General features: G+C 42.3%; 3 protein-coding genes across 6 annotated transcripts in view; 1 reads left to right on the forward strand and 2 right to left on the reverse strand.

Annotated features, from left to right (window-relative positions):
* The first annotated feature begins 1704 nt into the window (after positions 1-1704).
* CTSL (cathepsin L) lies at positions 1705-5300 on the forward strand. 2 transcript variants are annotated; one of them, XM_028494313.2, is made up of 6 exons: positions 1705-1824; positions 1918-2064; positions 2522-2746; positions 3196-3358; positions 4003-4120; positions 4933-5300. In XM_028494313.2, the coding sequence occupies exons 1-6, from the start codon at positions 1741-1743 to the stop codon at positions 5030-5032; spliced, it is 837 nt and encodes a 278-aa protein (XP_028350114.1). In that variant the 5' UTR covers positions 1705-1740; the 3' UTR covers positions 5033-5300. The 2 variants fall into 2 exon arrangements, with proteins under 2 accessions (XP_028350114.1, XP_054942918.1); XM_055086943.1 differs by having other exon boundaries at positions 1726-1824; positions 4752-4978.
* Positions 5301-13816: 8516 nt separating this feature from the next.
* Positions 13817-54154, reverse strand: FBP2 (fructose-bisphosphatase 2). The gene is made up of 7 exons (XM_007121874.4): positions 53874-54154; positions 49434-49596; positions 46906-46998; positions 36379-36519; positions 27166-27303; positions 21476-21595; positions 13817-18422 (listed from the first exon to the last, which is right to left on the reverse strand). Exons 1-7 carry the CDS (start codon positions 54041-54043, stop codon positions 18228-18230), a joined length of 1020 nt encoding a protein of 339 aa, XP_007121936.1. The 5' UTR covers positions 54044-54154; the 3' UTR covers positions 13817-18227.
* A 14814-nt stretch (positions 54155-68968) lies between these two features.
* FBP1 (fructose-bisphosphatase 1) overlaps positions 68969-71757 on the reverse strand; it is a 26594-nt gene continuing 23805 nt past the window's right edge. For 2 of the 3 annotated variants that reach the window (XM_055087266.1, XM_007121875.3), the window contains exons 6-7: positions 70875-70994; positions 68969-69297 (exon numbers count right to left, since the gene is read on the reverse strand). In XM_055087266.1, the coding sequence (XP_054943241.1) occupies positions 69106-69297; positions 70875-70994 (312 nt within the window). In that variant the 3' untranslated portion in view covers positions 68969-69105. The remainder of the gene's footprint in view (positions 69298-70874; positions 70995-71757) is intronic. The other variant, XM_055087267.1, reaches the window with a different exon arrangement.

The raw sequence follows: 71757 nt of genomic DNA on the forward strand, positions 1-71757 counted from the left end.
TACTAAGGAAGACATAACAATCCCTAATGCAGAGTGTGGGAAGGTAAAAGCAGTTTCTACCTTCCACCTTTCCTTTTTTTAAACTAAATTTTTCTGTAAATAACTCGTTTCTGTTGGTTTTGAGGAAAGCTTGAGAGGTGAGAGGAGCCCCTGACCGGGGAAGACAGGAAAGGGGCATTACAAAATGCCATGCCTTCTCTGGAGACCCACCCAGCCCGTCCCCTTTCCCTCCTGGGATTTGGGGAGTGACCAGCGCGACCGGAGCTTTGAGGAACTGCCTTTCCGCTCCGATTCTTCTCAAACCCAGCTGGTACCACCCTCAGCCCGGGAGGTAAGGCGTCTGCCTGAGGGCTCCGCATTCCTCCAGCCCGCCCCACCTTTGCTGTGGAATAAGCGGGAACCCCTAAACTAGACAGTTCTCAGCCCTCCCGCAGACTTTCACCAAAAACTCTCTTGGCCTAAGCACTACTTCCTTAGGAACATTCCCTAAACTACTCTCACAAGTATAAGTCATATTCCTTTACAATAAGCACTTGAAGAAGTGAGTTTCTTTCCTTCAATGGCCTTCTCTTGAGTTTATAAACAAACATTCTTTTGGGTTTTTCTTTTTTAATCAATCAGTCTTTGATTGATATCAATCCCCCCCACTCAATGGGAAGCTCTGGGAAAGCAAGGACAATGTCGCTTTTTCGTTCACCATCCCAGCACCCAGCACAGTGCTTGGTACAAAGTAAGTCTCAACTGATACCTACTATACATATATGAAGCAATGAGTGGAATTGGAAAGGAATGCAGGAGTGTGCATTCTAGGCATAGAAGAAAGATGCTGAGAGATTTATTAAGACAACCCCTCCTGCAGTTTGAGGAAACCAGAACAGTGTGGTTTATAAATGTAAAAGGTTAAAGGAGGGGGAGTTCCCTGGTGGTCCAGTGGTTAGGACTCACGCTTTCACTTGGGGGGGTGGTGCCCAGGTTCAATCCCTCGTGGGGGAACTATAGTCCCGCAAGCTGCACACAGTACAGCCAAAAAAAAAAAAAAAAAAAGGTTCAGGGAACCTCCGACGCCCCCGGATCCATAGTTGCTGGCTGCACCTGCGCAGCTGCGCCCGCCGCAGGCTTTTGAAACATGAATCCTTCACTCCTCCTGACTGCCCTTTGCTTGGGAATAACCTTAGCAGCTCCAAAACTTGATCTCAGTTTAAATGCACAATGGAAATTGTGGAAGGCAACACACAGGAAACTATATGGCTTGGTTGGTAACATCTGAAACTGTCCATCTGAAACCCCGCAGAGAATGGTCCATGCTGTTGGGAGTTTATAGCAGATAGTAGCCTCTTGAGGCTGGCTCTTGCCAGGGCAGTAACTTCATGGCACCCATTACTGAGTACAGTACGGGCATACGACCCTGTTGTGTGGGTGCTGGGAAACAGTTCCCCAGAGTATAAAGCCATCTCTGGCCATGCTTTCTCTTCCTCTCTGTCTGCAAATCCACTTGGTGAAGGTGGGTTGGTTTTAAATAGAAATAAAGAGTATAGGTTACCTGTTTGCCTGTAGAATGAAGAAGGATGGAGGAGAACAGTGTGGGAGAAGAATATGAAAATGATTGACCTGCACATCTCTTCCTCTCTGTCTGCAAATCCACTTGGTGAAGGTGGGTTGGTTTTAAATAGAAATAAAGAGCATAGGTTACCTGTTTGCCTGTAGAATGAAGTAGGATGGAGAACAGTGTGGGAGAAGAATATGAAAATGATTGACCTGCACAATCAGGAATACAGCCAAGGGAAACATGGCTTCTCCATGGCAATGAATGCCTTTGGTGACATGGTGAGTGTGGCATGAACTTTTTGTGCCTCCCCTCCTTAGTACTTTAGGAAAATAACCTCTTGCTTTTTCAACATTGTTTCCTTTTCCTTGAAGACCAGTGAAGAGTTCAGGCAGGTGATGAATGGTCTTCAAAACCAGAAGCACAGGAAGGGGAAAGTGTTCCCAGTACCTGTCTTTGCTTTGATTCCCTCATCCATGGACTGGAGAGAGAAAGGCTATGTAACTCCTGTGAAGAATCAGGTATGACAGTATTCAGCAGATCTCCTTCCAAGAGTAAAGCCAAATAGGAGTTGCCATCCTTGCAATGGTAGGCTATGGAACAACATGCAATTCACTCGTTTTTTTTGTTTGTTTGTTTTTTTTCAAGAATTTAAAACATTTTATTTGGTTTCAAATTTCCTTAAGAGAAAAAGAATTGTGTTGATAAGTTTCTTGGAATGAGAGATGCATTTGCTGTGATGAAGAGTTGTTTGCCAGCTCTTGAAGACTTTTCCTTCTGAAGCATTGAAAGTGGACACAAGAGCCCTCAAATGCCTGGAGAAGAGGTTTCCTTTTGGAAACGCCCCATGGCCTGCTCTGAATGACTAGAGTTTGGATGCAATTCACAAGTTTTTAAAAGCATTTTCAGATATATGGGCTATTGTCAAAGTCTTGCTATTTGTTTTGTAGACCAAGAGCTTTTACATTTTGTTTTCAGGGTCACTGTGGTTCTTGTTGGGCTTTTAGTGCCACTGGCGCCCTTGAAGGACAAATGTTCCGGAAAACTGGCAGACTTGTCTCACTGAGTGAGCAGAACCTGATGGACTGCTCTTGGCCTCAAGGCAATGAGGGCTGCAGTGGTGGCTTAATGGATAATGCCTTCCAGTATGTTAAGGACAACGGAGGCCTGGACTCAGAGGAATCCTATCCATATCTTGGAAAGGTAAAAGGAGCTCCTTATCTTGTTATCAAAGTTGAACACTTTGGGGGAAAACAGATACCAATTTAGAATTCACATTTTAGATTGTAGACTCTATACCTGCAGACTGTCAGAACTAGCATTAAAATACATTAGCCTTGCACAGTTCTCTGTTTAGATAGTTACCATAAATCTGTTAATATTTCTGTGTCATGTGGAAATATACATACTATTCTATGTAAGTATAAATTTCTCCAGAGTAAAAGTTTCTTATGGACAGGTAGACTGAGCATGTCTCATTGAATAGACACCAGCTACTTTTTCCATTTCAAACCAACCAATATCATTTCATCTCCTGGGATACTTTATAACAAACTTGACTTGGAAATCATTAAGCTGCAGACTGTCTTGAACTCATGTACCCCAGGAGGGGGATGGTATTAGTCAAGTCTCTTCCCCATTACCTTTGAAAGGATGAATCCTGCCACTACAGACCCCAGAGTTCTGCTGCCAACGACACTGGTTTCGTGGACATTCCTAAGCAAGAGAAGGCCCTTATGAAGGCAGTGGCAACTGTGGGCCCCATCTCTGTTGCTATAGATGCAAGCCATCCAACCTTCCAGTTCTATAAAGCAGGTAAGCATTTGTCTGTATGGAAGTTTAGGCAGAAAAATTGGAAAACCACCACGACATACAGCAAGATTGACTCTTTGGTGTGTAGAATTCAGTGTATAATTTGGGGATGTGTAGATTTAACATAGTTGTTCATGTAGTAATTGTGCCTGATGTGTCCATTTGACATTACTTGAACCATATCCCCATGATTTTAAGCACTTCACAAATATATTTAAATGGCTACTTAATTTGATTCGTATAGCTTAATTTACTTTTCTCCAGTTGTTAGACCTTTGAAATTTTCCAAAGAATTTTACTACTGTAATTAAAACTGGAAAGAACCTCTTGCCTGAAGTAATTTTGTGTTGTGTGCTGTTTCCCTAGACTGACATTCTGAAAGTAAAATGATAAGGTTTTAGGGAGTGGTCTTTTATGCCTCTTGACACATTGTTTACAAGAGATTGTGCCAGTATTTCTGCTAGTGTTAGATGAGAACCTAGATCCCTAGCCTAGATTAAAAAAAAAGATCTTGTTTTTAAATCCTATCTAGATTTATGTCCTTTAGCTGAATTTTGAGGTGTCTCTCTTATCCTAGTTGATAGGCTGGGTTACTGTCATGTGTCACTTGGAGGTCCTCACCCCAACATTGAATTTTATTTTCCCAGGCATTTATTATGATCCATACTGCAGCAGTGAAGACCTGGATCATGGTGTTCTGGCGGTTGGCTATGGGTTTGAAGGAGCAGACTCAGATAACAATAAATACTGGCTTGTCAAGAACAGGTATAAAGTGCCCAAAATACTTATATTTGAGATTGAAATGGGAGTCCCTTTTGGAATCAGTATTTGGATACAGGTTCTCAGACCCTTAAGTACACTTCCGAAGTCTTTATGCCACTTAGGGTGAACACAGACATATTAATGTTTGATTATAACATTAAGGTACTGTCTCAAGCCTGCCTAGGGTATTGATGTAGTTTTGACACCACTGCATTTCTTTTTTTAAAAAATTTAATTAATTAATTAATTAATTTTTTTTTTGGCTGCTTGGGTCTTTGTTGCTGCGCGGGCTTTCTCTAGTTGCGTCGAGTGGGGACTACTCTTCGTTGCGTGTGCGGGCTTCTCCTTCCGGTGGCTTCTCTTGTTGCAGAGCACAGGCTCTAGGCACGCGGGCTCCGGTAGTTGCGGCATGCAGGCCCAGTAGTTGTGGTGCACGGGCTTAGTTGCTCCACGGCATGTGGGATCTTCCCAGACCAGGGATCAAACCCGTGTCCCCTGCATTGGCAGGCAGATTCTTAACCCCTGCGCCACCAGGGAAGTCCCAGCACCATTGCATTTCTAAATCTGAAAATTTTCTTAAATCTGAAACACATCTGGCCCCAAGAGTTTCCTTTTTCTGTCTCTAATTTTGCAGTTCCGTGAGAGGTTTGGAGATTGAAGTTATTTACACATTTAGAACTCAACCAGGAACAGGAACAACTGCCTTTCTTGCTTCTTTCTGAATCTGTCCTGGCCTCTGGGGCACTATTTAAGTATTAATAAAGATAAATGTGTTTGATTCTTTGTATAAAATGGAAAACCCTCTCTTCTTTTAGCTGGGGTGAAGATTGGGGCATGGATGGCTACATAAAAATGGCCAAAGACCGGGACAACAACTGTGGAATTGCCACCATGGCCAGTTATCCTACTGTCTAAATTTCAAAGGCAGGATTGAGAACAGAATATCCAGAGGAAGAATTTTCTTTAAAACTAACCAGACCTTATTGTGTGGGATGAAACACTTGAATCATTGAAGATCCAAGTTGTGATTTGAATTCTGTGACATTTTATGCTGGTGAAATGTTACCACTCCTTTAATACTATTGTAAATAGGTTTGTATAATCGACATGCCTCAAGAATTTTGAATTTTCATGTTTTAAAAGGATGTATAAAGTTTTACCTTTAAAATAAAACAATTTCAGAGTAGAGGTGGTACATCTTTCTGTTTTTAATACATTAAGTTTTTATAGAGTAAAAAAGGTAATTGGGCCCTGAAGACATAACTGAGTGTGCCAGTGGTCTGTTAGAATGGCTGCGTGGCCTTCTGGTTCTCATAATTCTGAATATGTCAGCTGCCTATTGACTGTGTCTGACCCAACCCTTGAATAGAACAAAATTTGGCAAACAATCTAAAGGACAAAGGTAAATTATTTTAATAAGGAAAAAATTCACATTTTAGAAAAGTGAACACACATACATATGATTTCCAATCAAGAAAAGGGCCTTAGAGATCATGATCATTTGACCCACGATGGTGACAACCCAGCAGAGTTACAGGATGAACGTCACAGAGCCAATTTCTGGTGCATCTTCCCCAACTGCTAGCAAAGACTATGTGGCTACTTTGCAACTGAGGAAGGACCAGACACAATGGATTGCCAAGAATGTTTGTCTTTGTGTCCATATGCGATGAAGGATAAGCTCCCACATTTGAGGCTGGGCTTCAGAAATAGTCTTGTGGCCTCAGAGGTGGGCAATAGGTGAAAGCATCGAAAGAGATAGTCTGAAGCCTAGTTTACACCTAGCTGCCTAATTCCTGAACTTGTTTTGAAAAAGAAAAACTCCCTGCATTCCGCAGGCTAAGGAAGCACATAGTTTCATTTGCTGTCTTTGGGTTTAAAATTCTCATGTTCCTTCCTACTCAAGGAAATAAAGAGTAGGTGGAAGCATTTAGTTATTAGACCCTGTAATTCCTTCTGAAGACATGAGGTGGAGGAGAACGGGGGTCTCAGCCCACAAGACCTCCAGCAGCCTCTGGTCAAGTCCATCTGCACTGGACTGTGTGCCATGCTGGACCCTCGATGTGGCCTTCCCTCGCAGGCACTTACATTTCCAACTTTCTGACCTAAAATGACAGATGTTGTGTCATTTGGAGTAAAATTCTGTGGGTTTTGGGATAGCATGATCAAGTGTAGCCACAGGAAGATTTGGGAGGCTCGCAATCTGAGTCCCTTCTACTGGTTAGGACCACACTGAGACAACTGGAATTGAGGTAGCACCCATGGCGTCCCAGTCATCACCCTGTGGAAGAGACATTCCCAACCCTGAGAAGGAGGTGGTGCTGTTAGAGGAGGTGGTGCTGTTAGAGGAGGTGGTTGAAACACCAGAAGGAAGAGAAACGGGACATGGACCCAGAGGAGCCGGGCAGTAACACAGGATAAAAGGGTGGGTATCTGAGCAGAGACTTCCCAGGTCAGAACCCCTTAGAAAAGAGAAACAACATTTAGAGAAAGTGGGAAGGTTGAGGTGTGGGAGATGAGGCTGGGCCCACACACAGGTTTTTAGGACACGGACACCAATGGGGCATGCAGTGAAAAGACTAATCTGGTATCTATTACTAGAAAACAAAATACCAGGAAACGTAACAGCTTGAAAAAAACCATCTTTCCAATTTCCTGACTGGGCTTAACTACATGTTTTCCTTTGGAAGTCTTTCACGTGTGCCGGAATCATTAGCAGTTTTGACTGGGCCGACATCCAAGCAGGCTCACTCACATGGCTGTCCTAGATGCTGGTGTGGGCTGGGCATTCAGCCCTGGCTGCCCACCAGAGTACCTACATTGGCCTCTCCATGGCTTGGGCTCCCATGGCACGAAGGCTGGCTCTCAGAAGAACATCCCAAGAGAACGTAAGCCAGAAAGCCCAGTGAGGAACTGCAAGGCTTCTTTTAACCTGGTCTTAGTCCCCAGTGAAACCTCTGCTGCCGCATTGTATTCAGAGCATGTCACCAGGGACGCCCAGGTTACAGGGGAGGGGGCTGACAGTCTACCTCCTGGTGGGGAGAGGCAAGGTCACTTAGCAGAAAAGCATGTGGGATGGAAGACGTTGTGGCCATCTTTGGAAAATGCAATCTGCCACCTTCAGTCTCTGAAAGTCCACTAGAAAGGACTCCTTAGTGACTGTCACCTTGCTTCACCGTGACAGGCTAGCTCATACTGCTGTCCACATAACCTTGGAAGTACAGCCCAAGACTCTAAGAAAATGCCTAGGTACTGATATGAATGAAAATGTGAAGACCTCTCAGATGTCATACGATTAAACAGATATTAGAGTCTTCTGCAACTTTCAAAGACATTTATATTTATTTAAACTTGTGAAAAGTTCCAAACTAAACAATACCTAAATGATTAAACAGATGTTAGAAGGTTCTGTAACTTTCAAAGACATTTAATTAATTTAAACTGTGAAAAGTTCCAAACAGCATCTATCATAAAAGCTTTTTAAAATAAGCCAGTCGTTGGGCTTCCCTGGTGGCACAGTGGTTGAGAATCCGCCTGCCGATGCAGGGGACACGGGTTCGTGCCCCGGTCCGGGAAGATCCCACATGCCGCGGAGCGGCTGGGCCCGTGAGCCATGGCCGCTGAGCCTGCGCGTCCGGAACCTGTGCTCCGCGGCGGGAGAGGCCACAACAGTGAGAGGCCCGTGTATCGCAAAAAAAAAAAAAAAAAAAAAAAGCCAGTCGACATGAATCAAATAAAGCTGAAAACAAATTTTGATTTTACAAATGTGGATGAATGTCGCCTGCCATGTCAGTAAGCCAAAGATGTTGCAGCCATCAAGCCCTCTGCCACTGCAACTGCCCCCAACTGTGCTCCCTGAGGGGATTCAGGATGGAGAAAAACAGGATACCGGCCCTAGATAGTTAAGATGCATATCAAAGGAGTAGTTTCAATAAGTCCAGACTCTGGCATCTTCCTACTCATGGAAAAGCACTAAATTCATCAACTTGAGATGTCTGGTTTTCTTTAATTAACAGTAATCTTTTGATGTTCTGACTACCTGGTTTTATTTGTTTGTTTGTTTGCAAAGACTCCTATATATATCCTGGCTCCTCCCTTACCTGTTCAGAACAGTCCCTCAGCTATCTGAGAGGCTGTCTCCCCAGCTTAAGTCCTCAGGATGTCTGACAAATAAAGCATAATTCTCAACTTTTAGGTTGTGCTTTTTTTTTTTTTCAGTCGACACAAAAAACTTGTCTGAAACATGAACTTACTATCAGAAGCTGGAAGAGGCAACAAAGGATTCCTCCCTAGAGCCCTCTGAGGGGATATAGCCCTGCAGACACTTTGGTTTGGAATTCTGGCCTCCAGGCATGAGAGAATAAATTCCTGTGAGTTTAAGCCAGTGATTTTGTGGTATATGTTGTGTCAGCCCCAGGAAACTACTGCGCTTGTCCTGCACAGCTAGCCTCCTGCTCTCCTTAGCAGCCCAGAGGACACAGGTGTGGCAAGCAGAGCCGCACTTTGGTGGTCTGGTCAAGAGCACCAAAGATGGGACTTCCCTGGTGGTGCAGTGGTTAAGAATCCACCTGCTAATGCAGGGGACACAGGTTCGAGCCCTGGTCCAGGAAGATCCCATATGCTGCGGAGCAACTAAGCCCATGCACCACAACTACTGAGCCTGCGCTCTAGAGCCCGTGAGCCACAACTACTGAGCCCATGCGCCTAGAGCCCATGCTCCACAAGAGAAGCCACCTCAGTGAGAAGCCTGCACACCGCAACGAAGAGTGGCCCCTGCTCGCAGCAACTAGAGAAAGCCCGCGCGCAGCAACGAAGACCCAATGCAGCCAAAAATAAATTAAAAAAAAAAAAACACCACCAAAGACAAGTCAGACTTGCTGAACATAAGGGAGAGATAAGTAAGAAATCTCTCAGCTCACAATGGTTCTTGGCCTTTCCGCACATGCTTCAAATGCTACAATCCACAAGGAAGTGGTTGGCTAAGACGGGAGAAGTTTGGATTTAAAGATTTGCAAGCAGAAGAAAAGACACAAGAAGTTTGGGTATCTTTTCCCTTCCTCACATATCCTCTCTCATCTAAATCAGGCACTGGTCAGCGCTGCAAACCAGGAACAGTCAATACCTCATGGCAACACATTCTCACACATTAAAATGCACTGAAAACAAGCTTTGCTTCCTTCTCTTTGTATTTAACTTGGTGAAAATTAATATCTTCTTTACTCTCTGGCACCTCTTTCACTGATGACACCAAATGTTTCCTGTTTTTCTCTGTGAGGGAGGAAAGACCATTAGAAAGATATGAAGGAAAACATGGGAGTTGATGCAAGAAAGCTTAATATTATATATGCTGTTCAAAAAGCAGTGGTGACACAAAATGGCCTAACTCATGCTGGGGAATACTGTGGTCTTTTTTGACACTAAAGTCCTGATCTCTGGTAACAAATGCTCTTCCAGGGTTTCGTGCTCTGTCTCCTGAGTGTGGGCTGTCTCCTGTGGCAACTTTTGTTTTCCTTTGGTAGGAGATAGTCCTGGTCTGCCCTTGCTGGCCCACCATTCTCACTGTCCCTGGATGTCTTAGGAGCCTTTTGTCACATGACTGTCATATTGTCCCGGGTGTCAGTCTAACTTCCAAGAAGAAGATAGCTTCCCGGGGATGAGCTGCATTGCCAAACAAAAATCCCCTTGAGAAGCTCTTTTGTTAAGGAACAGGCCAGAGAACATGGTCTCAGGTGGAGTTAACAATTCACCTGGTGGGAACCTGCACTTATCTTCTTCCCACTCACTTTCCCAGCTATCAAATGTGCACCAGCCAATCAAAACTACAATGAGGCACCACCTCACACCAGTCAGAATGGCCATAAGGAAAAAGAATACAAATAACAAATGCTTGGAGAGGGTGTGGAGAAAAAGGAACCCTCCTACACCGTTTGTGGGAATGTAAATTTGTGCAGCCACTATGGCAAACAGTATGGAGGTTCCTTCAAAAACTAAAAATAGGGCTTCCCTGGTGGCGCAGTGGTTGCGCGTCCGCCTGCCGATGCAGGGGAACCGGGTTCGCGCCCCGGTCTGGGAGGATCCCACATGCCGCGGAGCGGCTGGGCCCGTGAGCCATGGCCGCTGAGCCTGCGCGTCCGGAGCCTGTGCTCCGCAACGGGAGGGGCCACAGCAGAGAGAGGCCCGCATACCACAAAAAAAAAAAAAAAAAAAAAAAAAAACTAAAAATAGAGTTACCATATGATCTAGCAATCCCACTCCTGGGCATATATATGGACAAAACTATAACTCTAAAAGACACATGCACCCCAAGGTTCGTAGTGGCACTATTTACAGTAGCCAAGAAATGGAAACAACCTAAATGTCCATCAACAGATGAATAGATAAAGAAGATGTGGTACACATATACAATGGAATACTACTCAGCCATAAAAAAGAATGAAATAATGCCATTTGCAGCAATATGGATGGACCTAGAAATTATCATACTAAGTGAAGGAAGTTAGATGAAGACAAATACCAAATGATATCACTTATATGTGGAATCTAAAATATGACACAAGTGAACTTATCTATGAAACAGAAACAGACTCACAGACATAGAGAACACACTTGTGGTTGCCAAGGGCGTGGGGGGGTGGGGGTGAGGGATGGATTGAGATCTTGGGATTAGCAGATGCAAACTATTATATATAGAATGGATAAACAAGGTCCTACTGTATAGCCCAGGGAACTATATTCAGTGTCCTGTAATAAACCATAATGGAAAAGACTGTGAAAAAGAATATATATATATATATATATATATATATATATATATATATTTGCATAACTGAATTACTTTGGTGTACAGTGGAAATTAATACAACATTGTAAATCAGCTATACCTCAATAAAATAAATTATAAAAACAACAACAACAAAATGTGCATCAGGCCATTCCTGAGATATGGTGAGTGAGATTCTGGAAGTAGGATGCTTAAAAACATGCATAGAGTATTTTTTTTAATGTTTTGAAAATTTTTTTAGTTTAAATGTACTTTTATGTATTTTTTTGTCCCATTCCCTATAAGGCTTTCCCCTAGGTGTGTACAAGGCTCCCCCCTTCCCCCTGGACTTGGCTAGAATGTCATCCTCTTTGTGAAGCCTGTCTTTACCAGGAACTAAAATTAAAACAACCCCTGGTAGTACTGTTCTCCCCTCCCCTGATTTATTTTTCCCATAGCATTTATCACCATCTGACATGCTATTACATTTTATCTGTTGGTTTTGTTTATTGTGTCTCTTCCACACATCAGCACTTAGTCTGTACAGAGACGCATACAGAGACAAGGGGCTCTGTTTTGTTCACCTCTCTATCCTCAGCACTAAAGACAGGACCTGGCACAGAGCAGGCACACAACAAGATCTGCTCTCTGGATGAATGAGTAATTGATGTATCCACATTGTATGAACACATTCTCAGAGTTTTAAGAGTCAAGCAGTGAAGATAAAGCAAAGGCCCGTTTTAAATATTCCCCTTCCTCAGAGGAACAACCACAATTATTAATTCAGGGATATTAACAGTCCTTTTGCTTTGTCTTTCCCCAAACACACATGCAGTTTTGTTTTTCATTGTTTTTGTACCTTCTTTTTTTTTCCTTAAATATGTAAGTGTGTCTTGTCCATCATAAAACAAGCAAGCAAAATCCCTCTTAACCCTGGGTTATTCCAGTTACTGCATTATGTTCCTCCTCCTGTTTCCAGCTGAACCTCTTGAACAGCTTGTCTAAACTTGCTATCCTCCACTTCCTCACCTTCTATTCTCATCCTAACTTAGGTCCGTCCCTAAAGTAAGGCTTTCCTTCCAGACCCTCCTAAATGACCTCATCTAGTCTAATTACTTCAGGTACCACCTCCATACTGACGACTTCCTGTCCCTCTCCTGAGTTCCAAACCCATGTATCCAACTGCCTACGAGACATCCTGACTCAGCTAACCCACAGACATTTCAGACTCCAACGTACAGAGCTGAAATCATCTTTCCCCGGAACCAGGTCATCTCCAAGTGCTCCTTGGCTTTGTGAATGGCACGTCCATCCATATCCTTCATTCCTCCCCTCTCCCTTTCTCTCACATATGTAATCAATCACCGATACATGAACCCTCATGAATAGCTCTCAAACACCTACACTTCTCTCCATCCTCATGGCTTTTGATCAGGGCCATCATCTCCATCAATTTTTGCCAAGATGATGACATTAACCTTCTTGACGGTGACCCAACAAGCCTCTAGTTTGACTACTTCAAATCCATTGTCTATATTGTAGGTAATATTTACTAAAATGCATGTTGATTATGTTCCTCCATTGCTTAAAACTCATCAGTGGCTCCCCGATGCCCTCGGGACAAACTCCATACTCCTTAACCAACTCAAAACACCCTGCATGAGCGGGGCCTTTCTTACCCCTCCAGCCTCATCTCTCACTACCCTCCTCACACTCTACCCCCCACAGCCATAATGAATTACCAGTTGTGCCCCCAATAAATCATACTCTAACCATTTTCAAATCTTTGCCCATCTGTCCCCTCACCTCTAGGGCTCATCACTCTCACTTGTCTTCTCTGTCCTCCCTAACCTTCTCCTGACAAGCTTCTAGTCCCACTTTCAGGCCTCAGTTTAAACGTCATTTCCACTGGGAAGCCTTGCCTGACTCCTCACTTCTGGAGTGGCAGCTCCTCTAAATGGCTCCAAAGCAAACACACAGTACTTTATCCCCAGACTTACACATGTGTCCCATCCACCAGGCCTGAGCTCTTTGAGGGCAGGGATTTTGCCTGTCTACTTCACAGCTAAATCCCTAGCACCAGGCATGGTACCTGGTTCGTGTGTGTGTGTGTGTGTGTGTGTGTGTGTGTGTGTGTGTGTGTGTGTGTGTGAGAGAGAGAGAGAGAGAGAGAGAGAGAAAGAGAGAGAGAGAGAAAGAGAGAGAGAGAGGAAGAGATGCAAGGAAGCCAGTGAAGAGAGAGATACAATGAAAAGCCTGGGGAAGGAGGCACAGATAATTACGGAAGTAGGTCTTGGCAGACTGCACAGAAGTTATAGCCACTAGTGAAATGTGAAGGACTGGATCATGTAGTTTTGTCGTTTTTTTTAAATTTTATTTTATGAAAGTGGCATCGCATCATATCTATTTGCAAAATGTCCTTTTCCCCTATGATTATAGCTTGGTCATCTTTCCTCGTTTGTACTTCAGGTTGTGATGGTTAATTTTATGTGTCAGCTTGGCTAGGCTATGGTGCCCAGTTCTTTGGTCAAACACTAGTCTAGAGGTTGCTGTGAAGATACCATGTAGGGCTTCCCTGGTGGCGCAGTGGTTGAGAATCCGCCTGCCGATGCAGGGGACACGGGTTCGTGCCCCGGTCCGGGAAGATCCCACATGCCGCGGAGCGGCTGGGCCCGTGAGCCATGGCCGCTGAGCCTGCGCGTCCGGAACCTGTGCTCCGCGGCGGGAGAGGCCACAACAGTGAGAGGCCCGTGTATCGCAAAAAAAAAAAAAAAAAAAAAAAAAAAGATACCGTGTAGAAGTGATTAACATTTACAATCAGTTGACTTTAACTAAAGTTTTCTCTCGATGATGTGAGTGGGTGTGTAGGGAAGGAAAAATTCTTCTCTACCTTCTTAGGGTGTCTGGCCTGCCTAAGAATTAAACTGACATAAGCCAGATTAACAGAAGAAAATCATACACATTTTATTAAATTTTACACATACATGGGGACTTTTACAAGAGAATGAAGTTCCAAGGAAGCGACCAGAGCTGAAAGCTTTTATACCCTTTAGGCGAAGAAATGATAAATTTGTGAAAAAATGACAAGACAAAGGGGTTTGGCCTAAGGGCAGTCATTGTAGGGAAGTGACTAGAAGCTGTATATGGGGGCAGAGGGGTGCAAAACTAGTGGAAGATGAGGGTTATTTTAGCAGGTTTGTTCACACAGATCCATTTCCGTGTTGACTCCCAGTCTCTGGTGACAAGCTCGTATTTCTCTTCCTGGTACAGGGAGGGCACATCTCTCATGGGAAATTTCATGACCTGCTTTTAGGTAGAAAGGGCAGATCAGAAAGCTCTTCCTGGATCTGCTGATTCTCAAGTGCCTTCAGCTCAAAATAATCCATATGCCAAAGGAGCACATTTTGAGACGGCCTGTCCTTAACCCCTGCAGCCTCTTCTGTCAGCTGAAGGTCTTAAGAGCAAAACTGAGGTTTCCCAGGGAAGCAGGAATTCTGCCTCAAGACTGTAACATAGGGGCTTCCCTGGAGGCGCAGTGGTTGAGAATCCGCCTGCCAATGTAGGGGACACAGGTTCGAACCCTGGTCTGGGAAGATCCCACATGCCACGGAGCAACTGGGCCCGTGAGCCACAACTACTGAGCCTGCGCGCCTGGAGCCTGTGCTCTGCAACAAGAGAGGCCGCGATAGTGGAGGCCCACGCGCCACGATGAAGAGTGGCCCCCGCTCGCGGCAACTAGAGAAAGCCCTCGCACAGAAACGAAGACCCAACACAGCCAAAATTAAATAAATAAATAAATTTATTTATTTATTTTTTTTTTAAAAAAGACTGTAACATAGGTGTGTGTGTGTCCCCTATCGGCTCTGTTTCTCTGGAGAACACTGACTGATATACAGACCCACCTTATAGACCCACCCACCATTTCCAACTTTCCCTCCATATCTTTTTCATTTGTATTCTCTTCCTCACTAAAAAAAAAAAAAAAAAAAAAGGCGATTAGATTTCATTTCATGAAAGTGAAGCCAGAGAATAAAGAACATGTTAATTCTCATCAGGTTAAAAAGAAACAAAAGACCTTAGGGTGCTAGCTGATATATTTCTTTCTTTCTGCATTTGTCTATTTTGATGTTAAGAATGCCTTTGTATAAAACTATTTAAGGTATTTATTTCCATATTCTTAAAAGACTGGAGTGGGTTTGTAAATCCCAACTTATTTAAACTGCTGCACAACAAATCAACTATCTCCCTACAGGTGGACATTTAAATTGCTCTCATCTTTTTGCCATTACAAGCAATACTTAATTTTTAAAAGACTAATATAGGCTGTTTTATACATACCAAAGTGTAGGACTACTGGGCGGGAGGGGCTGTGCATTTAAACAGAACTGCCAAATTGCCTTCCTAGAAGGCCGTCCCCACCATCTGTCTCACCAGCAGGGGGAACGGGGTCATTTCCCTTCATCAAATGTTTTCAGTCTTCATTGTACCTCGCCAATCTGATAAGTGAAAAGTGATGTTATTTTACTTACGTTTCCCTGATCACCAGGGAGTCTAACCATCTTTTCACATGCTTATTGACTGTTTGTGTTTTCTCTTCTGCAAATTGCCGTTTTATAGCCTTCGTTTATCTCTCTAGGATAGTTTCCTTTTCCTCTCAATATGTATGATTCCTGATGTTCATTTTTTGTTATAGATTACAAATATTTTCTCCTAAGCTATCAATTGTCTTTTAACTACGTGGTGTATTGTTTTTATTTTGATATATTCACATCTGTCTTTCTTTTATCTCTTATGCTTTGTGTCTTTTGGTCCCGTTTAAGGTCATAAATAGATTCTTCTTTATCTTTTTGCCATACCTTTACAGTTTTATTTTTTATGTTTAATTCTGCAATGCATCTGCAACATGTTTGCGGATCTAGGTTTTGTGTTGTTGCTTTTTTTTCCCCCCAAATGACTAGCTTATTATTCAAACACCAGTCATTCATGTCCCACTGATTTGAAACACCATGTTTTCTTCTTATTTTTAAAGAGTGTCTATTAAAATGCTTCTCTCCTTTTGATGTGCTAATGGGTCTGCCCCCCAAGCTGCTGAAGCTCATCTGCCCAAAATACAATAGAAACCAGTGAATGGTCCCACCTTCCCCAAGTGGGGCCAGACCTGGAGACGGTACTTTGGGGGCTGCTGGAAAATGGAAAGAACAACTGGATTTCTCCTGAGATAGACAAAAGCATCTAAATTGGGAAGGCAATCAGGAGGGAATGAGAAACCAAGAGGAAAGGGATTCTCAGATCACTTCATCCAGAGAGCCCAACTTCTTTCTGAGGGTCTTTCCAGACCCTGCCTATGAAAGCACTGGTCACCCCGGCACCATGGCACCAATGCCCTCAAATCTTTGATATGTAGCCACTGAGAATGGAATGCGAGTCCCATACTCTTCCCTAGTTTCCCGTTCTTAGATTTGAGGTGCAGGGACCAAGAGTCTCAAGCTTGAAGAAGGGTAGTGAGTGAATGGATCTTTCCCTGACCACCTACCACATTCATCAAAGCAACACAGACCACGACTGAAGGTGCTATCATTCACCTTCGTTTCCAAATAATCCTTCCCCTCCTGGCTGTGTAGTCCTGAAACCATGTGCTCACCAGATCAATTTATTCCTAAGAAGTGAAGACTTCAGTTTGAATCTTTGAGATATAAGTTTCTGATGAAATGTCTAATGAAGCATTAATAGCCCATTGGTTAGAATCAGAATTTTTCCTAGAAAATCTTTGTGTTTTGTGGAGGAAGATGAAAATTTTTCGATTACATATTAACTTTTACTGCTTCTGTTACTGCTGCCAAGCAGAGGTGGACTGAGGAACACTACTGAATCCTGAATTATATCCAAATTGAAATCCATCTTTGGGTGGTATGAACCACCTTGTCCAAAGCTAAAGTGGGAAAGGAATGTTTCTTCCCATGGTTTCTCCTAGCCCCCACCTCCCCACCACTGCCTTTTGCTTTAATCTAATGCATTATTTAATGGATTTTCTTTTTTTTAATTAATTAGTTTATTTATTTTATTATTTTTGGCTGCACTGGGTCTTCGTGGCTGCCCGCAGGCTTTCTCTAGTTGCGGTGAGCGGGGGCTGCTCTTCGTTGCGCTGTGCGGGCTTCTCATTGCGGTGGCTTCTCTTGTTGTGGAGAACGGGCTCTAGAGCGCAGACTCAGTAGTTGTGGTGCACTGGCTTAGTTGCTCCACGGCATGTGGGATCTTCCCGGACCAGGGCTCTAACCTGTGTCCCCCTACATTGGCAGGCGGATTCTTAACCTCTGTGCCACCAGAAAGTCCCTGGATTTTCTAATATTGAATCATTCTTGAATTTTGGAGTTAAGCCTGATTTTGTCCTGATGTATCTTTGTTTTAAATATTTCTGGATTTGTCTGTGAATATTTCATTAGGTATTTTTGGCCTCCAGGTCCATAAACATATATAGCAACTCTTGGAAAAGCAAGCTGAGATTTCTGATGCATATGCCACCCCGTCCCAATCTAGACATAATTTGGACAAATGAAGGGTCATTAACCAGTGCACTCTGGTTAGGACCTAGGATAGATTAAAATATTTTCTGAAAATATTAAAAAGGAAAAGTCAAGAGGTTGAGAAAAGTAGGTATTAATTTTTAAATATTAATTCCAATTAGCATGTGGTTTTGTCAATAGGTGACCACATATTTCTATTCAAATAGTTGTTGGTTATCCAAATAATTGCTCCTAGTAAAGCCTTGATCCAAAATTTTAGAATTTAATACCCATGAGATTTCTAACTCAAAACCTATCCACAATAAGACAAAAACTTCTAAGCAATTAAGTCAGCCGTTTATATATTTAAATATATATAATATATATATTTATATACCTTGAATATATATAAGTATATAGATAAAATATACATATCTATTTTATAAGAAAGGAAATTAATCACTATAGGACTCAGACACTAGGTTCAAATTTTAAGCAAACCAAGACAAATTCTGAACTGATCTCTGTACCTATTGCCCACAGGTGGATAGCTGCTGATTACTTGGGCTGATAGACTTAGAATCACAACCCTATTTGCCACTGTTCATGACGGAAGACAAATCAAAGTTGTTCTTTTCACACGTGGGTTTTATTTTTAGCCCTTTACACTGACCACAGACTCGCCTCTGGCTTCTAGACTTATCGTGAGTGCTTGGCTGCTGCTCTTCTGGATGTGATTTGGTGGATTTGCCTTTTGTTTCTCATCACCAGCATTCACTCACCTATCATTCATCTAGGGTCCTTAACAAGGTACAACACAAAGAGAAGAGGGCTTGAGGGGTCAGACTCACTACCTGCCTGCCTGGTTTTTCTGTACACAGGTGAGATATTCCTGCACATCATCCGGGGACCCTAGAATGATGGGGACTCGTTGGTGAATGGCCTCAGGCTTCACGTCCAGCACAGGCTGGGTGCCTGTGGTCGCCATGCCTCCTGCCTGCTCGATGATGTAGGCCACAGGATTGCACTCATACAAGAGCCGGAGCTGCAGAGGAACAGAGTCAGGTGGACAAGTGTTGCAAGTTGTCAAAATTCCCAAGCCATGCCCCTAAAGCTCCATGAGGAATTCCAACTACTCAACTGCTGTCTCATTAGTGCGAGGGCATTTGCGCATCTCAGCGGAGCCGGCTGCCCGGAGCCCTACACTCTCCAGAAGGCTGGGTGCCTCAGCTGATGCTCATCACATATGCCTTTGGGGACACCTCTGGTCGATATCTACCTATCTTGTGACCTTCGTGCTTATGATATGAGAGCTTGGCCTTCTCACTTGGGAGTATGAGATCTAGGTACTCATTTCTCTTTGGTTCTGCAATGAGGTGAACTGATTCTGCGGGGCCCGGTTAGGAGCCTCTAGATGCCAGGCCTTATGGCCAGTCAAGAGTCAAGCTTGGATGGGATCGGAAGGTCACCTCGGGAGTGCTGGCCAGTCTCTCAAGATAACCACAGTGTCTGGCATCGTGGGGAGGAACATCTCAAGTGTCGACTTGGCCGAACAGTTTGCTGGTGTTTAAATGGCCTTTCCTTTTGGCCCCTTAGACTAAGTTAGTTAACTCTCTCATTGCGTGCTCTCCCACAGTATCCTGTACTTCCCCTTTCATAACAGTCCTGACTCTGAAGTTTGTGTAACATCTGCCTTCCTCCTTGGATGCCCTCCCTTGAGGGCAGGGAAGGGGTCTGTCAAGGTTGGTCTTTGTGGCATCTCCATTCCTAGTACTGCCTGACATGTAGAGAGTGTCCAAACAAGGCTACCATGTACATTGCACAGGGTCTCCCAGTGGAGGGCAGAAATGGGGGGTGGAAATCAGCCTGCACCTTTGTTTGCCAAGCCAGGTACATGGGTCCAGGGCCGAGCCTGTTCTGAGGAAGAAATGCCTTTCTAAAAGGCACTGTGACAGCTAGTGGGTGTCTGTCCTGTGTCCAGTTAGAATATGGTGAATTGAATTGAAATGGGCTGACTGAATGTCCTTTCTGGGTCCACTTCTGTCATTATGTTCTGACTCCCTCCTCATCCCCTGACCCACAGCGGACACACACACACATCACATTAGATTTAGGGTGACATTCTAGCTGCACGCTCTGACTCAGTATCATACTATCTTCTCCTTCCTTCCCCCATAGGTACAAAATCTGTAGTTAAAAAAATTTTCTCCTTTTCTGCAATGAGCTTTCAAAGTGGTTGATCTAGCTCTGTGCAGCCTTTTTCTTTCCATTCTTTTCTTGAAATGCGTTTGTTAAAACTACTTGGAGAAAATAGTTATATCTTGTGCTGATTTTTAAATTATTGTTATTTCAAAGAGAGGAACAAAATATCTCCAATCTGGGTTGGAGAGCCAGGCATCAAGGAGAAAGTAAATTAAGACTGTAGAGGGCATTTATTGCCATTTTGGGAAAACAGCATACCATGCTTTTGTTTGTATCATGTTGATTCAGATAGAATAAATAACTAAGTAAACAAATAAATAAGCACAGCATTCTTGCATAAAGCTTGTCTCGGAGCCAAGGTTTGTTCTGACCTTAAAATGCCATTGTTGTAGTAAACGCATCTTAAAACACAATGTCCAGATCTTCATGGTACCTTGACCTGCAGGCCATGCAATCTATTTTTTTTCCACAGTTAAAATCTACACTGCTCTACAGAGACAAGCGCACATAGGAGGAGAACCCAACCACGCACCCACACACACAAATGTGGTCAGAGACCTTGAGAGCTAAAACATGGAGGTCAGAAACCAATGATACTTTCAATATGGTGCTATGAATATAGATCTATATATGCAATTATACATGCTTATGGAAATGTTTTTGTAATTATATGTGGATATTTTCAGACTCATTTTTAATTATCTTAATAATTAGTAATAATTAGTCTTAATGTTCTCCCCGTTGGAAATGCGTACGTGGCAAGAGCGGTTCTACTTAAGAATTTCCACATTAAAAAAAAAAAAAATAGGGGACTTCCCTGGTGGTGCAGTGGTTAAGACTCCACGCTTCCACTGCAGGGGGCATGGGTTCAATCCCTGGTCGAAGAACTAAGATCCTGCATGCTGGGCAGTGCAGCCAAAAAAAAGAATTTCCACATCTTCTACTCTATCTCACTTAATTCTCCAAAACACTTTTCTTTCCTCCAGCACCTTTTGTGCAGATTTATCTGTGACTCTTAGTTCAACCAGCTACTATAGGTGAGCTAAACACTCACGTGAAAAAAAAATGTCTGACATACCAAGCTGCATATTAAAATCTCCTCTCTGGTCTCACGTGCTGTGTTAGATTTCTTATTGTGGCTTTGAATCTGGCATTCCAATAATTCAGGTCGCCCATGCTGAGAGACATATATACATGTGGCTACTTGTTAGTGTGTCAGAGAATATGACAGGCCTTTGTCTGGATTTGTCTACTTACCTATGATTTTGTGACTGGCTAAAAATCAGACACCTTTCCATGGCGGTGTCTATTCAAAACAGATGCATTGGGATCATAAAGTTGCAGTGAGACCTTCCAGGAGCTACCTTTCCAGAAATATCGAATGAGTTCTGAGCAGAAGTGCTTAGTCTGGACTTTGGGAACTCTCTAGGGAATTTTTGGGTAGACCTCATATCATCGTGAACCCCCTGAAAACATATGTAATGTGTATGTTTACGTGTAGTTTTCTTCTAGGAAGTGGGTCCATAAGTTTCATTAAATTCTCGAAAGGGTCTATGATGCAAAATCAGTTGTTGATGATGCTAAAAGATAGACACAGCATTGGGAAAGTGAGAGATGAACACAGCTGACTCACAGTGAATTGAGGGGCGTGAGGCCCGCGGAAGTGAAGGCCAGTGACAATCACCAATAACAACAACTTCAGCCGCCTCCTTCTCCACACCTTCTACCACAGCCTCAGAATTCACTAATGGGATATAGACTTCATTTCTCTTCCACCTGACCACTCGCAGACAGACACGCCAAGGACAGGGCAGTAGACAAAAAGCAGGCATGATGAGAAAGCGAATTCTGACTAGTTCCCTGAACGGGTTCAGCCAGCAGACAAAGGAGAGTTACCTTGCCCTTCGGATTTTTCTGGTTCGCTGGGTACAGGAAGATCCCTCCATAGACCAGGGTGCGGTGCACGTCAGCCACCATGGAGCCCACATACCTGGCCCCATAGGGAGCACTGCCATCCTAGAAGGCAGAGAGGAAAGAGACAAGATGCAGTGAGCTGAGCAATTACTCAGCACCTGCTTCAGGTCACACATCCAGCTGGTGCGACCTCTGCATTCCAGGGCCTCCTTCTTCTACCGAATAGCTTAGGAATTGAAAATATTATATAACTGAGCACTCCATTCATTAGGAGCCCCCAAACCTCAACTAGTGATTGGACTCATGAAATGTCGGACTACTTAAAGTGAGAGACAATATATGTCCTAAGACAGAAACTAACAAGAAAAAAAAATTGAAAAAAAAAGAAAGAGAAAGGAAGTACAGACCAACGCCAACTGTTTGGCTGCTCCTTGAATCTCCTCCTCGGCCCCCAGAGTTCAGAGCACTTTTCAGCTTTCTGAAAACCAGACTCCCTTGAACCATGACAACTTTTGCACTTAGTGTAAGCAGTGTTTATTCACTGGCAAAATTATTTTAAAGAGCCTTAGAAATCATGCAAAGAAATACAACAACTTCCTTATAAACCTCAATTTCATTAGTCATGTAATGAAAAGCATATTTGTTCTGAAAAAAACAAAGTTCATAATTTCCCTCAAGTAGGGCATGTCAGGTAAGGCATGACTATCTGATGAAATGGTTTGGGCAGGTTTGCTTTTCCTCATTCAGTGACCCATCTGAGATTTCTGTGTCTAATCTAATAATTCTCTGACGGTGCAGGGAAACACCAAAATTCCTCAGGGCAGATATCCAGTGTTTTGTGTGGCATCAGCCACAATAAAATGCATTGATTTCATAAGAATTTATATTCATAAGCCCCTCCATCAGTCTGTGACACCCTTGGGGAAAAGACTTTCTGCTTGATCTTGGCATTCCCTGAGCCCAGCCTGGTGTGAGGCAAAAAGTACGTGCTGGGAAAATACTTACTGAATTTCATTTACGTGAGATTTCTTGAAAGCACTACTCAGGTTGTTACCTTAAAAATTACATGGGACATTTTGCCTCCTCCATTTTATTCACATAATGATATTAAGTATATAAAAACACCTTCAGATGCCCATTAAGAGACTTCTCAGTAGGAAAAAGAACACAGGTCTGAATTAGACCAATGGCCATAGGGATTAAGAAAATGGACTAACTTGAGAGATCTTTAGGACACAGAGTTGATAACACCAAGTGAATGATTAGACACAGGCATAAGAAAGAGGTAATCTTCTCGACTGACTCCCAGAATGTTGTTGGGAATGAGTACGATGGTTGAGGCAGTATGGATCAAGAGAAGAAGAACCAGGAAGGAGCAGGCTTGGGGGTGTATGTTTAGTGGGGGGTGGGGGATAGGAGGGTCCGAGTTGGACATGTGGAGTTCTAGGTGTCTGAGGAGCAAGCAGATCTGAATTCCATCAGAAGAGACTGGATGAGTTCACCCTGGCAGGATACCAAGTGTGAGCTGAAAGGTTTGTTTGGAACAGAGTCCTGTACCAAGCTTGAAGGGCAGGCAGAAGTGTGGAAGCCAGTAAAAGAGGCTAAGAAGATGATTAGGAAGGTGGATGGAAAACCAGACACAAGGCCAAGGAAGGGATAAACAGCCCTAAATGCCATGGAAAGGTCAGGTAACATAGGTGGAACATGAAGCTGGATTTGGCAACACAGATAAAAGAGGATTATAAAGGGCAGACAATGGAGCAAAGAGGGTTAAAGAGGGAATGACAGGAAAGAAAAATTTAAAAAAAAAAAAGGAAACATCCTTCCAACTTCTGGGTATTTATCCTAAAAAAATAGGAAATAGAATCTCAAAGAGATATCTCCATTCTCATGTTCACTGCAGCATTATTCACAATAGCCAAGAAGTAGAAGCAACCTGAGTGTCCATTGACAGATAGGTGGATAAGAAAATGTGGTATATACACACAGTGGAATATTATTCAGACTTTAAAAAGAAGGAAATCCTGTCACTTGTTACAACATGGATGAACCTTGAGGACATTATGCTAAGTGAAATAAGCCAGTCACAAAAAGACAAACACTACATGATTCCACTTATCTGAGGTATCTAAAGTAATCCAGCACATAGAAACACATAGGAGAATGTGGTTACTAGGGCTGGGGGCGGGGAGGAGGAAATGGGGAATTGTTGTTCAACGGATGTAGAATTCCAGTTTTACAAGATGAAAAAATGCTCTGGAGATCTGTTGCACAACAGAAGGCTTAGATTTTAATCCTGGTTCTACCAGTTAAATAAGGTCACCTTTACTCAAGTTACTGAATAAGGAAGAACAAATCTGACTCCACATTGGATCTGTTTATTTTACTTTAACCTTGGTATTCTATTGCTTTTGCTACAAATTAAGAATGTTGCCTCTAGGCTGAAATATACAGGACAGCCCATTCTCAAGGGTCTGACCTTCAAAGGTCACTTTTCCATTCATATAGAGGTAAAAAGTTGCAGAACAGAGAATAACATTTGTCTTGTTGTAGATTTACAGGAACATCCTAACCTGACCTATGTTGACAGCTGCAAGAACAAAGGATGCTGACACCAAGAAGTCTGCAACGACCAATCACACCCCCTTCCCTTTTAGTATAAAAGAAGCCTGAATTCTAACTCAGGTAAGGTGGTTCTTTGGGACACTAGTCCACCATCTTCTTGCTCTGCTGGCTTTCCCAATAAAGTCGCTATTTTTTGCCCCAGTAACTCGTCTCTCTATTGGCCTCTATTGCCATGCAGCAAGCAAGAAGAGCTTGAACTCGGTAACATTACTTGACTGTTCAGGGCCTCAATTTCCCCATACGTAAAATGGGGACTGTGGTATTAATACTTATCTTGTAGTCTGTTGGAGAATTGAATGAGTTAGTACACAACAAGCACTAGGAACAGTGTCTGACGCAGTATACACGAGCTACTATTATCATGACTAATAGAAGAGTGCAGTCAGGGATAGGAGAAGCTGCTACTGTCAGGAGACAAACAGCAAAGGAGGACTGCTCCTTCCACAATGGCAGAGGGTAAAGAAAAGTGCCTGGACCACTTCCCATCGCCTGGGGGTGCGGTGTGTGGGAGAATGACAGCAGAACACAAAGATCCTGCAGGGAGGCAATGGCCTCAGGAAGAATGAGGAGTAGGAGGGGCACTGCCTGCTCACAGGAGAGAGGGGCTTCCCGAGGGCAAAACTACAGGAGAGTAAAGGCACTTCTTTTTCAAAACAGAATGATCTATTTTCTTTCCATTTTTAAGTGCAAAAGTAAACATTCATTTTAAATGGAAGAAGAAACCACAACATATTACAAATTTTTAAAAGCTGACTCACACTATACTGAACAACATAAAATCCAGAAAAAATATATTTTTATTAATTAACTACTTGATATGCTTTTTCCCTTTAAATTTTCTTGGTTGTATACTCTTTGATTGCCTCTTCAACTGACAATGCTTTTGCAATAATTTCTACAAAGAGAGTTGGAATGACCCGTTTTCAATAACACATTATCATTGCACACATTCACACAAGAGAAAGTGAAGAACCCTATAACCTCAACTTCCAGAAACCACTATTAACAAGATGGCACATTTTCAAGACATTTTATGCATACATACATACATACATACTATGTATATCTGTGTGCATAAATACGTTCACATATATATGTGTATTTTGTGGACATGTTTCACTACCAATATATAAAGAAGCACTTACCTTCCTAATGGATGAATAGATGTGTGGCACGATATTTCACTAGAATATTGTGGATGCCCCCAACCAATCCTTCTTGATGGATACAATACTTCAGTTGTCCCTTTGTTGTTATAAACAATGCTGCAGTGACAGATCCTTGTTCATTTATCTCTTTTTATTTGACCTATTAGGTCTTTAGGATCAGTTTCCAGGAGAAATTTAGGATTAACTATGTCAAAAGATTTGAATATTTAATATTTGAAATCATATTGCCAAATTGCCTCCCCCGAGAAAGGTTGTGGCATTTATGTTTCCTTTAACATTTTATGAGAGCACTTATTTTCCCACACCACTGAGCACTATTTATCTGTTAGATCTGTGCAAATCTCATATGTGGAAACGATGTTGCATTTTATTTTTTTATTTTATTTTATTTTTTTTAACATCTTTATTGGAGTATAACTGTTTTACAATAGTGTGTTAGTTTCTCCTTTACAACAAAGTGAATCAGTTATACATATACATATGTTCCCGTATCTCTTCCCTCTTGCGTCTGTCTCCCTCCCTCCCACCCTCCCTATCCCACCCCTCTCGGTGGTCACAAAGCACAGAGGTGATCTCCCTGTGCTATGCGGCAGTTTCCCACTAGACGATGTTGCATTTTAACTTGCCTTCCTTTTTTATTAACATCTTCCCATTTGCTGACTGGATATTTGTTTCTTCCATGACTTGCACTATTGTGCCCTTTGCCTGGTTTTCTGTTTGGGTGTTCATCCTTGTATTTAGATCCTTGTGTAGACAGACTGTTCACCTGTTGTCAGTCATATGTGTGGTGATTACTTTTTTTCTCCGTTTGCAACCTCTCCTTCAAAAAGATTTATGGGTTTTTTTCATACGAGTTTGGTTTTTCAGTGGTAAAATAAGTATCTTCCTTTTGGGTTCTAGAAGAGGCGCATTTTAGTTTAGAATGGGAACCACCGTGAAATCATCTCCAAGACTGGGAACTTGTAAACAATTTTGACTTTATCAACCTCACAATTCATATCCTGTTACTTCTGCCCTTAAGATGTCTAACAGGTTTGTGCATGACAGCAAAGGAGAGGTACAGGAGACTGCACTTCTAAGAATTTTGCTTAAAGAACAAACAGAACAGAGAAAGAAGAAAACTCTCTAAAGCTTCCGTTTGAGCCAGCAAACGGAAGGTCCCAGCACCCTGTTGACTAACTGCTCTGGACCCTCTGGAATCCTGAGCTTTTTCTCCCTGAAGTTCGTGAAGGGCTTCCAGGGACAGCCAGACTGGCACATCACACCACTGCTTTTCCAGCCACTTCCAGTGTAGGTCAGGCTTCACATTCTTGACCTGGAAATGCTCTGACTCCTTCCCACACCTGTCTTAGAAGCGCTCTTTGTATGGCAGATATACATACTGGATTGTTTGGGCTATATTAATAGCCACATGAAGCCCAGGACTCGGTGATCACACTGAGAGCCAAAGACCTTCCTAAAACTTGGAGTAAACACCAGGCCCTGATATTAGAGCATATGAATGGTACTTTTAAATGTAATTATTCCACCTAAATACAACTAAGTGACCAGAATCAGCACAGGTGGTAGCTCAGAAAAAATGACAGGGGAGATGCTCTGGCCTGAAACTCTGGATTTTGAAACATTGGCCTCTGCCTTCTTCATAGACAATTTATCCTGGAAAAACTCACCTGGCGAGTATTATCTATAGTACGTAAATTTTAGCTATGAAAGATATTGATTGCTTATGAAGAAAGTCAGAGTTTGCCATTCTCATACGGGCCAGAGCCATAAACAGGGGCACCAACCTCTTTCAGCCAGGCCCCGACATCCATCCCCGAAACAGGAACCCACTGAGACAGCATTCCCCCTGCTTCTGCCTTAGCTTTCTTCACTCACCTCGGGAAATTTCTTTTTCTGCACATATTCTGTGGTGGCAGCATCAAAATACTTGGCATAGCCCTCATTGAGGCTGTAAATCTTTCCTTTGTTTTTAATCTTGACATCTTTTTCCACCAGGACAAATTCACCAAGAGCCTAGAAAGGTGAAGAGAAACACCAGTAAGAAGAGAGATACCAGAAAACAAAAGCCAACAGCACACACCAACAACCAGAGAACAGTAGAAGATGTGGGTCTGCTAAAAGAACCCTGGGGTTGGGCTTCCCTGGTGGCACAGTGGTTAAGAATCTGCCTGCCAATGCAGGGGTCACAGGTTCGAGCCCTGGTCCGGGAAGATCCCACATGCTGCGGAGCAACTAAGCCCATGTGCCACAATTACTGAGTCTGTGCTCTAGAGCCCACGAGCCACAACTACTGAGCCCGTGTGCTGCAACTACTGAAGCCTGTGCGCCTAGAGCCCGTGCTCCACAACAAGAGAAGCCACCGCAACAAGAAGCCTGCATGCCACAACTAGAGAAAGACTGTACACAGCAACAAAGACCCAATGCAGCCAAAAATAAAAATAAATAAAATAAATAAATTTATTAAAAAAAAAAAAAAAAGAACCCTGGGGTTTGCCAGGTCCTCTGCAGCCTGCCCAGTGATGTTTTTATGAGTTGTATAAAGAACAGTGACAATATGGAGCCTGCACAGGCAGCTCAAGCAGTGATATAACGAGAAATAAAGTAATTCAAAGGAAAAAGAGGGAAAATTTCCTTTGTAACTTTCACCGTAGCTAGGTTACTCATTTGTAAAGAACCTAGCTGTATATATCCCCCAAGTTCTCACCCCCGGTCAATTCCTAATGCTTTCAGGAAGATCTGGGCCATCAACAATGAGAGGAAGAAGTAACTCGAATGGTATTTGTCGTGAAGGTGGGGGATGCAGTTAGACGACTAATTTGTGGTCCAGTTATTTTTCTTTAATTTATTTATCCTGTATTTTCTATAATGTTTTTGCCATCCTCTTCCACATTCAGTCCAGCTTTTTCGGGGGGGCGGGGGCTGCAGGGTGAGGCATGTGGGATCTTAGTTCCCCAACCAGGGATCGAACCTGTGCTCCCTGCATCGGAAGCGTGGAGTCTTAACCACTGGACCACCAGGGAAGTCCCCAGTTATTTTGTTTATCTTAACGACTCAATGTTGGAAACCATTCAAAGTTCCTTGTATCCCAATTACTCTTATATGGGTAAAGAGAAATCCCTTCAATCAGAAACTGTATTCGCTCAGCATGAGGAATAGTTGATAAAAAAATGTTTTTTAAATCCTCAGAATTAGAGTGCTGATGGTCTCATCCCTAGGAATGTAATTAGCTAGCTGCAGATTCACTTTGAAAGGCTGGATGTCTCTCTAAGTCACTAGGAAGAAAATCAGACCCTGGAAATCTAATCAGTTTTGATTAAACTTTAAAGACTGAGAAAATAAAAATCCCCCAAGATGACAGCTCACAGCTAGAAGGCTCCTAATGAACGTCTACAACAAAGAGACAAGGCCACACTGATCGTGTCTGAAATAAGACAATGATGAGGATACTCAAGTGCAAAAACAACTCAACGTGCCTCTCTTCTGCCAAATGTGAGTGATGAGTGCTTCTTTACCAATGAATCTTTACCCTCACTTTAAACTTCCCACCTCCTACATACAAACTGAGATACACAATCATTCATTGTACCCACATCTAGACAACACCCAATCCAGAACTGAACCTCTCTTTCTCAAATACTCCTTAGATTCATCAAGCAAAACCCCAAGTGCTATAATAAGCCCAAGCCAACCCCTTGCACGATGCCTCACGTTCCTCCAGAGCCTTCTCCCTTGCTAGTAAACCAGCTCCTTATGTTGCAGGGAAGTACTTGATGGTCTCTGGATCATGAGCTTTAATAACTTGCTCTGGACATTTGTCGCTTTGGAGCAGCGCAGCATGGAGTTCCACATCCTAAAAGCACCCGAACTTCCTTTGAATAATTAACTTTTCTCATTGGATGCCAGTCTAAGAAGACTCTAAGCTGGGCTTCCTCTAGCCCAAGGCCAGGCACCCGACTGAGCTTAGCAAATTACATACTCCTCCCTGGCATTTGAAACCTGAGCGAGAGACACAGCATCAGGGGTGGTGTCCAGACCAGACTGGCTGTCATGTGGGACCATTCCTGTGAATCCGGCTTCCCAGACCTGCCCATCTCTAGCCTGGGGCCTGAGCTTTCCCATTAATACAGTAAGTCCTTTACTTAGTTTAGCCAGGATCCTTTTCTTTTTATCAGCAAAGATCAAAGACAGATACTGTTGTCTAAATAATGTCTTCGCTTATCTATCCACCCCAGGGGCTGTGGGTGTAGACACTCAGGCCCCTGGAGAGTTGTTCCCTATTGTAGGATGGAGGAACTGGCTGTGGAGCCTTACTCTAACCTGGAAAATAAATGCCTTTTCCTGACTGTGTGATCACTGGCACCCACTGAATATTAAAAGGGCCTCCCACAGCTTTGAGAAGAGGGTACCTGATTATCAGGCACCATATCCTTGTCACCCAGAAATGATATCTGCCATTTGTAAACAAGTGCCTTGTCATTGTGGCTTATACCACAGTTGAGAGTTTGGTTAAGGTGAGGCAGTCCCTCTGTGCCTGAACAAAATGTGTGCTCTGACAAAATCAAATTACCAGCCCTGCAAATTCACAGATCAGGCAGGCTCTTGTTGCCCCACCAAGGAACTCTGGCCTGTGAGGCCCTGCCTGAGTAAACTGCTGGCCACCCTCTATGGTTTTCTAACTGTGACAATTGCCATAAGCTGCTTCAACTTGAAGTCAACCTTTCAAACTGGTCCTCAGCTTCATACACTGGGTCCTTGCTCAAGTGTCCTTTGTAGTAGGGTGATGTGATCCAAAGGGTTTTCAGGCTAATAAAGAGAGCTCAGCAGAGAGCAGGCTATGGTCCGTCTCTTCTTTCTGATGTGTAATCAAACTGTCTGGCCTACCTGTATCCAGACTGGGCCCCCCTATGGTGACTGAAGGTGGAAAGCATGAGCTGTGTCTCTAGAATCCTTCAGCTGGACCCCTGAGCCAAAGGCACCTCCCTACTACCCTTAGAACCACTTCAGAATGCTCTTGGAGATATTTTGCTTGTAATTGAGAGAGTTTATTCAAAATTGTCTGGTATAATAGTTAAGCACAAAACTGCCTGTGAATTGGTGTGCCAAGGCCACTTCCTCTGTGTGTGTGTATGTGTGTGTGTTGTGGGGGTGGGTAGGGGAGGAGTCCCACACATACTGTTAAGGGAACCACTGACAGAAACCACCCGCCCTGGTCAGGTACCACTCATTTGCATGAGTTATCTTACAAGAGGAGGTCCTGGTAAGGACCATGGAACTAATAAGCTACCACCAACCAGAAGAATTCAGTAAAGGTCAAAAGGAGAGAGGAGACCCCAGTCCATATATATATCCTACCAAGCTCCCAGAATCCTTCTTGCTGGAATCCTTCTTGGCTGAGCGATGCAGGCACCACCAGGAAAGACCCTCAGTCAGAATGATGGGTCAGAGACAACCCCGAAACTAATCCCATTACCGTAAAACCCAAGACTGTGAGCCACATGGCAGAGCAGTTCTCCTGGGTTCCCTTACCCTGCTGCTCTCTGCCCAGGTGCTCCTTCCCAATAAAGTCTCTTGCTTTGTCAGCACGTGTCTCCTTGGACAATTCATTTCCAAATGTTAGACAGGAGCCCACTCTCGGGCCCTGGAAGGGGTCTCCCTTCCTGCAACAATTCAACCAAGCAATCTCGGACACCAGCAGTGTGTCTGAAATTCAACTCAGTTCTGACACTATCTACACAGAGATAGCATCAAATTCTACAATTTAAGGGTTCAGTCCTACAAGTCTGCCCTCTCCCGAAGTGGGGACACTTCAGATGCCAGTTCCAAACCCAGGTTGTCACCTATAATTCCGACTGGCCATAAATCAGAGGTTCCCAGGATGAAACCAAGCAGGGCCCTGTGGGGCTCCCAGGCATAGAGGCCTTTCTGTCCCCCATTTCTTGCAGGCAAGACTCCAGCCTCCATGACTTTCCCTGAGTTCCAAAGGGCAGATTCAAATAGTTGCTAATTAAGAAAGGAGCAGCCATGAAACCACCTCAGGTAAGATAAAAGGGACCAGAGAAGCTCATCAAGATTAGGAGAACTGACCACCTGAGACCCTGCACAACCCTAATCTTGTCAGCAACCCCACCCTTTTGAAACTTTGCAGAAGAATGGAAGACTGTTACTGCCTTGATCCTTATCACATACCTCTGACCATAAGACCTCTCCCTATTCCCCAGGGAGGGGGGGGCACAGTTCTTGAGGCGCTAGCCTACTGTGTTCCCTCTTTGCCTGGCAAAGAAATAAAGCTTTCTTTCTTCTCCACAATTCTGTCTCCATATTTCTGTTCAGCATCAGTATGCAGGAAAGCCAAGATGTGGGCATCAAGGACCTCTTTCTCAGGTCAGTTAATTTGCTACAGTGGCTCCCAGAACTCAAAGAAGCATTTTACTTACTAGATTACTGGTTTCTTTTTTTTTTTTTTTTTTTAAAGAAGATGTTGGGTGTAGGAGTTTATTATTAATTTATTTTATTTATTTTTGCTGTGTTGGGTCTTCGTTTCTGTGCGAGGGCTTTCTCTAGTTGTGGCAAGCGGGGGCCACTCTTCATTGCCGTGCGCGGGCCTCTCACTATCACGGCCTCTCCTGTTGCGGAGCACAGGCTCCAGACGCGCAGGCTCAGTAATTGTGTCTCACAGGCCTAGATTACTGGTTTCTTATAAAAGTCTATAACTCAGGAACAGCTAGATGGAAGAGATGCACAGGGAAATGGTGAAGAGCTTCCCTGCCCTCTCCAGGCTCACCACTCTCCTCAGTCTCAACCCAGAAGCTCTCTGAACCCAGTTCTTTGGGTTTTTATGGAGGCTTCATTATACAGGCATTATAGGCATGATTGATTAAATCATTTGCAATTGATTCAACCTCCAGTCCCTTTCCCCTCCTCAGAGGCCAGGGGGTGAGATTGAAAGTCCCAACCCTCTAATCACGAGGTTGGGTCCATTGGAAACCAGCCCCCATCTTTAGGAGCCTTCCAAAAGTCACCTCATTACCATAACAAAAGACACCTTTAGCACTCTCAACACTTAGGAAATTCCAAGGGTTTTGGGAGCTGTGAGCCAGGAACCATGGATGAAGAACAAATACATGAGGAATATATTTTGGTCATCTTGAAACCGTGCACCTCAGATTGGGACTTGAACCCCTGTGTCAGAACTCGAACACTGCCTAAACCCAGATTGGGACTTGAACCCACACTGCTAGGACTCAAACCCGGCCAAAACCCAGTCTTCCAACTGAGATCCCACACCTGGTTTCAGGACTTAATGAAGCTCATGTTCTTGATGTCTCATTGCAGAAAGAATTCAATGAGAGACAAAGTGATAGGTAAGAAGTGGATTTATTTATAGAGAAACACACTCCACAGACAGAGTGTGGGCCATCTCAGAAGGTGAGAAAGGAACCAGGATATGGGGTTGTCAGTTTTTATAGGGGTGGGTAATTTCATAGGCTAATGAGTGGGAGGAATATTCCAGCTATTTCAGGAAGGGGAGGGGATTTTCAGGAACTGGGCCACCACCCACTTTTTGATCCTTATGGTCAGTCTTGGAACTGTCATGGCACTTGCGGGTGTGTCATTTAGCTTGCTGATGTGTTACAGTGAGCATATACTGAGGCTCAAGGTCTAGTGGAAGTCAACTTGTCCGCCATCTTGGACCCATTTTGTTCTAATCAGTTTATGTCATGTCCTCGGGCTATGTCATTCTTTCAAAGGTCGTGCCCTGCCCCCTTCCCTCCTGTTTCAATCTGAATGATCAAATTTATTTTTTTCTTATAAATCACAATGATCACAGCCTGAGTGTGACTCCTGGCTCCACTGCCAGCAGCATGACCTTGGGCAAGTTACTTACCCTCTCTGTGCCTCACTTTCCTCATCTGAAAATGAGAATAGTAGTAGGACTTCCCCTCACAGGGCTGCTGTGAGGCTTAAATGCATTAATATATGCAAGTTGCTTAGAACAGATACCTATCCACCACTTAATAAGCACTGTCTAACTGTCAGCTACTATTCTGAGAGTATTATTGTAACAGGGAAGAGCTAAATCAGACTCCATGTTCAATCTGTTTCTTTGACTTTAACCTTTACTTTTCGTTGCTTTTGTTATTATAATCATACATAATGGCCTGCCACAGGGAACCTTTACCCTGTGGCTGAATGTTAAACTAGAGTGCCTTTGCTCAGCTCACAGGGAGATAATCTGACCCTGACCACCTGTGAATGGCTGCAGAAAAGAAGAAATTAACACATCACCTCCCGATGTTGGCCAAGACAGGCAAAACTAATGGCCTCTTTACTTCACTTCCTCACCTCCTCCCAGTCTCTGTTCTATAAATGAAACTGGCATCCAGACCCCGGTAAGATGGTTTTTTGGGGACCCTAACCTGCCATCTTCTCGGTCTGCCAGCTTTCCAAATAAAGTCGCTATTCCTTGCCTCAACACCTTGTCTCCCAATTTATTGGCTGTCGTGCGGCAAGCAGAACAAGCTTGGGCTCAGTAACATTATTTGTGAACTACAGATTCCTGCTTCTATGAAAATAAGGAGAAATTAGAGCATCAGTAAACCGACACAGCAATGCGTTTTGCTCTGATGGGTTTATATGTGAAAAATTTAGACTTTAAAAGGTACCAGGGCTTCCCTGGTGGCACAGTGGTTGAGAATCCGCCTGCCAATGCAGGGGACACGAGTTCGTGCCCCGGTCCAGGAAGATCCCATATGCCATGGAGCGGCTGGGCCCGTGAGCCATGGCCGCTGAGCCTGCGCGTCCGGAGCCTGTGCTCTGCAACGGGAGAGGCCGCAATAGTGAGAGGCCCGCGTACTACAAAAAAAAAAAAAAAAAATGTACCAGATGGACTTCCCTGGTGGCGCAGTGGTTAAGAATCTGCCTGCCAATTCAGGGGACACAGGTTCAAGCCCTGGTCCAGGAAGATCCCACATGCCGCGGACAACCAAGCCCATGCACCACAACTACTAAGCCTGCACTCTAGAGCCTGCAAGCCACAACTACTGAGCCCACGTGACACAACTACTGAAGCCTGTGCGCCTAGAGCCCATGCTCCGCAACAAGAGAAGCCACAGCAATGAGAAGCCCATGCAACGCAACAAAGAGCAGCCCCCGCTCGCCACAACTAGAGAAAGCCCACATGCAGCAACGAAGACCCAACGCAGCCAAAAATAAATAAATAAATAATTTTAAAAATAATAAATAAATAAATAAAAATTTAAAAGATACCAGATTTCCATACTATAAAGTTTAGTTTAACTGTTTTGAAATTTGTAACCCCCTTCCCTCCACTCACATGTGAAACAGGAAAGAAGGGGGCAGGGCACAACCTTTAAAAGAATCACAGAGCCATTGAGGACACAACAAAAACTGGTTAGAATCAATTAGGCTCAAGATGGCAGAAGACTTGACTTCCAGTGGACCTTGAGCCTCGTTATATGCTCAATGTACTACACCAGCATATGCTAAATGACACACCTACCAGCACCATAACAGTTCCAAGGATGACCATAAAAGGCCAAAAAGTGGGCAGTGGCCCAATTCCTGGAAATTTCCGCCCCTTCCCCAAAATAGTTGGAATAACCCTCCCACTCGTTAGCCTATGAAATTACTCAGCCCATAAAAAGCTAACCACCCCATATTTCCGGACCTCTTGCCTTCTGAGATGGCCCACACTCTGTCTGTGGAGTATGTTTCTGCTTTGGCCACTCTCACTTTCCAAGACAACCCCATATCCTGTGGCTATTCTCGCCTTTTGAGACGGATTCTGTGTATGGAATGTGTATCTATCTAAGTAAATCCACTTCTCACCTATCATTTTGTCTCTCACTGAATTCTTTCTGCGATGAGACATAAAGAACCTGAGATCTGAGACCAGGTGTGTGATCTCAATTAAAAGACAGTGAGTTCAAGTCCCAGTCTGAGTTGTGCGGTTTCACATGCACCAGCATGTAAAATCCTGAAATGTTTGTCTAAAATGTTTGTTTGATCAGTGCATTATCTCCCTCCACTGCCTAGAATGGTGTATGGGGACACACTAGATGCTCAATAAACATTTGTAATTTCAAATTAAGTTGAAATACTGAACAATAGCTTTTGCTTCACAGAATACTGGAAATTTTGAAATGGACTTTGGTCAAAATTATTTGAGTTTTCACAAGACCTGATTATATTTAGCAAAGTAGTTCACAAGTAATAAGCAAAGCATCCAGCATTTAAAAGAGAAATTCTATGAGTTACACATATTTTCCAAAATTTCTCCTGAACACTTTTAATGTACATTTGCCATGAAGGCTCACCCTTTATTTTTGAACTCTTGTGTCTTTATCCAATTATGTCGTCCTCCAAACACCGTTGTGCTATCATATTTTTTATCTACCCAGAGGTTGTGGTTCTTCCCCTTCTGCTGCTGAGCATTTTCTCATTGTGGAAAGCGTGAAGAACAACACAGAATCTGATAAAATAGCTTTCTACCAGTCACTCCTCCCATTGGGAAGAACATGTGTATTAGGGGAAGTCCTCCAAACTGGTGTCCAGTAGGGTAGCCACTAGTCACATGTGGCTATTTAAGTTAATTAAAAAGAAATAAAATTTAGAAACCCAGTTTCTTAGTCACACTAACCACACTGCAAATGTTCAATGGTCACAGGAAGCTAGTAGCCACCATAACAGACAGTAAAGATTACAGAACATAGCCGTCATCACAGAAAGTTCTATTGGATGGTGCTACTCTAAAGAATCCATGCTTCTGGCTGGAAATTGGCATCATTGGGATTCTTAAGTCATTGTATTCCCATAAACCAAAGAAGTTGAATGCATTTTTTGGTCATAAATTCCTTAAGAACAGGGCCTGAGTTGCTACGACTGACTCTGTAGAACCCCTCAAATGCCCTCACTTGAACAGAGGTTCTTAATGTTTTTAGATGATTCTGTTGGCTCTCCAAACTAGACTCTCTGGCCCCAAAAGCAAGTATTAGGAATGACTAGGAAATTATCTCAGAGGACAGGAATTAAAGCACAAAGGCCCATACTGCCTTATTGGGTACCTACTGGGTCAAGCATGAAGAGGTCCACTCCTTGGCCAGTGGAAAGAGCCACCAGTGTTGCACTTCCATAGAGTGCATAGCCCGCGGCTACAATGTTGCGGCCTGGCTGCAGGGCATCCTTTTCAGAAGGCTCATCCTCTGAGGTCTGCAAAAGAGAAAAGGGAAACATTACTGTCTCTGGAGAGAACACTTTGCCAGAGGCCTGCATTTCAGATCTACTTGAACCACTGAAGGAAACGCAGTTCTAGAATTTCAAGCCACAGCAAATGCATCTGGAGGAAACGCGTTGCCATGTTAATGAATGGTTCTAGCTGAACCATTGCAAAGGCCACTCTTGGACTTTTCCCTGTTTTCTGAATGTATTTGTCTCCATCCTGCCAAGAACAGCACCCCAAAGTGCTAAAACTACACCTTCTCTTAAAAATCATAAGCCATGCTCCTTGATGATTATAACGACCAAGGCCATTGAGCTCTGATTTTGTGCAGTACCTCATTCTACATACACAACAGCACTCCAAGGTAGATACCTTTATGACCTCCATCGTTCAGATGTAGAACTCAGAGCCTGAGCGATTGGATAACTCACCCAACATCAAGAGGAGCTGGAGTCAACCCAGGCAGCTGGGCCCAGAGCTCGTCACCGTCCACGTGCTGCCCCTTGAAGACCCTGCCCCTGTCTGTCCCCAAGTCTACAGTTCTGGACGTTTTCTTGAGGACGCCTCTCTCTTTGGCTAGCAGCATTAACAGTGCCAATGGGAGTGGGAATTCAGAGAGACAGGGCAAGGCAGGCATGCTGATGAAGGAAGAGCGAATGTCCTTGATGGAGGGGCAGAGCCACAACTGAGACTGGATTTCACAACCTACTTTTCCAGGTATCTCTTGAAGTGTTCGTCCCTCCCTACTTCCTTGTGCTCAAAAATGCAAGGAGGGACTTCCCTGATGGTGCAGTGGTTAGGATTCCGGCCTTTCACTGCCGTGGCCCAGGTTCCATCTCTGGTTGGGGAACTGAGATCCCGCAAGCTGTGCGGCGCAGCCAAAAAAAAATAATAAAAAATAAAGTTTTACCTTTAAACCTGTAATGTATTTTGAGATGATTTTGGTATAAAGTTTAGGCTGAGTTCTTTTTTTTTTCTCTCTGTGGATATACAGTTGATCCAGCATTAATTGTTGAAAAGACTCCTTCCTCCATTGAATTGTCTTCACAACTTTGTCAAAAATCTGTTAGCCATAAACTGTGTGAAACCATTTTTGGGTTCTCTGTTCTGTTCCATTGAACATGTGTCTATCCCTCTGTTAATATCATATAATCTTAACTTTTAGAATAACCTTATCTATATCTACAAAATATCTTGCCAGGATTTTGAGAGAAATTGAGTCAAACCTATACGTATATCAGTTTGGGGAGAATTAACATCCTTTACAATGTTGAGTGTTCCAACCCATGAACATGGTATGTTTCTCCATACAAGACATATTATTTGATTACTCTCATCAGTAATTACTGGTAGAATTACTATTCCTTTTTTTTTGAGAAATTGTAAATTATATCATATTTTAAAGTTTAGTTACCATATGTTTATTGCTGATATATAGAAATCCAATTGATTTTTGTATGTTGATTCTGTATCCTGTGACCTTGCTGAACTCACTTATTAGTTCTAGGAAGCTGGCTTTGGTTTTGGTGTTTGTAGATTCCTTAGCAGTTTTCTACATGGACCATCCTATCAACAGTTTTTCATTCCAATCTGTATGGTTTTATTTCTTTTTCTGGTCTCACTGCCCCGGCTAGCTCTTTCAGCATTATGTTGAATAACAGTGGTGAGGTTGGACATCTTTGCCTTGTTCTTGATTTTAGAGAAAAAGCATTTTGTCTTTCACTATTAAATATGTTAGCTGTTGTCTTTTTATAGATGTTCTTTATCAAGTTGAGGGAAGTTTCCCCTCTATTTCTTGCTTCCTGAGAGTTTTTGTTTGTTTGTTTTGTTTTGTTTTATAACTGAGTATTGAATTTTGTCAAATGGTTTTTCATCATTGATGGACATGCTTCTATGATTTTTCTTCTTTAAGCTTGTTGATGTGGTGGATTACACTGACTGATTTTTGAATATTGAACCAGCTTTCCATCACTGGAGTAAACCCACTTACTCATGGTATATAATTCTTTTTATGTATTATTGAATTTTATTTGTTAGTATTTTGTTGAAGATTTTGCAACTATTCATGAGAGATATTGGTCTGTAGTTTTCCTTTCAGAACTGTCTTCATCTAGTTTTGGTATCTGCGTAATGCTGGCTTTAGAAAATAAACTGCGAAGTATTCCTTTCCCTTCTCTTTTCTAGAAGAGATTGAATAATCTTTAATCATTTGGTATAATTCTCCAGTGAAACCATCTGGGCCTAGAGATATCTCTTTTGAACTCTATTTTCTTAGTAATTATAGGGCTGTTCAAATTATCTGTTTCATACTGAGTGAGTAATAGTAGTGTGCTTTTTAAAGAATTGGTCTACCTCATCTAAGTTATCAAATTTATGTGTGTAGAGTTACTTATAGTATTATATTATCCTTTTGATGTCTCCAAATGTTTTAAAATATCAGAACGACTCTGAGATAAAAAATCTAGTGCATAAACATGTGTTTCTCTGATTATTTTCCCAAGAGAAATTCCAAATTATAAAAGTATTGGGTAAAAGACCTTTGATACATATTGAAAAGTTGCCATGCAGAATCTGATAAACATAAGATAGTATTGTCTTTTCAACTTGGCCAACTTGATAGGTGCAAAAAAAGACATCTGCTTTAATTTCCATTTTGTATAGTTAATAAAGTAAATTTTTATATATTTATTGACAATTTTTATTTCTTATTTTGTAAGTTGTCTGTTTGATGTCATTGCTTATTTTTCTATCAGGGTACTCATCTTCTTATTGTTAATTTTAATAGCTTTTTATACATGAAAGATATAAATACCTTATATGTTACAAACATTTTCCTCAATTGTCATCTGCCTTTTAATGTTATTTATAGTGTCTTTTTTTTTGCAGTTTTTTTGGTAATTAAAACTATTCATTACAGCCTAATTATTTTCTTCTCTTGTCTTTATGTCTTTATGTTTAGACAGAATTTCTCCTATATCAAAACAAGATTAGACAAATATTCCACAATTTTTTTCTGGTTTTATTCCCCACCTCTGCACCAAACTTACAATCCATCTGTAACTTATTTCAGTTCCTGGAAAAAAGAAAGTTTCAACTCTCGTTTTCCCTCCAATATGGTCTTGGAACTCCCAAAATACACTTCATGTTAGTATTCTCCATTGCCATGACACTTTTCTCAAAAATCTCAGAGGAGTTTACAAATGATTTAGTGCTATCTTTCTCAAATCTTTACATTTCTCCCTATTCCACTAAAATCTTTATATTTTTCCCTACTCCCTACTTCCCTGTCACTTATAAAGGCAGTGGTGCCTCCTATGGCCACTTATCAGTAAAGTTAGTGACAATTGCAAAGGCTCAATGTGTTTGGTGGTAGAAGGTATGGGAAAGTTGATTATCTTTCTTTTAATTGAGGTATAAATTACATATAGCAAAGCACACAAATCTTAACTATACAGTTTGACGAATTTTTACATATATATAGTACATACTGATGTAACTACTAAGATCAATTTATAGAATATTTCCAGCCACCTAGCAGATTCTCTTATACCCTCTTTCAGTCACTATCACCTCCCCCAAGGTAACCTCTATTCTGGCCTTTATCATCTGGATATCAAAAGAATAATTAGCTTTGACTGTTTTGGAACTTCATATAAATGAAATTACAAAGCATGTGTTTTTTTGTATCTGGCTTATGTTTCACAACATATGTCTTTGTGATTTTATCTGTGTTGTTGCACATAGCAATAGTTTGTTCTTTTGCATTGCTATGTAGCTTTTTGTCATGTGACTATATCACAGTTTATTCATCTACTCTTATGTTGATACACTTTTTGATTTTGTTCAGTTTGGGTCTTTTATGAATAATTTGTACACAAATTATTAGTCTTTTTAATTTTAACCACTCTGGTTGGGGGCGGGTGGTAAATGATGTCTCAGTGCTGTTTCCTTGTCCATTTCCCTGATGACTAATGATTTTGAGCATCTCTCATGTACTTATTAACGAGCTGGGGAAAAAAATCTCTTTTTTGAAGTTCCTGTTCAAGTCTTTTGCCCATTCCTTTGATCAGATTGATAGTATTTTTTTATTGATTTGTAGGAGTTCTTTATTCTGTATATGAGTTGTTTGTTGGATGTATGCATTGAAAATTTTTCCATCCGTCTGTAGTTGCCTTTTCACTCTCTTAATGTTGTCCTTTTTTTTAAATTAATTTTTATTAGAGTATAGTTGACTTACAATGTTGTGTTACTTTCTGCTGTACAGCAAAGTGAATCACTTATACATATACATATACATATATCCACTCTTTTTTAGATTCTATTCCCATATCAGTCATTATGGAGTATTGAGTAGAGTTCCCTGTGCCATATAGCAGGTTGTTATTAGTTATCTATTTTATACATAGTAGTGTGTATATGTCAATCCCAGTCTCCCAATTTACCCCTCCCTCCCCTTCCCCCTTGGTAACCATAAGTGTGTTTTCTACATCTGTGATCCTATTTCTGTTTCGTAAATAGGTTCATTTGTACCATTTTTTTAGAGTCCACATATAAGCGATATCATATGATATTTATCTTTGTCTGACTTACTTCACTCAGTATGACAATCTCTAGGTCCATCCTTAATGTTGTCGTTTGATGAACAAAAGTCCTTAGTTTCAATGAAGCCCAGTTTACTAGCCTTTTCCTTCATGGTTAGTACTTTTTATGTCCTGTTTAAAAAATCTTTACCTTCCCTAAAGGCATGAAGATATTCTCCTGTGGCTTTTTTTTCTAGGAGCTTCACAGCTTTACTTTTTACAGTGAAGTCTCTGGTCTTTAATTAATCTTTGTGTATGGTGTGAAGTAGGAGTCAAGTTCATTTTTTCTCATACCGATATTCACCTGGACCAGCATCACTTATTGAAGGGATCATCCTGTACAAATTAAACTTCAGTATTGCCTTTTCATAAATCAGGTGATCATACACGTGTGGGTTTATCTCTAGGCTCTCTTTTGTGTTCCACTGGTCTATGTATCCTTATGTCAGTAAAAGAGTAGAATATTTGTGAGGTTGACTTACCCATAATAATGGGAGATGGGATCTCCTGACCCTGTAGGGATGTTAAAACCCACACCCTTGATTTACTCAGATCAACGAGACCAGTTCCTAATTTGTGAGAAAGATACAGAGATTTCCCACATACTCCCTGTCCACACACATGCACAGCCTCCCTCATTATTCCTCTTTGTTTTTAAATCAGTTGGTTTTAAGAAGCTATTAAGACCATCAACAAAATGAAAAAGCAAAAAATATTTGGAGATCATACATAGAATAAGGGATTAATATCCAAAATATACAAAGAACTCACACAACTCAATGGCCAAAAAACAAATGATCTGACTGAATAGACATTTTTCCAAAGAAGGCATACAAAGGGCCAACGGGTACATGAAAAGGTGCTCAACATCACTAACCATCACTAATCACCTCACACCTGTCAGAATGACTAATATCAAAAAGATCATCAATAACAAGTGCTGGTGAGGATGTGGAGAGAAGGGAACCCTCGGGCACTGCTTGTAGGAATGTAAATTGGTGAAGCCACTATGGAAAACAGTATGGAGGTTCTTCAAAAAATTAAATATAGAGCTATATAAGATCCAGCAATTACAATTCTGGGTATATACCTGAAGGGCATGAAATCACTCTTTCACAGATATATATACATAAAATTAAGCAATGAAAAACAAGGAAATCCTGCCATTCATGACAATATGGATGGACTTTGAGGGCATTATGCTAAGTGAAATAAGTCAGAGAAGGACAAATACGGTATGATCTCACTTACATGTGGACTCTAAAAAAAAAAAAACAAAACTCATAGAAACAGAGAACAGATTGGTAGTTTCCAGAAGCAAGGGGTGGGGTAGGTGAAATGAGTGAAGGTGGTCAAAGGTACAGACTTCCAGTTATAAGATGAGTAAGTCCTGGGGATGTAATGTACGGCATCGGGATTAGAGTTAATAATACCATATTTGGGCTTCCCTGGTGGCGCAGTGGTTGAGAGTCCGCCTGCCAATGCAGGGGACACGGGTTTGAGCCCCGGTCCGGGAGGATCCCACATGCCGCAGAGCAGCTGGGCCCGTGAGCCATGGCTGCTGGGCCTGCGCGTCCGGAGCCTGTGCTCCATGGAGGGAGAGGCCACAGCAGGGAGAGGCCCGTGTACCGCAAAAAAAGATAATAATAATAATACCATATTGTCACACTTATTTCTCAACTGCTCATGGAACATAATCCAGGATAGATCATATCTTGGGTCACAAATCAAGCCTTGGTAAATTTAAGAAAGTTGAAATCGTATCAAGTATCATTTCTGACCACAACACTATGAGACTAGATATCAATTACAGGAAAAAAATCTGTACAAAAATACAAATACATGGAGGCTAGACAATACACTACTTAATAACCAAGAGATCACTGAGGAAATAAAAAAATACTGAGAAACAAATGACAATGAAAACAAGACAACCCAAAACCTATGGGATGCAGCAAAGGCAGTTCTAAGAGGGAAGTTTATAGCCATACAATCCTACCTCAAGAAACAAGAAACATCTCAAATAAACAACCTAAACTTACACCTAAAGCAATTAGAGAAAGAAGAATGAAAAACCCCAAAGTTAGCAGAAGGAAAGAAATCATAAAGATAATATCAGAAATAAATGAAAAAGAAATGAAGGAAACAATAGCTAAGAGCAATAAAACTAAAAGCTGGTTCTTTGAGAAGATAAACAAAATTGATAAACCACTAGCCAGACTCATCAAGAAAAAAAGGGAGAAGACTCAAATCAATAGAATTAGAAATGAAAAAGGAGAAGTAACAACTGACACTGCAGAAATACAAAGGATCATGAGAGATTACTACAAGCAACTATATGCCAATAAAATGGGCAACCCGGAAGAAATGGACACAGTCTTAGAAGATCAAAACTTTCCAAGACTGAACCAAGAAGAAATAGGAAATATAAACAGACCAACCACAAGCACTGAAATTGAGACTGTGATTAAAAATCTGCCAACAAACAAAAGCCCAGGACCAGACGGCTTCACAGGCGAATTCTATCCAACACTTAGAGAAGAGCTAACACCTATCCTTCTCAAACTCTTCCAAAAGATAGCAGAGAGAGGAACACTGCCAACCTCATTCTACAAGGCCACCATCACCCTGATACCAAAACAAGACAAAGATGTCACAAAGAAAGAAAACTACAGGCCAATACCACTGATGAACATAGATGCAAAAATCTTCAACAAAATACCAGCAAACAGAATCCAACAGCACATTAAAAGGATCATACACCATGATCAAGTGGGGTTTATCCCAGGAATGCAAGGATTCTTCAAGATATGCAAACCAATCAATGTGACACACCATATTTACAAATTGAAGGATAAAAACCATATGATCATCTCAATAGATGCAGAAAAAGCTTTCAACAAAATTCAACACCCATTTATGATAAAAATCCTCCAGAAAGTAGGCAGAGAGAGAATTTACCTCAACATAATAAAGGCCGTATATTACAAACCCACAGCCAACATCATTCTTAACAGTGAAAAACTGAAACCATTTCCACTAAGATAAGGAACAAGACAAGGTTTCTCACTCTCACCACTATTATTCAACATAGTTTTGGAAATTTTAGCCACAGCAATAAGAGAAGAAAAAGAAATCAAAGTAATCCAAATCGGAAAAGAAGTAAAGCTGTCACTGTTTGCAGATGACATGGTACTATGCATACAGAATCCTAAAGACGTTACCAGAAAACTACTAGAGCTAATCAATGAATTTGGTAAAGTAGCAGGATACAAAATTAATGCACAGAAATCTCTTGCATTCCTATACACCAGTGATGAAAAACCTGAAAGAAATTAAGGAAACACTACCATTTACCATTGCAACAAAAAGAATAGGATACCTAGGAATAAGCCTACCTAAGGAGACAAAAGACCTGTATGAAGAAAACTATAAGACACTGATGAAAGCAATTAAAGATGATACAAACAGATGGAGAGATGTACCATGTTCTTGGATTGCAAGAATCAACCTTGTGAAAATGACTATACTACCCAAAGCAATCTACAGAGTCAATGCAATCCCTATCAAATACCAATGGCATTTTTCACAGAACTAAAACAAAAAATTTCACAATTTGTATGGAAACACAAAAGACCCCTAATAGCCAAAGCAATCTTGAGAAAGAAAAACGGAGCTGGAGGAATCAGCCTCCCGGACTTCAGACTATACTGCAAAGCTACAGTAATCAAGACAGTATGGTACTGCCACAAAAACAGAAATATAGATCAATGGAACAGGATAGAAAGCCCAGAGATAAACCCATGCACATATGGTCATCTTATCTTTGATAAACGTGGCAAGAATATACAATGGAGAAAAGACAACCTCGTCAATAAGTGGTGCTGGGAAAACTGGACAGCTACATGTAAAAGAATGAAATTAGAACACTCCCTAACACCATGCACAAAAATAAACTCAAAATGGATTAAAGACCTAAATGAAAGGCCAGACACTGACGAAAAGACAACCCTCAGAATGGGAGAAAATATTTGTAAATGAAGCAACTGACAAAGGACTAATCTCCAAAATTTACAAGCAGCTCATGCAGCTCAATATCAAAAAAACAACCCAATCCAAAAATGGGCAGAAGACCTAAATAGACATTTCTCCAAAGAAGATATACAAACTGACAATAAACACATGAAAGAATGCTCAACATCATTAATCATTAAGGAAATGCAAATCAAAACTACAATGACATATCACCTGACACCACTCAGAATGGCCATGATCAGAAAGTCTACAAACAATAAATGCTGGAGAGGGTGTGGAGAAAAGGGAACCCTGTTGCACTGCTGGTGGGAATGTAAATTGATACAGCCACTATGGAGAACAGTATGGAGGTTCCTTAAAAAACTAAAACTAGAACTACCATACGACCCACAAATCCCACTACTGGGCACATACCTTGAGAAAACGATAATTTAAAAAGAGTCATTTACCACAATGTTCATTGCAGCTCTATTTACAATAGCCAGGACATGGAAGCAACCTAAGTGGCCATCAACAAATGAACCGATAAAGAAGATGTGGCACATATATACAATGGAATATTACTCAGCCATGAAAAGAAACGAAATTGAGTTATTTGTAGTGAGGTGGATGGACCTAGAGTCTGTCATACAGGCTGAAGTTAAGTCAGAAAGAGAAAAACAATACTGTATGCTAACACATATATATGGAATCTAAAAAAAAAGAATATGGTTCTGAAGAGCCTAGATGCATGACAGGAATAATGACGCAGATGTATAGAATGGACTTGAGGACATGGGGAGCAGGAAGGGTAAGCTGGGACGAAGTGAGAGAGTGGCATGGACTTATATACACAACCAAATGTAAAATAGATAGCTAGTGGGAAGCAGCCGCAAAGCACAGGGAGATCAGCTCGGTGCTTTGTGTCCACCTAGAGGGGTGGCATAGGGAGGGTGGGAGGGAGACACAAGAGGGAAGAGATATGGGGACGTATGTATATGTATAGCTGATTCACTTTGTTATAAAGCAGAAACTAACACACCATTTTAAAGCAATTATACTCCAATAAAGATGTTTTTAAAAAAATACTGTATTGTCTATTTGAAAGTCGCTGTGAGAGTAGATCTTAAAAGTCCTCATCTCACACACACACACACACACACACTCACACACACTCACACACACAAATTGTAACTACGTGAGGGGATGGATGTTGACAGTTTCAGTGAATTTTGCCAACAGCCTAAGCGAGCCTGGAAGTGAATTCTTCTCAATAGGATGCCAGACCGGCTGACACCAAGATTTTGGCCTTACAAGACAGAGAACCCAGCCATGCCTGCCAAACTTCTGACCCAAGAACTGGGAGATAATTAATGGAGGTTGTTTTAAGCCTCTAAATGTGTGGTGAATTGTTACAGCAGCAACAGAAAGCAAACGCAGTAAGATTCAAGATACACAAGGAAAGAACAGAGGGGCCTTAAGATGCCACCTGGAACCTAATTCCACGTCTGGCATTTGTGTTGCCTCCAGATTTTCAAAACAAGGCCCCATCTATCAGCTCACCCTCCCTTCCTAGGCATGCCGAGAACAGGACTGAAGGAAATGACCGATTCGGGTATTCAAGGAGGAGCCGGAGGCAGAGAGAGGTTCATGGCTTGCCTGCCACCGTGTGTCTGGTTAGTGAGAGGACCGAGGTTAGAACTCCAGGTTCGTGGCTCCCAGACCAGGAATGTCTGGAACCACCAGAGGAAGGAGGTGTTAAAGAGCATACTGTTTACTCACCTTTCTGTAGATGGCAAATATGGTTCCAATGGAGGCCAGGCAGTCGATGTTCGAAGATCCATCCAGTGGGTCAAAGCAGACCACGTATTTCCCCTACATGCACAGAGGGCAGAACACCTGATCAGGTCACCTTCCGAGCAACACACTCTGTGTACGCGGCTGTGTGTGGCAGACAGCACTGCAGCAAAAGCGATTCAGAGCAAAGGGATATCCTCGTCAAAAAATGCAGTTACTTAAGGAGTGCAGAGTGTATCAGCATACATTCACTGGGCAGCTCAGAGCCCTCCTGCCCATAAACAGATTAATTGACACCCACAGGGGGTGATGGAGGTCCCACCCACCTCTAAATAGCTCTCCTCCCACCTGCCCTGGCTCCGCCCTCCCCTCCTACCTGGGACCAGTGGGGACTCAGAGCTGCTGAGGGTGTGAGAGGAAACCAGGTCCGAAATGGGCACCTTGCAGGGAAGTGGTGGAGAAGCTGAAGATGACCTTGGACAGGTTCTACCCACGTCCACAGTAAGGTTGGCTATTGATTTACTGATACTTCTGAGCCTCCCCCCAGACAGGCTTTTTTCATTTTAGCACATTTTTACTGAAAGAAAATCTCAGAACAATGTCCCAGGGCCTCTGGGTCTGTCTTATTAAAATAGCTGGTATGTATGACTACATCAGGAGGGTAAAAATACTCCTCTGGGTTTTGCTGCATCCACCCTACCTTGCTGATGTGAAGACCAGAGACAGAGTAGGTGTGGTCTTGAGATACCATGTCCCTCATGCCCACTCACGCTGCTGTCACCGGCAGCTCGGGGGAAAGAAAACACCAGATACTTTTTACAGGCCTCCTATGTGCAAGGTTCTGTGAGAGCCTTAGTGATGGGGACTGGGGTGTCCTGGCTAATTAAACACTGGTAATCAAGCATCAAGTAAAATGGGATTCATTTTTCCCACCACTAAACTACTTTCCCCTGACTTTCCAATGAGTAATGCCCTAGCTTAATGTAAGCTTTCTTCCTTTCTTTCTTTCCCTTTCTTTCCTTCCTTTCTTTTTTCGTTTCTTTCTTTCTTTCCTTTCTTTCTTTTGTTCGTTCGTTCTTTCTTTCTTTCTTTTTTCTTTCTTTCTTTCTTTCCTTCCTTCTTTCTTTCTTCCTTTTCTCCTTTCTTTTTTCCTTGTTCAACAGAAGGTGAGGCGGGGAGGGCAGTGGAAGTCATAAACTTGGAAATTTCCCATTCTCCCTGTAGATAAGCCAATTCAGCCCATTCATTTCACACATGCATGCATTCAACAGATATTTGTTGAACATCAAGCATATGCTGGAGAAGGTTCACGAGCTGATGTGGGAACAAGCAAGGAGTATTCAAGAACTAGCGTGAAGAGCTGTGTAGCTCAGGCCATCGGGGAAAGAAAACGTGAGATTTGATCAGAGATAAATCAAGGGTCATATCGGTGGAAATTGAAAGTTGAAAATAATAGGTTTGACTTAGCCTAATTATGTGAGACAACAAGTATAACGTGCTTTGGCACAGTCCCCACCATACAGCAAGTGTTCAATAAATTTGGCTTTACTTTACTTTTTCCATCCTTTCAGCTAATCACAAGGAAATGTCACTTTGTCCCCAGGACCCACTGTACAAAACAAGGGCCAACAGGGCTTCCCTGGTGGCGCAGTGGTTGAGAGTCCACCTGCCGATGCAGGGGACACGGGTTCGTGCCCTGGTCCGGGAAGATCCCACATGTCGCGGAGCGGCTGGGCCCGTGAGCCACGGCCGCTGAGCCTGCGCGTCCGGAGCCTGTGCTCCGCAACGGGAGAGGCCACAACAGTGAGAGGCCCGCGTACCGCAAAAAAAACCCCAAAAAACTAGGGCCAACAGTCTTAGCGTTTATTTGGCATTACTGTACGGCAGCTGAATATGGGTTGAATTTTCTGGCCACCAGCTTTTTTTTTGTTTTTAATAAACTGTGAAAACATAGTGAATATAGACCCTCCCCAGTCATGCCCTGCACTAACCAAGTTTACCATTGCATTAAGGCCAGAGCAACGATCTTTAGGAATTCTTTTATGTTTTAGTCTAACCGTTTGTCAGGCATGAAGAAATCTCTGCTGAAACCAAACCCCCTTGGGGAAGGGGCTGGCAGTATACTGGGGATGAGAAGATTAAGAGAGGGTACAGTACCACAGGAACTCTACTTTTTACTGGACTGGATTTTCAAGCGCTCCAAAATGTTGGGACTTGTTACCAGTACAGTAAGTGAAAACCCATGATGAACCCCATCCACTGAGAAGTTTCGGTAAAGCACTCTGATTTATTTCCTGAATGAATCACTGCCCTATTACAGTCTGTTAGACTAGACAGCATAAGCCTTCCAACTAAAGAAGTATGCAATCCCTTGTTTGTTTCCAGAAAATAAAAAATTAAGCAATAGAAGAAAATACCAGAAATTTTAAAAAGCAAGGCAACCATAGTCTTCCCAACTCTGTTGCGCCCTCTACTGGTGAGTAGAGGAACTTCAGCAAGGCTGCCACACTCACCCTCTTCTCCTGGGCAGTGATAAGTGCGTCTTTATTCTCTTCCGAGACCAGGACGCAGGTGCTGTAGGAGGACTGGAGCATGTTGATCACCAGGGAATTGGATAACACGTCCAGTTTCTTCACCTCATCCCCTGTCACGTTCACGCTTCCCGCGATTCCGTACCTAAGAAGACAAAAGGCTGGAGGAAATCAGGAAGGGAGCCTGGACTCCAGCAAAGATGACCAGATGCTAAGATACCGCCCCTGTATCCCTCTTTTCCCTTCATGGCTCCAGAGTCTCCAAATTATAAATACGACCAAGTGCGTCCTGTCTCACAGCGCTGGTTCTTACTCTTGCTTCCTTTACACCTCAGGGATATTGTCCAAAGTCCCTCATCGTCCCAGTAACACTAACCAGAATTCAATCTTGCTAACAAGCAACCCTGCCCCCCGGGCCTGGGAGAGAGAATTCATAAAGTCAGACACATCGCCATAATTAATAACTCTAAAAAGTAAAGGACCGTGGCTTTCCAGCCCCGGAATTTCTAGTATTTATTGATTATCCTCAAATAGTGGCCTGCTGGGCTGAATTAAAATTTGTTCTGCTGTAGCTTGTCATTACTTGAATAAGAAGGAAAGTGGGAGACAGACTTAACTAGTTTAATTTGATTCTTTACCACCATTCCAAGCAATGTAAGAATGAACACTACTGTAAGAATTCTATCTGGAGGCTTTGTGTTTTAGAGGATTGCTATGCAAAGGTCTCCAGGGAATTCCCTGGGGGTCCCGTGGTTAGGACTCGGTGCTTTCACTTCCCCAGGCCTCGGTTTGATCCCTCGTGGGTGGGATCCTTCTAAAATCAGTCAGATCACCCCTGTCTCTCCCAGAGTCCCCAGGTCCTCCACAGTGGGTTTCAGGCCACACCAAGGAAGGCCTGGTCCCACACTGGCCTTGCCTCTTGGCCCTCTCACCCTCACTCTCAGCCTCTGGAACCCAATGGGCACACACCTGCCTTACACAGACCCTTGGGTTCCCTGTCCCCCACCCCCCATGCTCTTCTCTCCATGAGCCACATGGCTACCACCCCCCTTAAGCCCTTCTCATGCCAACAGCCACCAAGGTCCTGAGGTCACCAGCAGCCAGCAAGCTGCTTCTCTCCTCTCCCCCTTCACTCATGGTATCCCCCCCATGGGAGTGCTTTCTGCCCACGGACAGCTTTCTTCTACTTGCCCTCCTAACCTCTTCCAGAAGCTTCCCTGGTGCTACACACACCAGATACAGCCTTGTCAGCCCTTCCAGAGCAGCTCACAATCTGTCTGTGGGAATGTCCTTCCTGCTGGATTATCTGCTCACCGAAGGCAAGAGCTGTGACTCACTGTACTTGTTTCCACAGTACTCAGATGCTCAATATACATTCACTGAATTATGAAGAATGGATGGCAGGAAAGTAATTCCCCCCTCTCCTTTTTGTTAACGCCATTTATTTGTTGAAGGAATCCTCAGGCGGCTCTAACAGGTAGCCAGGGTTGAGATCCACTGATTCACCCTAAGCCGGGGCGGGGGACAACTCATTTCCCACCCTTTTCCCTGATTGACAGCCTCTCCCCTCCCCCACAGATACCCCCATCACTTGATGTCCGATGTGATGAGATCTGCCTTGGAAAACAATACTGGTGGCCTCACCTCAAAGACTGTACCTTCTAGTTCAAAATAAAAGCAAACAAACACACAACAGCAACCACAAAACTGGGTTATGTTGCATCAGAATTTAAAGGATCCACAAACCCAGTCCTGTTGTTTAACTGGAATCTTGATACAGCTTCTACTGGAGAATGAAGAGTTGGGGTGCCCGAGGCCTGTGGGTGTTGGAGAAACAGGCTCTCTGTCCTGTGCTTTGCAAACACTTCCTCCACCTCCACACAAACCCCACCCTTATCCCCGCCCCTCAACCCACCCTCTGCACCCTCCCTGCAGGGCATTCTGCTCTGCTTACCCCCTCCCACCATCCACACCCTTCCTTTCAGAAAGAATGGAAGATCATCACAATGAGATCTAATCACCTGACAACTGCTCCAAGTTAGATCATGGGCAGAAAAGTGCTTTTTAACCCATAAGACAGTATTTTTTAGATCTTAACTAACATTTAAGCTTTACTGATAATTTTTTAATGGATTGTTCTGCTGTTTTGACATTAGAAAGCAGTGGAGAGGATTCCAGGTGTGGTATTCTAGCATTCCCTTCTTCCTACAGCAAGGAGCAGAGAAAAAAGAAGAAAAATATGAGACTTTCTGATCCGTTTTGCATTTATCGAGCAGGTGCCTAGAAATGTCTTCCCAAAAAGAGGAGGCAAAAGAATGAGGGGCTTGAGGCCCCCTAAATGGGAAAGTGGCAGGAATTTGTTAAAGTTCCATTTTCATGAGCAGAATTGCTCTGGGATAGGATGCAACCTTTTAGCTCTTTGATAAGCAATTCCAGGGTCCTCTTAAAATTATCTCAGCATCTTATTAGAAAGAAGGAATTTCCAGCCAATGAACTTCTCCCACTGACACTTTGGGTATCTATTACAGAGGCACCCAGGGAAGGATGACTCCTGAATTGGCAAAATACGTGGTCTCTGCCTTACGGAGGATACCTGCCTCAGCCTCCGAGAAAATGCGAAATCCTGACGTCTTGTTTCCACGGGCTGCGCCTGCCACCTAGTGGTACGTTAGCGACATCGCCCTGTTAGCCGGCAAATTTCCCCAGGTTCGGGCTTGGAACCACAGTAATACGGAGCATTTATTATGGAGCTGGCACTGTCGAAATCATCATCACGTGGACCTACTAAGCCTTACAACTAGCCCTACGAGTTAGGTGCTATTAGTATCCAATCCGTTTTACAATTTTACAGGCCCTAGCGAGAGTAGATCACTGACCATGATCACATGGCACAAAAAACCAAGTCGGAGGAGCACCTGAATTATCCAATCGCTGAGTCCAGGTCCTCTGGACACTCCATGGCCACAAAGTCAGAGTTCCGCAGCGATTAGCACAACCCCACCACAGCAGCCCCTGCCCAGCCCAGCCCCTCTGCACTGGGGGTAACGTTTTTTTTTATTTTTATTTTTTGCGGTACGCGGGCCTCCCACTGTTGTGGCCTCTCCCGTTGCGGGGCACAGGCTCCGGACGCGCAGGCTCAGCGGCCATGGCTCACGAGCCCAGCCGCTCCGCGGCATGTGGGATCCTCCCGGACCGGGACACGAACTCGTGTCCCCCGCATCGGCAGGCGGACTCTCAACCACTGCGCCACCAGGGAAGCCCAGGGGGGTAACATGTTAACATGGGTAACACTGAGAGGTCAGCAGGCAACCCAGGAAACTGCTCTATGCGTAGCCCAGCTCACCACCAGACAGGAGCAGAACAGAGGCAAGTAGCTGTGTCTCACCTTCATGAAGGTCTTTAAAGGTAGAGCTGGCCATTATTGCCAAATGAGGTACTCATACAGTTATAGCAATACACAGAGAGGGGGAAAACCAGTCACAATCACCTTTAACTTGGAGCTCATTACTGAGTCACCAAGCATTATATAAATAGTCTGTAATTATCACATTTTTTTGTGTTAAAAGTACTAAGTTGTTAGAATAAATATTTCAAATTATTGGACTTCGTTATTTCTTCATTTTGGAATAATAATAATAATAACAACAATGGGTCTCTTCATCTTCTGAGAGGACCTCCACTGCAATTGCTACCAGGAAAATGGAAGCCCAGAGAAAGACTGCTTCTTTTCACCACAGACTTAAACTGGACCCTTGGCTGTGAGAATCAGCAGCTGTAGCATGAACTTGGGTAAAGCACCAAGAGAGCAAAGTGGAAGAACACTCTGCATTCCCTCCTCCCGGGCCCAGCACCTCCCAACCTCCTGCACACCAAGTGGAGAGAAGATTGAGTCACAGAGAAGAAATAAAATATTGTTTTAAAAGCAGAAGACTCTTTTCAATGGTGAGAAAGGAGATGGACAACGGACCCTGGGATTCAGTAAATGATTTCTACCTCCTACTGACTATGGGCAAAGGTCATGGTAATAAAACGCTCATATCTGCAAAGGGCGTCAAGCGTCCTATCAGGTCTCCTGACGGTTGCTTTGTGCCAGTGAGAATGCAAGCACAAGTCACGATAACTCAGGATATGTTCAAATGGAACAAGCCCCTGAGCTTGTTATCATTATAATACATGGTAACTGGGAAAATTATACATTTTTTCTCCTTAGCATGTCTCCAAGTATTTTGTTTCTTTCTTGAAACAAATCAAAGGCCCCTTTATCAAAGCACACCTGGCAGAAACTTTAAAGGCAACTTCCCTCCAGGGCGCACGGGCTAATACTTCTGAGCCCCTTTCGGCCCAAGCACCTACAGCTCTGCCCACCCGCACCTGGGCCCCCCTCACTGCGTGTCGTCGGGGGGGGGGTGCGGGTAGACTCACAGATGGGCCAGGCCGGCCTTGCGCACGGCCGAGGAGATGGCTTTGATGGCCGTCAGCATGGAGTTGATCAGCTGTGTGAGCTCTCCGGTGCCTTTGGCCTGACGCCCCTTTTCCATAACGTAGCGGGTCAGGGTGAGCATGTCCGTTGCGAAGGGGCTTCTGTCCCCCATTGTGGCGGGTAGTTTTTCAAATCCTTTTCTCCCTGCAGAAGAAAGCCTTATCTCTAAGGGCTGGTCAGTGGCTCTGCGGTATCAGAGCTGATTAGAAATCTGTACTGGCTGTGCCAGGACCTTTAAGGGAAAGTGCCCCAGGCCACGTGGTTGAGATAACTGGGCGAGTCCTCAAGGAAACCTCTTGGGCCTGGCTGATCTGAAGGCTGCCAAGCTGTAAATAGAACCGGGCAGCTGGGAAACACAGACCTACTTTTTTTGACGAAACTTTTTCTTTAAAGATCCTAAGAAGCAACCGTTTAGTAAAGGTAAGAGATGAGAATTCCAGCCACTAAAAAAAAAAAAAAAAAAAAAAATCCATAAAACCCTCTTATTCAAAGACTCAAAAGGTTTCTTCACATGTATCTACTGCAGGGCCCCATTCCCTCACATTGCAGGAGGCAGATTGGCAGATATCTTACCTGAGGTATAGGTCACATAACAAAATAATGGCAATCCTGGGACTTCTTAGCCAGGGTTCTTTCATATGTTTGAAAAGGATGCTTTTAAATTCCAAAAAGCATGTATGATTGGATGGATATTTATAATAAGTATTCAAATCTGGAAGAAAAAAATATTCCTAGTGTCTAGCACTAGGGTTATTTTATTAATTCTTTATTTTTTCAATTTCTCTAGATTTGCATTTTTATAGCAAAAATGATGCTTGCTTATTGAAAAGGAAACACTACAGAACCAGCCCATCCTCCAACCCACTGCCAGAAATAACTGCATTAGAGGTGGTGGGGGTCTGTATTTGTAAACAGGGGAGGAGGTCTGCATAGGGTGGTCCAAGCACTTTCTCTAGGGGCAGAGACACCTGGCTCCGAGTCCCAGGCTAGTTGTACAGTTTGGAAAGCTCCTGAAGCCTCAGTTTCCTCACTTGTAAATGGTGATAGCAATAAAACATCTACCTGACAGAGTGGTTGTGAGGATTAAAGTGATAAGATGTGCCTGTCATAGTAGGTGCTCAATACTTGCTAGTTGTTATTACCCTTCCAATTTGTTGATGTATGTATAACTATCACGTATACATATACAATTTCATTTTACAAAATAGGACAATATGCACATTGCTGTGCAAGTTGATTTTTTTCCTTTGACAGTTACTTCAATCAGAATGTGTTTAGCTGCAAGTAATAGCAAACATAGAGTGATTTAAATATGTGGGGTTCATTAGTCTCATATTTTCTCCAAGGCAGCAGCTGGCATTCATTTAGCTGGTCAAAAGTTCCATTAGTAACCCCTCTCTGTCTCTTCTCCGTAATCCTCGGTCGGCTGGCTTTTGCCTCCAAGCTTATCATCTCACGGGCACAAAATGGCCACTACAGCTCTGAACATCTGAAGACCAAAAGAAGGGAGAAGGGCAACCACATCCGTTCCCTTTTATTAGGAAAGAAATAGTTCCCCAGAAACACCCTCTGCCTACCCCGCACCCCCACCCCAAGTAGCCTTCCACTTTTGTAGCATTGGCCAGATTTACGGCATATGATGAGGCTTTGCTGCAAGAGTCAGGCACTGATATTGAATTAACCAGTCGGAAGTGTCTTCCACAGCAAAACATCTGGGAAATACATCCGTGTTGTCACACAGAGACATACTGCTTTCCCACGTGTGGACAGTAAGATATTTTTGAAATATTTGCTCCTCAAACAATGCTGCACCAAGATCCTTACCTTTGTGTATGTGCTTGTGTGAGGGCTTCAGTAAGATACAGCCTTAGAAGAGGAGCTTCTATGTCAGAACATTTTAATTTTGACATCACCAGGGTCTAAATTGGAAAACTTTCTTTTTCTTCCCCAAGAGCTTCTGGAAATTGTGAAGACTGTAGAATGGAACTTTATTTGATCCTGATGTTTCATGTTGCCATCAATAAATAACTCAGTTTTGTCTTTCACATGGGAGATCAACCATGATTCTTCAGGCATAATTATAGAAAGAGCAGTGGCTGGATATTAGGAGTTCTGGGCCAGTAAATGGCTACAAGATAAAGAGAGTGGCCTGGCTGATTGGTTTCCAGATTTCCTTTGAAGTCGAATGTCATCATCTGATTAAGAGGGTTTCCCCTCTTTGTGGTGGTACAAAACGATGCCACTCAGAGTGGACTGTCACATCTTCCCTAGAGAAATGAATTGTATGTTCACACCAAAACCCATTCGTGAATATTTATAGCAGTTCTATTTATAATTGTCAGGAACTGCTAGCACCCAAATGCTCTTCAATGGTGGTAAAGAAACTGTGGTAGATCCATAAAATAGAACACTATTCAGCAATAAAAAGGAACAAGCTATTGTTACATGTGGCACTGGGACTAATCTCAAAGGCATTATGCTGGGTGAAAGAAGCCAGTCTTAAAAGACTATATGCTGTATGATTCCATTTATATGATATTCTCAAAAGGACAAAATTAGAGGGCTTCCCTGGTGGCGCAATGGTTGAGAATCTGCCTGCCAATGCAGGGGACACGGGTTCGAGCCCTGGTCTGGGAAGATCCCACATGCCACGGAGCAACTGGGCCCGTGAGCCACAACTACTGAGCCTGCGCATCTGGAGCCTGTGCTCCGCAACAAGAGAGGCCGCGACAGTGAGAGGCCCACGCACTGCGATGAAGAGTGGACCCCGCTTGCCGCAACTGGAGAAAGCCCTCACACAGAAACGAGGACCCAACACAGCCAAAAATAAATAAAGAAAGAAACTTTCATTTAAAAAAAAAAAAAGACAAAATTAGAGAGTTAGAGACCAACTTCATGGTTGCTGTGGATAGTTGGTGTGGGGCAGGGAGGACAGGATGGGGAATTTTTTGCCTGATGGAACTGTTCTGTATCCTGATTATGGTGATGGCAACTTGAACCCATACATGTGTTAAAATTCAGAGAACTGTACATTTTTTAAAAGTCATTTTACTGTAAAGTGAAACTCTGTGCCTATTAAACAATAACTCTCTCTTCCCCCTCAATCCTTAGTCCCTGACAACCAGCAATTCTACTTTCTGTTTCTATGCATTTGATTATTCTAGGTACTTCATATAAGTCAAATCATACAATATTTCTCCTTTTGTGGCTGGCTTATTTCACTTAGCATCATATTTTCAAGGTTCATCCATGTTGTAGCATGCGTCTGAATTTCCTTCCTTTTTAAGACTGAATAATATTCCATTGGTGGATATACCACATTTTGTTTATCCATTAATCCAGCGACAGACACTTTGGTTGTTTCCACCTTTTGGCTATTGTGAATAATGCTATCATGTCCACAGTAGGACAAATACATGTTCAAGTCCCTGCTTTCAGTTTTTTGGGGGTATATACATACAAAGAAGTAGAATTGCTGGATCATATGGTAATGCTATGTTTAACTTCTTGAGGAATCACTGTACCATTTTCCACAGTGGCTGCACCATTTTACATTCTCACCAGCAGTGCACAAGGGTTCCAATGTCTCAACATCCTTGCCAACAGTTGTTATTTTCTGTTTTTTTGTTTGTTTGTTTTTTTATTTTTTATTTTTATTTTTTTTGCAGTACGCGGGCCTCTCACTGTTGTGGCCTCTCCCGTTGTGGAGCACAGGCTCCGGACGCACAGGCTCAGCGGCCATGGCTCACGGGCCTAGCTGCTCCGTGGCATGTGGGATCTTCCCAGACCGGGGCACGAACACGAGTCCCCTGCATCGGCAGGCGGACTCTCAACCACTGCGCCACCAGGGAAGCCCCTGTTTGTTTTTTTATAACTAGCATCCTAATGGGTATGAAATGGTATCTCATTGTGGCTTTGATTGGCATTTCCCTAAGGATTGGTGATGTTGAGCATCTTTTCATGTGTTTATTAGCCCTTCTAGTTAATTTTTATTATGTATTTGTTCACAAGAGATTGGAAGTAAACAATCAAACTAGTGCTTCAGCACAACTGTCTGGAGAATCCCTGGTGCCCAGCACACTATGGATGTTAAGAATGAGCAAGACTAGATAATTTGGGAGTCAGAAGGGAGAGTATTGGCTGGTGTCCTTTATGAGCAGTCAACCACTCGTCCATAAAGGGATCTGAGGGAGGGGCTGCTACTTCTGTCACCGTCCAGCCCAGGCTGACAGCCGGTACAGCAATCCCACCACTTTGCGGCTGCATTTAAATGTCAGAAGTGTGTTACCCAATGGTCTAAAATTGCAGCTGATGACCTTTCAGCAAATGCCAAAGTTCTTTCAGGGCACAGGACAGGGTGGAAACTGAAAGAGCAGCTGTGGCGAAAGCCCAGAGGAAGGTAGAAGAGCAGCCAGCTCACATTTATTTCAGTGCCAAGGATACACTGGTGACCACAAAGCTATCTATGGCTTTGCTCTGCTTAGTGAAAGATGCTCACAGGACTGCGTCTAACTAAATAAGGTCAAGCAGACCGTCCTAATGGCTGGGGCAAAATCTTGTTCCTGTCTCAGGGCCCTCCACCCAAAGACAAGGATCTGGAATGTGCCTCTAGAATATCAGCTGAGGGACCATTCTTTGTTAGCAAAACTCTGCTAAAATGCTTTATGTAATCCCAACATAGGTTTTTTGGTTTTTGTTTTGTTTTTAATATTTATTTGTTCATTTGGCTTCATCTGGTCTTAGTTGCAGCATGCGAGATCTAGTTCCCTGAGCAGGAACTGAACCCGGGCTCCCTGCATTGGGAGTGTGGAGTCTTTAACCATTGGACCACCAGGGAAGTCCCCAACATAGGTTTTTGTTTTACTTTGTTTTTGAAGTTTTCAATCAGAAAAGGTTTTATTATAAGAAATAATGCTGGGCTTCCCTGGTGGTGCAGTGGTTAGGAATCCGCCGGCCAATGTAGGGGACATGGGTTCGAGCCCTGGTCTGGGAAGATCCCACATGCCGTGGAGCAACTAAGCTCGTGCATTACAGCTACTGAGCTTGCACTCTAGAGCCCACGAGCCACAACTACTGAGCCCACGTGCCACAACTGTTGAAGCCCGCATGCCTAGAGCCCATGCTCCACAAGAGAAGCCACCACAGTAAGAAGCCCGCACACCGCAGCCAAGAGTAGCCCCCACTCGCCTCAACTAGAGGAAGCCAGCGGGCAGCAACGAAGACCTAACGCAGCCAAAAATATAAATAAATAAATTTGAAAAAAACGAAAAAAAAAGGAAATAATGTCATCAGGTAAAAATGCAAAATTTACAATTATGGCAAAATGTTTCAAAATATCTACACACTTGCCCCCATAGGACTACAGTACTTACTATATACCTGAGCACTGAACATTGAGTGCCATTCTAAACAGCTTCACATAGGAACTCTGTTTCTTTGCAGATCACACCTTCCTTTTCTCATGTGCCAGTGAAACCAGCTTGATGCTTAAGCATCAGCTTTGTTGGATAACAGAAAACAAAGATAAAAAATAAAGAATACAATTTCTGCTTTCCTATAACATAGTTTTACCAAGATACCAAGTCTAGTTTTCAATGTATAAAAATATGTAGGAAAGTGCTATATACATTCTTCAAATGCAAAAATAAAGTTAAAGTGGGACTGGCATATGTTGGAACTATATTTTAATTCTTGGTACCCATTGCACCATTTACTTATATTCTCATCATACTACGCTTTTTAAAAATAATAATAATAAGGCTTTATCTTTTAGAGTAGTTTAGGTTTACAACAAAATTGCAAGGAGGTACAGAGATTCCTCATTTCCCTCTGTACCCACACATGCACAGCCTTCCCTGTTATCAACATCACTCACCAGAACAGTATTTCTTTTTTCCTCTTCTTTTTTTTTTTTTTTTTTTTTTTTTTACAAAAATGAACCTACATTAACCCCTCATTATCACCCAAAATCCATAGTATACCTTAAGGTTTACTATGGGTGTTGTACATTCTGTGGGTCTGGACAATTGTATAATGACATATATCTATCTATCATAATATCACACAGAGTAGATTCACTGCCCTAAAAATTCTCTGTGCCCTGCCTTTCATCGCTCCCCACCACCTCACCCCTAGTGACCACTGATACTCTTATTGCCTCCATAGTTTTGCTTTCTCCAGAATGTAAAATAGAATCATACAGGAGGTAGCCTTTTCAGATTGGCTGCTTTCACTTAGTAATATGCATTTAAGATTCCTTCATGTCTTTTCATTGCTTGATAGCTCATTTCTCTTAGCAATGAATAATATTCCATTGTCTGGATGTACCACAGTTTATTTATTCATTCCTCTACTGAAGGACATCCTGGTTGCTACCAAGTCTTAGCAATTATGAATAAAGCTACTATTAACAACAGTCTGCAGGTTTTTGTACTAATGTAAGTTTTCAGCTCCTTTGGGTAAATACCAAGGAGTATGATCATATGGCGAGAGTATGTTTAGTTTTAAAAGAAACCTCCAACTGTCTTCTGAAGTGGCTGCACCAATTTGCATTCCCACCAATTTTGTATGAGAGTTCCTGTTGCTCCATATCCTCACCAGCATTTGGTATTCTGGATTTTGGTCATTCTAATAGGTGTGTAGGAATGTCTCATTGTTGTTTTAATTTGCATTTTCCTGATGACATATGATGTGGAGCATCTTTTCATATGCTTATTTGTCATCTGTGTATCTTCTTTGGTGAGGTGTCTGTTAAAGTCTTTGGCCCATTTTTTAATCTGTTGTTTTCTTATTGTTGAGTTTTAAGGGTTAACAGTCCTTTATCAGATGTGTCTTTTGTAAATATTTTCTCTCAGTTTGTGGTTTGTCTTCTCATTCTCATGATACTGTCTTTCCCAGGGCAGAAGTTGTTTTTTTTTTTTTTGCAGTACGCGGGCCTCTCACTGTTGTGGCCTCTCCCGTTGCGGAGCACAGGCTCCAGACGTGCAGGCTCAGCGGCCATGGCTCACGGGCCCAGCCACTCCGTGGCATGTGGTATCTTCCTGGACCGGGGCACGAACCCGTGTCCCCTGCATCGGCAGGTGGACTCTCAACCACTGAGCCACCAGGGAAGCCCAAAAGTTTTTAATTTTAATAAATTCCAGTATATCAATTATTCCCTTCATGGATTGTTTATTTGTTACTGTATCTAAAAAGGCATCACCCTACCCAAGGTCATCTAGGTTTTCTCCCATATTATCTTTTAAGAGTTTTAGTTTTGCATTTTACATTTAGGCCTGTGATCTACTTTGAGTTAATTTTTGTGAAGGGTGTAAGGTCTGTGTCTAGATTCATTTTTTTGCATGTGAATGTCCAGTTGTTCTGGCAATATTTGTTCAAGAGACTATCTTTACTCCATTTTATTGCCTTCTCTCCTTTGTCAAAGATCAGATGACTATATTTATGGGGGTCTATTTCTGGGCTCTCTATTCTGTTCCACTGACCTATCTGTCTATTCTTTTGCCAATACAGTACCACATTGTCTTAATTACTGTAGCTTTTATCATAAGTCTTGAATTCAGGTAGCAACAGTCCTCCAACTCTTTCTTCTCCTTCAATATTGTGTTGGCAAATCTGGGTCTTTTGTCTCTCCATATAAATTTTAGAATCAGTTTGACAATATCCATAAAATAACTTGCTTGGATTTTGACTGGGATTGCATTGAATGTATAGAACAAGTTGGGAAGAACTGACATCTTGACAATATTGAGTCTATCCACTGATTTAGTTCTTTGAGTTCATTCATCAGAGTTTTGTGGTTTTCCTCATACAGATCTTGTACATATTTTGTTTGTTAGATTTGTACTATTTCATTTTTTTAGGTTCCAGTGTCAACGGTATTATGTTTCTAATTTCAGATTCCACCTATTCATTATTGGTATATAGGAAAACAATTGACTTTTGTATATTAACCTTGAATCCTGCAACCTTGCTATAATTGTTTAATAGTCCCAGGAGGGGTTTTTTGGTGTGTCAATTCTTTTGGATTTTCTACATAGACAATAATGTCATCTGTGAACGAAAGCACTTTTATATCTTCCTTCCCAATATGTATATTTTTTATTTTCTTTTATTGCCTTATTGCATTAGCAAGGACTCCCAGTAAGACATTGAAAACAAGTGGTGAGAGGGAACATCCCTGACTTGTACCTGATCTTAATGGGAAAGCTTTGAGTTTCTCATCATTAAATATGATATTAACTGTAGGGTTTTTGTAGACAGTCTTTATCAAGTTGAGAAAATTCTCTTCTAGTCCTAGTTCACTGCGAGTTTTTATCTTAAATGGATTTTGTCAAATGCTTTTTTTGCATCTATTGGTATGATTTTGTGATTTTTTGTTTTCAGTCTGTTATGTGATGGATTACATTATTTGATTTTCAAATGTTGAACCAGGCTTGCATACCTGGATAAATCCCACTTAGTCATGGTATATAATTATTTTTATAAGTTTTTAAATTTAATTTGCTAATATTTTGTTAAGGATTTTTGCATCTATGTTCATGGGAGATATTGGTTTGTAGTTTTCTTTTCTTGTAATGTCTTTGCCTGGTTTTGGTATTAGGGGAATGCTGGCCTCATTGAATGTGTTAGGAAGCATTTCCTCTGCTTCTATCCTCTGAAAGAGATTGTAAAGAATTGATATTATTTCTTCCTTAAATGTTTGGTAGAATTCACCAATAAACCCACCTGAGCTTTGTGCTTTTGGTTTTGGAGGGTATTAATTATTGATTCAATTTCTTTAATATAGGCCTATTCATATCATCAATTTCTTGTGTGAGTTTTGGCAGATTGTGTCTTTCAAGTTATTTGATCCATTTTATCTGAGTTATCAAATTTGTGGGCATAGAGCTGTTCATAGTATTCCTTCATCATCTGTTTTTTTTTTTAATTCATGTATTTTTTTAAACACGTTTTGCTTTTTATTTATTTATTTATTTATTTATTTAGCTGCATCAGGTCTTAGTTGTGGCACGCAGATCTTCATTGTGGCATGTGGGATCTTTCGCTGCAGCCCATGGGCTCTTTGTTGCAGACCATGGGCTTCTCTCTAGTTGTGGCATGCAGGGTCCAGAGCGTGTGGGCTCAGTAGTTGTGGCATGTGGGCTTAATTGCCCTGTAGCATGTGGGATTTTTGTTCCCTGACCAGGGATCAAACTTGTGTCCCCTGTATTGGTATGCAGATTCTTAACCACTGGGCCACCAGGGAAGCCCCCTTCATCATCGTTTTAATTTCCAAAGGATCTGTAGTAATGTCCCATCTTTTATTTCTGATACTAGTAATTTATGTCTTCTCTCTTTTTTCTTAGTTAGCCTGGCTAGAGGCTTATCAATTTTATTGATCTTTTTAAAGAACCAGGTTTTGGTTTTGTTGATTTTCTTTATTGATTTCTAATTTTTACTTTCATTGATTTCTGCTCTAATTCTTATTATTTCCTTTCTTCTGCTTACTTTGGGTTTAATTTGTTCTTCTTTTCCTAGATTCCTATGGTGGAAACTTAGATTGATTTTAGATCTTTCTTATTCTCTAATATATGCATTTAATGCTATAAATTTCCCTCTACGCACTGCTTTTCACTGTATCCCACAAATTTTGATAAGCTGTATTTTTATTTTCATTTAGTTCAAAATATTTTAAAATTTCTCTTGAGATGTTTTTATTTCATCCATATGTTATTAAGAAGTATGTTATTGAATTTCCATGTATTTTGGGATTTTCCATTTATCTTTCTGTTATTGATTTCTAGTTTATTTCCACTGTGGTCTAAAAGCAGACATTGTGTGATTTCTATTCTTTTAAATATGTTAAGGTGTGTTTTATGGCCCAGAATGTGGTCTATATTGGTGAATGTTCCACGTAAGCTTGAGGAAAATGTGTATTCTGCTGTTGTTGGATGAAGTAGTCTGTAGATGTCAATTATATCTTGTTGATAAATGGTGTTAAGTTCAACTATGTGCTTATTGATTTTCGCCTGCTGGGCCTTTCCATTTCTGAGAGAAGAGTGTTGAAATCCCCAGCTATGATAGTGGATTCATCTTCCTCCTTACAGTTTTATCCATTTTGCCTCATGAAGTTGGATGCTCAGTTGTTAGGCACATACACTATTATGTCTTGTTGGAGAATTGACTCCTTTATTATTATGTAATACCCCTCTTTATCCCTAATAACTTTCCTTACTTTGAAGTATGTTCTGACATTAATATAGCTACTCCTGCTCTCTTCATTAGTGTTAGCATTATATATTTTTCTCCATCCATTTACTTTTAATCTATATGTGTCTTTATATTTAAAGTGGGTTTCTTGTAGACAACATATAGTTAGGTCATGTTTTTGATCCACTCTTTTAATTGGTGTATTTAGATAACTGACATTCAAAGTGATTATTGATACAGTTGGATTAATGGAAAATAGTAACCATATTTGTTACTATTTTCTATTTTTTGCCCTTGTTCTTTGTTCCTGTTGTTGTCTTCCTTTCTTTTTCTGCCTTTTGTGATTTTAATTAGTCATTTTATATGATTTCCTTTTCTTTCCTTTCTTAGCATATCAGTTATACTTCCTTTTACTATTTTTAGTGCTTTCCCTAGAGTTTGCAATATACATTTACAACTAATCCAATTTCACTTTCAAATAACATATACCTCTTCATGGGTAGCTGTACCTTATAATAACAAAATAATTCTAGCGGCTTTCCTGGTGGCACAGTGGTTGCGAGCCCACCTGCCGATGCAGGGGACATGGGTTCGTGCCCCGGTTCGGGAAGATCCCACATGCCGCGGAGCGGCTAGGCCCGTGAGCCATGGCCGCTGAGCCTGCGCGTCCGGAGCCTGTGCTCCACAATGGGAGAGGCCACAACAGTGAGAGGCCCGCGTACCGCAAAAAAAAAAATAATAATAATAATAATTCTAATTCCATCCTCCTGTCCCTGTATAATTGCTATCATTCATTTCACTTATATGTAAGCATACATAAGTGCATATATATGATATATACATAAGCAGATATAATTGAATACATTGTTGCTATTTTGAACAAACTGTTGTCTGTTAGATCAATTAAGAATAAGTCATAATTGAATACATTCTTGCTATTAGTATTTTGAAAAAACTGTTTTCTGTTAGATCAATTAAGAATAAAAAATAAAAGTTTTTATTTTACCTTTTTTCCTTCTTCAACACTCTTCCTTTCTTTATGTAGCTCCAAGCTTCTGACCTATATCATTTTCCTTCTCTCTAAAGAACATCATTTAACATTTCTTGCAAGGAAGACCTACTAGCAACAAATGCCCTCAATTTTTGTTAGTCTGAGAAAGTTTTTGTTTCTCCTTCACTTTGTTTTTTTTGAAGTCTTTACTGAATTTGTTACAATATTGCTTTTGTTTTATGTTTTGGTGTTTTGGCCATGGGGCATGTAGGATTATGGCTCCCTGACCAGGGATCAAACCCACACCCCCTGCATTGGAAGGCAAAGTCTTAACCAGTGGACCACCAGTGAAGTCCCTCTCCACTTTTGATGGATAATTTTACAGGGTACAGAATTCAGAGGTTGATGGGTTTTTTTCCTCTAAACACTTTAAATATTTCACTCCAAGTCTTCTTGTTTGCATGGTTTCTGAGGAGAAGTCAGATGTAATTCTTTGTTCCTCTGTAGATAAGGTGTTTATTTCCTCTTCTGGCTTCTTTCAGGATTTTTTTCTTTATATTTGATTTTCTGTAGTTTGATGATATTAGGCTTAGGTGTGGTTTTTTGGCATTTATCCTGTGTGTTATTCTGTGAATATCCTGGATCTGTGGTTTGGTGTCTGACATTAACTTGGAGGAAATTCTCAGTCATTATTATTTCAAATATTTCTTCTGTTCCTTTCTCTCTTTCTTCTTCTTCTCCTGATGTTCCCAATATGCATGTTACATCTTTTGTAGTTGTCCCACAGTCCTTGGATATCCTGGTTTGTTAGTTTTTTTTTCCAGTCTATGTTTTTCTTTGCTTTTCAGTTTTCAAAGATTATTGATATATCCTAAGGCTCGGAGATTCCTTCCTTAGCCATGACCATCAAATTCCAATCAAAGCCATTCTTCATTTCTGTGACAATGTTTTTTTTAATCTCTAGTATTTCTTTTTGGTTCTTAGGATTTCCTTCTCTTTGCTTACATTGCCCATCTGTTCTTGCATGCTGTCTATCCATTAGAGTCCCTAGCAAATTTATCATAACTGTCTTAATTTTTTTTTGAATTTTATTTATTTTTGGCTGTGTTGGGTCTTCATTGCTGTGCACAGGCTTTCTTTAGTTGCAGCGAGTGGGGGCTACTCTTCGTTGCGGTGCATGGGCTTCTCATTGAGAGGATTCTCTTGCTGCAGAGCACGGGCTCTAGGCGCGTGGGCTTCAGTGGTTGCAGCCCATGGGCTCAGTAGTTGTGGCATGCAGGTCCTAGAGTGCACAGCCTTCAGTAGTTGTGGCACACCGGCTCAGTAGTTGTGACGCACGGGCTTAGTTGCTCCGTGGCATGTGGGATCTTCCTGGACCAGGGATTGAACCCATATCCCCTGCATTGGCAGGCGGATTCTTAACCACTGCACCACCAGGGAAGTCCCATCATAATTGTTTTAAATTCCCAGACTGGTAATTCCAACATCGCTGCCATGTCTTGTTCTGAAGCTTGCTCTGTCTCTTCAAATTGTGGTTTTTTGCCCTTTGGTTTGCCTTGTAATTCTTTCTTGATAGCTGGACATAGTGTACTGGATAAAAGGAACTGCTGTAAATAGGCCTTTAGTAAGGAGGTGGTGAGATGTGAGGGGATGGACCTAGTCCTGTGATTAGGTCTCAGCATTTAGTGAGCCTGTGCTTCTATATTGCGAACTTCACAAGTGTTTCTCCGTTTTTTTCTCCCCTCTTAAGTGGTATGGGATGGCTAGAATTGGCTAGAGTTGGGTATTTCCCTTCCCCAGGTCAGTTAAGACTGATAATCCTTGATTGTGTTGCTCTAGTTAACTAATTTCCCCTGAGGGCAGGCCTTGTTAAGAACAGAGTGCTCTGGTGTGTTTCAAAATGTTTCCTTTTCCCATCCGCAGCCAGTAGCCCAGTATTTTCTCCAGCATTCACTGTGGGATCCTGGTCAAGCTCCTGGAGGTAAAACTCACAATCCTGGGGGGCCCCCTGTAGGTTGCCCTGGAGTTTTTAACTCTCAGAACTGTCCACGCTGAGCTTCCAGCAATTTGTTAATTACAGTTCGGGCTTTAGACCCCAGCACTGGCTCCTACAGCAATTTCCCTTCGTGAGTCTTTGCTCTGGTGAGACGTGACTGCCTGTTTTCACCTGTCTCGCCAACCTTGGGGACAATGGTTTGCCCTGTGTCCTTCCTTCTCTTATGGACCCAAGAAGAGTTTTTGACTTTTCAGCCTTTTCAGCTTTTCACTTGCAGTTAGGCTGGAGTGGTGACTTCCAAGCTCCTGACAATGCAGAATCAGCCCGGCATATGCCTTTTCATGTAACCTCAACATCCCTGTGTGTAGCATGGCAGATATCTTTGAGGTATCTGCTCAGCCCATGATCCCCATGTCTCTGGCTGCAGCTGATTGGATCAGAGGTAGACATTTGATATAAGGTGAGCCAATCAGATTTTCTGTCCTGGGAACTTAGCTTGAGACACAGAGACACTAGTGAATTGGATGATAATGCTGGAACTAAGAAGGATGTGTCCTTTGTAAGCTGTCCTCTGCAGTGGGTACTGGACTTCATGAGATCCCCTTGAATCTTTCCAACAAATTCCCTTTCTGATTTAGTTGGCCTAAGTAGGTTATTTACAGCGAATATGGTGGCCTTGACTACAACAATAAGTACTACAATTAACATTTTTTTAATGAAGAAACTGAGGTTCAGAGAAGTTAAAAAAAAAAAAAAAGCTTACCCAAGCTCAGTCTTAGGATGGCCTAGGTTATGTTGCAGTAACTAATAAGCCTGAAATCCTAGTAGCTTAGTACATCAAAGGTTCATTTCTATTTCACATCACAACCTAATGTAGACAGAGTGGTGGCTCAGACACTCAGGCTTTTGTTCTGTTGTAATACTGTCATTGAAACGCACGACGTTTAATGCATGGAAGAGAGTGGATGAAGGATTATTCATTGGGTTTTCAAACTAGAATTAGTATACATCATTTCCACCTACATTCCATTGGGAAAATCCTAATATACGTAGAGCTTAAGAAAGTCCAGACGTTTCTTAACATCTGATATAACTTGCTATAATCTTGGAATTCCAGTCCAGAAAGACCCAGGGTCAGCTAAGGGAGGAACTGTTTTTACACAGAGCCTAATAGAAAAGTGCTTGTTTGCAACAAATTGTATTTCCTAAATCTTGTTCTTATGATGAATCCTTTTCTTTATGGTAATTAAACCTTACAAATTATTATATTATGTTAATTCAATGAAGTGTTATGTTTTTGTAAAAAACTTATCACTGAGTAATAATATAAACGTTAATTTGTGCCTCAGATGCTTACACCCATGTACAGGAGGCCAAGAGGTCCTAGATGGGTACCACCAATAATATATCACTTCTCCAGTTCCCAGGAGGGCTTAAAAGCATTGCTCATGTTGATTCTGCACACCCAGACCTGAACAGACAACACACAGGAGAAGCGATTCATTAACTCTGAGTTTAGTGGCCAGACTGCCTGGGTTCGTATCCCAGCTCTGTAGCTCAAGGGCTGGTGACCTTGGGCAGATTACCTCACCTCTCGGTCCTCCATTTCATCAACTGCAAAATGGGTTATTCACAGTGCCCAATTCATAAGGTGGTTATGAAGATTAAATGAGTTATCTAATGTCATATGCATTAGCTGTTATTATTATTACTGTTATTTGGCACAAAGCAATGAAGACTTTTTTTTTTAGAAAAAGGAAGAATATGTTTATTTCTCCTCTATCCACTCAAAATATATCGTGACCATCTGTGGCATTACTGAGATAGCATTTTGGTTAGGCAGCATAAGGCATTACACAGCATTTGATGGTGAAAATATCCATACTTTTAATTTCTATGTCTAGGAATATCTGATGCACAGTCAGAATGGGGTAGCGCCCTGTGAGATCAAAGGTCCAGATAAAAGGCATTTCTATTTGGTGTGGGCAAGGCCAGCTCTTCATTTGGCAGCGTGCTTCTTATACAGCTCCAGGAACTCAGTCACGTCTTCAGGAGACCCCAAGATGATTGGCGCCCTCTGGTGGATGTCAGTGGGAACAATGTCCAATACAGCTTCCTTCCCAGTGGTAGCCAATCCTCCTGCCTTCTCCATGACATAGGCCATGGGGTTACATTCATACAATAGTCTCAACTGGAAAACAAGAGCAGCATTCTCAGACCAGAATAGATTACACAGAAAAGAGATCTGTTTCATAGAAAAATAGTGCAGAGCTGATCAAATTAACCGATACTTTCCCTTACTTTCCATCACAAGGTTGCATCTAAGACCAAATGGTTAATTTAACCATTTGGTTAAATTAAGCCATCCATCAAGAGCCAGCAATAGATTGCCTGATGCAAATGTGAGGCAGACCACCTGGGCTTAGGACCGAATGACATTTTGGCAGAACCGATGTTTCCCTTCTCTTTATAGCACGGAAACTGGACCTAATGAGTGATTCTGTGTGTGTTTTGGATGGAGCTTTGCCTATTCTATAAGCATTTAAAAGTCCATGGTAGTGTCTGGCTGCAGACATCTGGAAAGCAGACTGGCTCCTCCAAACAGTATAATATTGTTTGCAACTCTGTACACATTCTTTTTACAATTCTCCTAAGGCTTGAGGGTTGGGATTTAGTATGTTATACATCTTGGCATTTACTTTTAAATATTAACTTTTTTATTGTATGCATTTTCATGCAGTCTGCCTAGTGAGTAGACAGCTTTTTGCAGGTGTTTCCTGACTATTTCCATACAGGTGTCAGGGTCAGATTCGCAAAACTGAAAAAAAAGAAAAAGGAGGAACCTCAATATTTGTGTTAAGGAACAATTTTTTGAGGCATTAGAGAAAAGCGCTATAAAGCAGGCTAATCACAGGTTGGGATGCCCGAGGTAGGTGGCTATGGTAAGAGTGGGTGTTTTAATTGTTTTCAGTGAACTGGACGCCACATGCCATAAACAGAGATCTGAGCATATCTGAAATACATCCATTTCTAACTATGGGGATTATTCCTATTCTTTCTCTCACATTAAAAATAAAATAAAATAAGAAAAACCTGTCTGTCCTTTGGGAAAAACAAAGGGACAATACTTGAGAAGGAAACACACTGTCCCTCTGTGTCGAAGAAGAGTGGGTGTCCCTTCACCAGCATGAGCAAGCACAGCCCACCCCATGGCTTGTAAGAAGGTTGTGGGCATGAGACCAATGCATCAGTTACAGCTTACCTGAAAGCTCTAGGTGTCCCCAGAGATGCTTTCCTTCCCTAGAAAGGTAGCATTTTCTAAGCAGCAAATGTCAGCTCACTAGTCATTTCAATTTTATGCCTTTTGAAAACAATCAAAGAAAACCTCTTGTTTGGGATGCATATGTGATTTGCTGCCTTGGTAATGAGGCTGGACTGTTTCATTTCATTTTATGAATGGCATTCATTTTGCCCAAGCCAAACCATGTGTATCCACTGGAAGCAGGAAGCACTTTTAGTACCCTCTGACCATAGCATCATTACTTATCTTTAGCAGTGGAAGGGCTCTCAAGAGATCATTTTTAGCTGATATCGCCTGGCTTTAACCAGGACAGCCTTTAATCTAGAAAAGAATATGCCACAGACATCCTTGGCACCCCACTGCAGAGCATAACAGCTACCATGACCTTTCTTTCTTCCTCAGTCAAATCCCCCAGGCTGTAAATGAAATCCACTGCTTCTCAACCACTCTTCAGGGGATTTATTTACCTTTCCGTTGGGGCTTTTCTTGTTAGCTGGGTACAAAAAGATCCCTCCATAGACCAGGGTGCGGTGAACATCAGCCACCATGGAGCCCACGTACCTGGCACCGTAGGGGGCTGAGTTGTCCTACAAGGTTAAGACCAGCAATTGTTAGGGTTACAGAAGAGAGAGCTCTCTTCATGTCCTCTATGCTTATTTGATTCAACAATCAAACAGAGCACCATCAAGGTGTGTGTTTGGGGCTGTGCTAGGAAATGTGATGAAAATTCTGTCCCCAAGCAGCAGAAAATGGAATAATGGAGACAGCCTCTTACATCTTACAATAACCCAAATTACCTGAGGAGGCCCTAAGGAGGGTATGGTGGATTCAGGCTCTGGGGTGGGGCAGGCATTTAGCAGGACCCCGAAGGAGAAGAAAGATTTTGCAGAGCTAAGGAGAGGGGGCAAGGGTGGGGTTTTCATCTCTGCAGGAGCAAGAACTGCCCAGCCAAAGGTAGGGCAACTAGAGAAGCACATGCAGTCTGCCTTGGGCCCTGGGAGGAGCCTGGTGCAGCTGGGGGCAGGAAGGGATCTCTAGGGAAAGGTGGAAGGAGAGATCATAAGGCTGGAGAGAGAGGCTGGGGCCAGCTTGCAGGGCCCTGAATGCCAAACTAACAACATCTGGGCTTCTTCCTCAGAACACAGCAGACTTCAATGGCATTAAGCAAGAGTGAAACTGAGTGAGGCCCGGGCTCCCAGGCATGGAGGCCCTTTTGTCCCCCATTTCTTGTAGGCAAGACTCCAGCCTCCATGACCTTCCCTGAGTTCAAAGGGCAGATTTAAACAGTTGCTAATCAAGAGAGGAACGGTCAAGAAACCACCTGAGGCAAGATTAAAGGAACCAGAGAAG

The sequence above is a fragment of the Physeter macrocephalus genome, chromosome 9 (assembly GCF_002837175.3).
Source record: "Physeter macrocephalus isolate SW-GA chromosome 9, ASM283717v5, whole genome shotgun sequence".
Classification (NCBI taxonomy): Eukaryota; Metazoa; Chordata; class Mammalia; order Artiodactyla; family Physeteridae; genus Physeter; species Physeter macrocephalus.

Coding starts and splice junctions, on each gene's coding strand:
- FBP2 (XM_007121874.4), bottom strand. CDS start 54,043: ATGGGGGACAGAAGCCCCTTCGCAACGGACATGCTCACCCTGACCCGC. Junction 36,520..46,905: donor TATTTGCCATCTACAGAAAG/GTGAGTAAACAG, acceptor TCTCTTTTGCAG/ACCTCAGAGGATGAGCCTTC. Junction 21,596..27,165: donor AGAAAAAGAAATTTCCCGAG/GTGAGTGAAGAA, acceptor TCTGCCTTCTAG/GATGGCAGTGCTCCCTATGG.
- CTSL (XM_028494313.2), top strand. CDS start 1,741: ATGAAAATGATTGACCTGCACAATCAGGAATACAGCCAAGGGAAACAT. Junction 2,065..2,521: donor TAACTCCTGTGAAGAATCAG/GTATGACAGTAT, acceptor TTTTGTTTTCAG/GGTCACTGTGGTTCTTGTTG. Junction 4,121..4,932: donor TACTGGCTTGTCAAGAACAG/GTATAAAGTGCC, acceptor CTCTTCTTTTAG/CTGGGGTGAAGATTGGGGCA.